Source organism: Crocodylus siamensis, chromosome 12, assembly GCF_052110815.1.
Source record: "Crocodylus siamensis isolate JL-2025a chromosome 12, ASM5211081v1, whole genome shotgun sequence".
NCBI classification, from domain to species: Eukaryota; Metazoa; Chordata; order Crocodylia; family Crocodylidae; genus Crocodylus; species Crocodylus siamensis.
The window spans coordinates 27,385,474-27,451,098 of NC_143406.1; the positions used below are offsets into that span (position 1 = coordinate 27,385,474).

Sequence of the window (65,625 nt, forward strand, 5' to 3'; positions counted from 1 at the left end):
GAGATGTCTTCCATTGACTTCAGGGAAAGCTAGATGAGGCCATAACGGGATAGTGCCTTTATCACAAGGATTTTGTGAGAAATAATTATTGTTTCAAACATGCTTTGAGAGCCTTGAAGGAGTAATACTACAAGGGTTAAAATCCTTATCAGTTGCAGAAAACATTCAGACTACTGAGCTCTGCCCCTTGGCAGGCAAAAAAATCATTTCATATCCCTTCTACTGTTGCTTGGACAGGGGATGTGTTAAAATGTAGTGTGCAGAGACATTTCTTATTCATTAACAACCTTATTGCATGATGAAAGGAAAGACAAACTCTGTAACCATTCTGCTGATGTTAAGAATTTCATACACATGATAAATTATACGTGAATGTTGTTGCCATGCATCCATTTCAGAATTCAGCCCCTCAGGGACTCAATCATCCCATTCTCCTGTAGCTAGGAATATCAATGCACCAAAACAATGAAGTAAATCTACCTGTATTTTATCAGTGGATATTATAAAGATAACATAAAAGGAAAGTGAAGGAATGTGGACAGAGCGCTTTTCCTGATCAGGAAAAAGGTTATTGACCCGGTCATCTAATGTAATAAAACATCATCTAGTTAGAAGATATCGCAAAGCCCTGAGCAATATGAAACTCGGGAATGAGATACAGCACAGTATGTGCAACCCTCATAAAGATTTCTGTGTGGGTAGTTTTTGTTTTTGATAAGAAGAAAGGAGGAGGCTGCATGCCCAGCTGCGAAATCTATGGGCCCAGGGCTCAGAGCCTTTTCTCAAAGCTCCCTCTTGCGTTGGCAGGTGGAATACTCTGTGCCCCGGGAAAGGAAGTGCGCTGTGAGGATGCCATCTCATTCAGCCACACTGTAACTTGCTGGAAGAACTAATTTAAATTAAATAAGACAGCTAGTACATATTAATTAAATATCAATTGATTCTTAAAAGAGTACTTATTGAAGGTTCTCAAAATTGGGAAAGTATAAATCTGGCTGTCAGGTAATTAATTCAGAATGAAACAGGCAACAAATGCATATTACCTTTTTTTTTAGTATATTAACTGGTAGGAAATGTTTATATAGCCAATTAACATTTAATAAGATAATTTTATAGTGTATTAATTACCTATCTACTAATTAAAACTGTACCTAAATTAATACAGACATTGTGTAATGTTGTGGTACTACTGCCAAGCTGGGGAGGAGAAATCAACACTGAGCAAATTTCAGCAACGCTTTGAGGGACAAGCCCTGTATGCAAAGTTTGAGGGAACACCGGATTAATTATGCCTCAGCTGGTAAGTCTGCCTGAGATCCAGCAGTCAGCTGTAGTGACATATGAGTGACAAGACTTTTTTTATCCTTTTATATGTAACTAATGAATGACCACAACCATGTCCAGCCTGTTTATCTCTTCCAGTATTGCTGCTGTCAGTACATTAGAAGCCTTTGAAATTAGTTTGGATTATTTCTTTTGTGTTTGCAGCTAAGGGAAGTGGACTGATGGAAATTGGGGGGGGTTGAGAGCCATTGTTATTAAATTTAACACAATGATCTTTTAAATACAGGTATGTCACAAACATCTGACCCACCCATGAATACAAGAGAACTTCAGTACTGGCTCTGTTAATGACTGTGCTCAGTGTGCAGTGATAGGAAAATGGGTGCCTGTCCTTGTTTTCCAAAGGAGAGAAACTGTTCTTGCCCGTTAAGATGAGACATTAAAGAATACTTGTGTTTCTCTCCATTTCATTGGTTTTAGGATTTAAGCACCTGCCTTAGCAATTAGGGAGAGTTATATACCACTGCAGGGAATGTAAGAGGAGCAAGGCTGATGTTTAAGGCTATATACCTTGCCTTTTATCTATTCCCTTTTCCAGTAATTGCAACTAATTTGAAATTCCAGCACTTCATAGGCACTAAAATGGGCAACAAAACTATTTTAAAAGATTGTAAATTGTTCAGGCCTTGCCCCCTTCTTAGACCAGACATGTCTTGAAGGAAAAGGAAAACTGGAAGAAGTCTTTCACAGGCCAGCCTTCTCTCTACTTGCACAAAATGGAGCACGTTTGTCGTTTATGTGCCTCCACTTTAGAAGATGTGTGCATTCAGGCAACATGTTATAACACCCACTGATTTAATAGTTTCCTCTGTTGTGTCTGCTGCTTTTATATATAGACACACACATGAATCTTCTTAATTTAATTACTCTCCCAACTCAAAACACTGGAACTGTTTAAAGTACTTTAAGACACAGTTGATCTCTTTAATATTATTGTCAACCATTCACACTAAAACATTACGATACTCATTTTTCATCATCTGCAATCATAATATGTATGTAACTTAATCCATTTTATAGGATTTTTAAGATTCATGCAATAAAAAAATAAAACAAAAATAAATCCAGCAAGCCAAATAGAAAACACAGCCACATTAAAAAAGAAATCTGGCATAAGGAAAAACAACAAGCAGTCAAGTAAAGCATGCAGAACAGAACAAGAGAGGTGAGGAAAGGGACAAAAAAGATGTGGGGAACAGGCTAGAAAGTAGAAGTCATGTGTAAAATATATGGGGAAGAGCTAGCAGAGTACAAAAGGTGGTTCTGCTATGTCCAAAAGGAATGAGAGACAGGGAAAAAATGCCCTGAAAAAATAAATATCATATTACCAATGTGGGAGTGACTTGGCTAACACCTACGTTAAATCTCTGAGCCTGTCCACTGAAATGTGATGCTTTTAGCAAAGGCAAAATTAGCAGGGTTTGCACCCAGGGCAAACCCTGCTAATTAATGGAGGGGAGGGTGCCCTGAGACCAGGGAAGAGGGCTGCAGGAGACATACCTATTCCAGGGACTCAAAAATGGTCTATAGCTGCTGCCACTGCAGCGTGGTCTGCACAACCTGGCTGTTGCAATATCCAAGCATCCAGCTGCTTCTGCAGGGGGTAGGATGCCATTCTAGTGTCCCTACTTGGTTGGCAGCCGGGGCCAGTGCCCAGCTCACTGTCTCTCCCCTCCCCCATAAGTTACACTACTGGTTTTCAGAAGCCCGAGTAGTATTAGACTGAACTGAGTGAGTGCCTGCCATCTGCAGTACGGGCTAACAGTTGAAATAGGCTCCAGTTGGGTCCACTCAGGGTCTGGGCAGACCAGTGCAGCCATGGTTATTTTTTCTTAACGCCATCAGCAGAAAATTCCAGTCTCTTTCCCTGGCGCCCATGGCCCTGGCTGCACAGCTCTGAACCTGCAGGGGAATCAGCTTCTCACAGGGCTTCGCTGGCTCTCCCTCATCCTGATGTCCTCTGGGCAAATTTTGACAGTCTCCCCTGGTTTAGGTTGAGTCTCCCTCCCATCTCCTGGCCTGGGGTCCTTTCCTTCTCCCCCATGCTGAGCTTTCCCTCCCTAGCTTTTATGACCCAGTAGCAACTAATCAGAGCCCCCGGTTTGCAATGTGGGCTCTAGTCACAATTTAAATTATGCCAATAAGAAGCATGCATTGTGCACTGCACACCCTCCTGTCTGACAGGGCTTGCAAACTCTCTGTAAAGTTTTTCCACCCCACAACAGCATCTCTACAGCCTTATGGTATGTAGTGTCACAATACTCAAATACCTTAATCAGCTGTTCTAATTCTGACTAGCCAATTGCCCATCAAGAATGACCTGGGAGGGTGGAGAGCAGTCAGGGACAGAGGCTTGCGTCTGGCCCTGCCCCTGCACTTTCAGAGCCAGGCCTACTCTGCCTCCTCCATGGCGTGGGGGGGCGCTCCCCTTTTCCCCCACTCCGCCATGTACCTCATGGGGTGTACAGATATTGGTATCTCATGAGGTAATATCAATAGATGAGGCTACCAAAGACAAAGTTGTAGTGCTGGTGGTTAACACGGCTACTAAAGACGTGTGTGTGAAACCAGGGCAGCAAATTTCTGAGATGATTGGAGCCAATGTGGTATTGCCCCCTTTAAATTCCAATGATACTTATACCTTAGATCTCGTTTGGTGACTTTCCCATACCACCACAGTGGGTAAAACAGCTGTAAATGAAGTTGAGCCAGTGGCCTAAGGTATTCTCAACCCATGAGTGGGATGTGTGGCTTGCCACTAGAGTAGATACAGCTAAAGGACGATAGACCATTTAGGGAGCAGTCTAGGTGTGTAGCCCTCACAGAAGTGGAGGATGTTAGGAAGCACCCTTAGGACTTGGTACAAGGAATTATTAAGGAATCCCAAAATCCCTGTGTGTCAGCCATTTTAGCCATGAGAAAGAAAAATCGGAAAACACAGATGTGTATTGATTACCGGACCTTGAACAATAGGACCATTGCAGATCAATACATAGTACCCTGGTGTGAGAGGGGCAAACTTTTATGCCTGGTGCAAGAACCGGCCTGCCTCCTGTCTACGGGCCAGCCACCCACCTCACCCACCTGCCACGCCTTGATGTAATAGTATTGAGATGTTAATTAGGTGGGAGGCTTCCCATTTTGAACCCTGATACTTAAAGGTATATCCACAGCTCCGTTCCACCCCTACACTGTGGCCCAAGCCTCGCAAATGGCATCCCAGGCAGCTAGACTCAGCCATACCCTTCACCCATTAGCTGTGGTCCCCTCTCTGGGACCTTTGGCTCTCCCTTAGGCCCTGGCCCCATCTCAGCTTTGCTCTGCTCAGACTCTGTGCTCTGGGATCCCTCACGGTGGGCCATCTTGGCCCCTCGACCCCCCTTTGGGTCCTGGCCCCAGCATGGGCCAGTTGAGGGTCCCTCAGACCAAGTCTAAGCCGCTTGCCTGCTCACAGGGTTTGGGGTCCCCCATTTCCAGCTCAGGTGCTTCTCAAAGTGTGCCTGGCCCCATGGGGTCACTCACGCCAGCAGGCCCAGGTGCTTCAAGAAGCTTACCTGGACTTCCCTGCATTGTATAACTCCCCCAAAGGTGGGGAGTGAGGTTAAATTACCCCGACCCAACTTCCATTGGGGAGGTGATCACTCCTAGCATTTACATAGGGACTCGTGCCACCAGCAGCCCCACCAGGCCTTCCTTCCCCAGCAGGATGCAGTTTTAGGTCATATCCAGGACCAATGAGACCTCCAAGCCATCCCCATAGCCTCACCCTTACCTCCAAGATATTCCTAGCAGAGCTCAGCAGAGAGGTATTTCTCCTCTGCTGGCTGATCACAAACTGCCCTCAGCTCAAGGAGCTGGGCCTTAAAATAGCTACCCTCATCAGGCACCTGCCCCTCCCTGGCCCAGTCCTTAAAGTGGCAGGCACTATCACTGCCCTGCCACACCTGGGTTCAGGATGCTCTCGACAGCCTGGTAGGCAGCAGATGGTTTTTGGTGTTAGACCTTCATTGTGGTTATTATCAGATACTGTTGAAGTAGGAGCACAAGGAGAAGACAGCCTTCATATGTCCCCTTGTATTGTTTCTCTTTGAGAGAATGCCACAAGGGATCTCTGGAGCTCCCACCACTTTTCAGCTTTTAATGGAAAGCATGATTGGTGACAGGGATATGACACAAGTTTTAGTTTATCTAGATGACATTATTGTATTTGGGGAAACACTGGAAGAACATGAGGAATGACTAATGGAAGTCCTGGATTGTCTGAAGGCTGCTGGACTCAAGTTGGTGCTCAACAAATGTCATTTTTGCCAGACAACAGTGAAGTACATGGGGCATATTGTGTCAGCCAACAGTGTCAGCACAGACCCTGACAAAATTAAGGCAGTTCTATTCTGTTATTACCTAATACAGTACCTGAAACAAGACCAGCACAGTAAGTTGAGTATTGTACATGACAGGAAGATTGTGTGATTAAAAGGGAAATGAAGGAACACCTCAAAACAAAGCGGAGAGGCACCATGGAAGGATCAAAGCAGAGAAATGCTGGATTTCCAGACCTACAACATGGCCATGACCTAACCACTACTGGGATCTAAAGTCATGCCTTGCTTTTACGTGGTACTATGGATGCTTTGTGCAGGACTGTTCAGTAATTGTGAAACCCTTAACTGAGTTGAGCCAAGGATATCAGCTGGGAAAACACAAATGAGGGAAAAGAATATAGAGCCCACAAATGCAAAGAGGCCCTTTCAAGAAGTGGTCTGAAACCTGGTAGAACATTTTGGACACCTATGGACAGGACTGTGAGAAGGTTTTAAAAATATAAACTGATATATAACACCTAGATGTTCTCAATCCAAAAGGGACAGGGAAAGTTCCCTGTGGGCTCTGTCCGGTATTCTAACAGGCTAGAACAGGGGTTGGCAATTTGCAGCTTGTGGAATCATTTGATCTGGACCACAGATCGGGAGCTTCAGCTAAAGGCTACTCTTCCTATGCTGCCACAGAGACAAGCAGCAGTGGTGGCTGGGGGCTAGCACCCACCTCTGACTCAGGGTGGATCATTCCAGCCCACAGCAGGAAAAGGTTGCCTATCCCAGCTTGGAAGCCATCACTGAACCTCTATACTAAAGTGAGTAGTACAGTGAAAACAGTCAGGTTCCTGCATTTGCCCAAACCATTGAATAGAGCATTAAAAAGAACTCAGTCTGTGCTACTGGCAATATGGCATGAACTATGTGGGCCACAAGTGTTCACTGTTTGTGATTTTATGCTTTTCTGATAACAACAAGGAAAAATATCGCAATGGCTCCCTATCAGTGAACCACTAAATCCTAGTAATTACTGCAGCCTTGTAAGTGCTCCATCCATTACATTAGAGCCAATCAACTTGATGATACAGCAAGTGCACATCAGTTGCAGTCCCAGTTCAGTGACGGTTGAAACTGCCATTTTGTCAAGCTAAAAATAGCAGCTGTCACTCCTATGACTGAGTGACCTTTGTTCTCCACTAGGACTTCACACGATTTTTAGTTTTCCATATCTGGCTTCACAGTTCCAGTCTGTAACAAGAGACTAACATCCTGGGAGAGAAGCAGTGGAGGAAATAGTTTAGCTGCATTCCTTGTGCTTCACACAAAATCCCTGCAACATCCTCTATGTTAATATTGATCTATGCCAACCCATTTACAAAACTGCATCTTTTGTCTGTAACCATAGGCGATGCGTAGAGGTGTGGGGGGGGGGGCACGTGCCCCCCCCCACCCCGAGATTAGCCCTCACCAGCTGGGGAATGTGGGTGCCAAGTGAAGTGCTGGCCAGTGCCCCCCCTGAGATTGGCTCCGGCCGGCACTGAGAAGCACCACCGGCACTGAGAGAAGTGCTGGTGGCACTTCTATTTTTGCTGCTGGCACTGCAATCAGCCACTGGGGAACCCCCCTCCCCCCCGCCAGTTGGCGATTGGCCACTGGTTCCCCCCGCAGACTCTGGAGGCACCAGTCACCCATGTTAGCAGTACACGACATTTTGAGCAGTTGAATTATGACCTAAGCTGATCAATGCCAGAATCTTCAGCAGGTACCAGTTTCATGCATATAGTTTTTTAAGGGGCTGATTGTAAGTCAACTGAAATCAATTAAATTTATCCCATCTATCAGTCTGTATAATGTCTAAATTCTATCAGTCTGATGGTGTCTTCAACAGCTGTTTGGGATGTATCAGTGGATTCCTGGGTATCAGGGCTCCTGAGTTCTATTCCTAGCTCAGAGACATACACTGGCTAGAGCAGTGGCTAGCAACAAGACAGTTAAAGGATTACATTTTGAATATTCATTCAATTTCCTATGTGCTTATCATTGTAATAACACATAGGCTAATGATGGTTGAACTACAGAAGCAGAGAGTTAAGGGCTGGTCCAGACATTTATGTTAATGTTTTTCAAGCTATAATTTAACCTCTTGGGTCCATAAAATCTGGATAGAAATATTAAGGTTTCTTGTGACAGTAATTGTGTTTCCTGCTTCTCTATGACCCAGAATTAGCATGTTCATTCCCAGTTCTAGTAGGAAATGCAAATATACAGGAAATTGAGAGACAGTGGGAAGCACAAAGATCATAACCAAATATTTTAGGACCTCTCAGAAAATTTGATTTGAGTCTGGTTTCACATTCAAAGGTCCTGTAGAGATAGTGGAAGGCAAGCCATGTTTTTTCTCTAAACCAGCTCTTCCATGTTTCCTAAAGACTTTCTTTGGATGATCTTTCTCGTCATTACCTAATCAATTCCAATTGCTCATTCCCTATTGGATAAAAATGCAACCTACCAAGAATGTAGGCCACTGCTAGAGAAGTGGCTGCATGCTTCTGTGCCACTTGGTTGTTACGTTAGGACCACCAAAACCCCATGTAGTCCTGTTTCTCCAAAACCCAACCCTTTTTTTTACCTCCCAGACCAAGCTGTAGAAGGCCCTCTTCTGTGGCTCTCGGGTTGTGAAGAAGTTCCACTGTATAAGAGTTCTGGCTACCTCTTTGGGATGGTGCTGTTGCCTGCTGTGGACCCCCAGCAACATGGGTCAGTGTCCAAGCCATTGTCCTGCTCTTCCCTGCCCCCTCTGGGGATGCTACCATCCAGAGACAGCACAGAGGGGGCTTACCCAAGCATGGAAGCTGCATTTCTCTCTGACCCTTCTGCAGTGTTGAGAAAGGAGCCTTGTATTTCCTCCACAACCACAGGCCTCATATGCTTTTGGTGATGAATTATTTTTGAGCCCATTTAAATCATTCAGAGCAGATGCTTGACATATAGTGGACTGGGTTTTTACTGGTAAAGCAGTGTACATTGGTAGGCTGATGCACAGGAAGGCTTTGGTGCCATTGACTTGCTTTGCCATGCACAAATTTTTCAGTCTCTTCTCTGTTTTTAGTTTCCCCATCTGCCCAATGGGGATAGCAACAATTACCTTAAAGGTGAACCACACGGGTGAAATAGTTCGTATTTGTAATATGGTTTCAGGACACTAGGGCTTTGTACTTTTTAGCTTGGCATGTGGTTTCTAATGTGATGAGTATATTTGCTATTACAGTGGGGGGTGGTGTTTGCCTAGAAAACATAATAAATGTATGGTCTCTTACACCTCTACGAGCAGGACTACTCCTATTTGGAGGCATGATAGCTGTAGTCCCACAGGAGACAATAGTTATTTGCTATTTATTGTTACAGACGGCTGCATTACCAGAGGGATTTAAGGACATTTAGCACAACACATGCACTCTATCACTGAGTGAACATGCCCTTTTGCAAATACATCTTTCCCTCTCAGTGCCGCCTGCAGCAGTGGAACTCTCAGGCATTCCCTTTATCTGAAATTGCTGACACCTGTTATATGGGAACAAATAATTCTAGAGTTCCTGTCATTTTCTTCTCAGGCTGCCAACTCACCTCCTGGTTTCCTAAGGGCCCTGTCACCCTTAATCACAGTTTTCTTTGTGATGGAAACCAGAGGTGGAGAACCAGACAGGTTCCAGATTTACCACAGCCGAATTCTCTTAACCTTATTCCCTAAGGAAGAGGAGGGAGGATGGAGGAGCAAGGTGAGGGTGGAAAACACAGATGTACTAAAATAGGCAACTACACCTAAAGCAAACAGGCATGAGTAAATCTGCTGTCGTGACTTCTCTTTTGTGAACTCTTCTTTGCCGTGGAGGTCAGGCATTCTGCTACTCCAGGCAGGGAGTGGGGTGCTTGAATGTCTCAGCTGAAATGCCACTGGTAGAGCATTTGTGTTTCTAGGATTGAGATGGAGCTTTCTATTGAAATATTTGCAAACTTGAGAGATGGGGGTGATGTCCTAGTTTCATTCTCACTCATTTCACACAATCCAGGATCTATCTAAGGTTTTAAGAAAACCCAAAGCCAGATTTTCAAGTGTTCAGCGGGGACAAAACCTAGAGGCAGATTTTTAAAAACATTCCCTCTCCCATTTAGGGTGAGTCTGTTCCAATCAGCTAAAGCACCAGGCAGTGTCAGAGGGAAATGCTGCACTCAGTCCACACATGACCCCCTAAACTGGTAGCAATAAAGCTGCTTTATTGTGGTGCTGAGCTTACGCCAGTAAGGTCTCCCTCTTGACAGCACTAAATTGGCTACACAGCTTCCAGTTCAGGAGACTGCATGGCATGTTTTAGTATGGCACTGCCTGATGCTGAAACCAAGCAATATAAACATGCCAATAGGCACTTAATTAGGGACAGATTTTCAGGGAAATACAAAAAAAACCCATTATCCATTGTGACAGTATAACTCAGATTTTCTAAAGATCTCAAGTTTGAGCTCTTTAAAAATTGTAGGTTGGAGTGTGGGTCATGAGCCTCTTGAGTAATCTGGTCTCTAACAATAACAGTTGCATATATTATACACTTACTCTGTAAAGGTTTTGTGTCATTTTACAACAGTCCCAACACCCTTAAAAGAAGCAGCTAAGACCTAGGGAAATTAAAGCCAGTGTTTTTCTTGATTCTGTCACAAACTTTCTGGAAATAGAAGAGAATTCTTCCAATCTCCCCTTCTTTTGAATACTAATGTACAAGATTCATATAGGCAATTTTAGGTTTACTTTAGTGGTATAAGAATCCACCAGTTTTGCTTTAATGAATCTAACACTCAAAGCAAGACTTAGCTAAAAAGTACCAGCGTTTGCCTGATTACTACCCAAACTGTATTTGCTTAAACTTTAGGCTTCCATCATCCTTGCCCAAGCTTTGGGTTTGTAATAGAAATCTGGCACCTTTCTGATAACAAGATCCCCTGTTGCAAAACTGTGCTACTAGGGTGAAACAGTATGGCTGTGCAAAACTTCAGGTGCTGATTTAATTCAGAGGAGGTTCAGCCTGATTCGGCGGCTGAATCTCTGAATCCGAATGGAATCGGGAGACCAACAAAAAGGTCTGAATCAATTCAAAGCTCTCCGAATCGATTCAGAAAAGATTTCGAGAGCTTCGGGGACATTTGGAGATTCGGACAGTTCTCACTTACCACCACAGGGAACTGGACCTGGACTCTATGCAGATAAGTAGCGGGTGGGGGTGGGCTGGAGAAGGAGGGAGAGGACCATGGGGGGACCTCCACCAGTCCCCATCCCCTGTCCGCTCCCCCAGCCCCCCTGGGCACCCCCCAACCCCCACCCGCTCTCTCAGCTCCTCTACGGCTGCTCTGCCCAGCCCCAGCATCCCAGCTCTTTTAAAAAAAAAGCCTCACACTCACTGGCTGCTGTACCAGCCATCAGGGCTTCTGGGGGCTCATGGCAGAGCCCTCCCATGCAGTGTGGGGCAGTGGGAAGCAACAAGGATCACCCCTTAGCCTGGCAGCAGCTAGTGAATGTGGGGTGGGTTTTTTTCAAGTGCCAGGACGCTGGGGCCGGGCAGGGCAGGGAAGTCATTGACAGGGCTGGGAGAGCGGGTCAGGAATGGGACTGTCTGATTCAGAGATTCAGACAATTCGGCAGTGGCTGAATCTCCAAATCAGATTTGGCTGAATTGAGTCAGGACAGAGATTCAAATCACCGAATTGAATCACTGTCTCCCAAATCAGCTGAATCCGAAGAGAATACTAGCTGCTTCACACAGGCCTATGAAACAGCAATGTTTCTATTTTTATGTATTCATAACATCTTTAGCTTTCCATTGTTACTGTTAGTTAGCTGTAGTTGTAACTAAAGGTGTGTCTTCCAATGGTGTATTCCTAGTTTCACAAAAGCTACAGGAAACTGCACAGGTCACCCTATTGCAGGATCTCAGTGTAACTGAAACTACATCATGCTGGTTTAAAGCTTCGTCCAAAGCTCACTTAAGTCAATGGAAAGACTCACAGTACCCATCGTGGATTTTGGAACTGACTCTAAGATTAGGTGGCATAAGGAAAAAAGGATTTGGAGAAAAGTTTGGCCTCCCCATACCAATACTGTCTCTTCATACCAATTTTTATAACAGTTAACATGAGTGGTTTACAATATTAAAAGTTCCCAAATATGCTGCATTTTGCCTTCCATCTCCTAGTGCATAGGTAGGTATTTTTGGCATTATCTTTTTTTATTATTATTATTGACATATAACATTTTGAACATAGAATGTGTATTGACGAAGCCATCAAGACAGCAAACACATTAAACCTAAACCAACAAGCCAGAGGCCTAAATAATACAAAGCTAGATCTGCAGTCTCCGTGTGCTGAGGAGTTTTCAATAGCCTAGTCTGCAAATAGACCTTCCAGCTTCCCTTTGGCCTCATTTATCAAACAAACAGGAAGCAAATTTGCAATCAAATTAAGAGCAGACAAGCAGAAGATAAAGGTTCTCTTCTTTGGTTCAAGCCCCTCTGCACGAGGCTTGACTCTGGCCACATCTGCTTTACTAAATAAAGAGGAACTTTCAACTACTATAATACTGTCAGGACTGGATCCTTTAGCAACTCTCTCACCTGACTGCAGCACAAGGGCTTGCTGGGAGTGAGGGAGAATACTTCCCAAGTCTGCCAATTCCCTGCTGATCAGCATAATTTTGAGCAACCACTGAGCCGCTCTATCTTTGAGGTTAGTGAGGCTATGGCTTGAGACTCAGACAGCCGTAATTCCCTCATTCCCCACAAACTGCCCAAGACAGTGCTAGCTCAGAGCATATTTGGCACATTATTCTTGTCTGATTCCTTCAAGTACCCTTCCATTATTTATAGGGGAGGGGAACAGCTGCAGATTAAGGGTAGATGAACAGTGGAAAAGCAGTGCAATAACTTGACCAATACCTGCTATTGCATGGCGGGGACCCAAACACCTGAAATTAAATCTCCCTTGACAAAGCAGGAACAATATGCAAATACCAGAGCCTGAGTTGGAGCAAGAGGTAATGTTGATCTCACAAAGACTGAGGCCTGACATTCTTACTCCCCTGTCTTCAAATCTAGACTTTGATTCACCTTCAGATTGCTTTCCCTTCGCTCAGTTTAGCAATCTTCAGGCAACTGCTTTGACTGCAAAGCTGTGTGTGTTTTCGCTTTATAAATAAACTTCATCTCAGTGGGATACAGCATTACAGCCCAGTCATTTGCTTCAGGAAAGGTTTTCCTTCCCTCTGGCAGTGAGATCTCTTTTTCTCTCTCATTTTTGGAACTTGGCTTATATAACAAACATCAGTTTAGTGCGTTCGGAAACAAAATCTCCTTGTTCCTCAGCTGCACGGAGAATTCTGGCCTGATGCAAGGAATCCCAAAGGGCTGAGATCACTGTTAAAGGCTGCAGCAGCATTCCTGTTTGGCATTCTCTAACATTTTACAACATTAAACCAGCTCTCCCGCAGCACTGATGTACAGGTCTAACCTCCCCTCCAATCCAAAGAGACACAGGATTTTCTGTGCCTATGCCAGCATGCTTAACATGCTTAATACTGGCATCAGGCTTTCAAAGGAGTCTGAGGGGCTCAGGTACCCAATATTCCCATTGCCTTTAGGGCTTGTATTTCTAAGGCTCAGTCTACACTGCAGTGGAGAGATGTGACTGCAGCACAGGCAGACTTATCTGTGCTAGTATTAATTATGCTAACTCAGGTAAAAATACTTCCATGGGCTTCAGCATAGACTCGATGACTTGTAGACTTAGCCCTGCCATTCCATCTATTAAAGCTAAAGCTAGTTCAGGTATGTCTGTATGTGCTGTGGTCTCGATTCCTTTGCACTGCAAATCAGCCCAAAGGTACTGGATACTGCTTTAGAAACTCAGTCCCTTGAGGTGCTGACTGCCTTCCAAAAGCCCCCAAGTAAAGCAGGTCTTCCAAGACAGACCACATCTGTTGCTGTTGGCAGATCATGCCATGTCCTCATGTCTTTGTTTTTCTTGTTACTTTTTATACTTCTGTGTCTTCCCTCCTACTAGTTGGACAAGTCACCTTTGCTGACAGCTTCCTCTTCCAAATACTTTAACAAAATCTCAAGCATTGAGCTTTTCTACGGCACTTCAAACAAGGTTGTGAGTTGCTAGAAGTCCTGGGATACAATCTGATGTGATTTGAAGGATGTGGAGTTTTTTATTTATTACTAGGTCATGTATTTAAAGTGATTATCGCCTGGAAGAGAGGTCTGAAAGGAGAGTCTTAGCAGTAGTGCCCAAGTCACCCTAGAAAACACTGAAAAGACACAATCTCTTGTCTTATGGCAGGTCCTAATCATGTGACCACATTAGCATGCACTGTTGGGTATCCCTACCTTGCCATAGGCTGTAGTTGAAACACCAGATTCAGTCTAGGAAACCAGAGAAAGAAACTTTCCTAGCAACATCCAGTCCTTCAGACTGCTTCTTGATTCCATTTTAGGCTTCAGAAAGCATGCCAAATTCATAAGCACTAAACTGGTGCTTCTAAACTGGGGTAAAGTGCTTCTGCTGCATATGGCTCATGAAGAAACAGATCTGGAAGTGAATGGAGCAGAAGCCAGTGGTTCTGCCTGCATTAAGTTTAGCCAGTAAACTAAGCTAGTGCAGGCAAGAGCAATGGCTCCTGCCACAGACCTTCCTGGTCCAGCCCCACATGCTCCTGCTGGAAGCAGAGGTGCGCAGGGCAGTTCCACCTGCTGACGTCTCGCCAGGCAGCTGTGCCTCAACCTCCAGGTGGAACTGCCCAGCGGGCTTCAAGGCGCAGACAGAAGTGCAGCTCCCCACTGGACCTGAGAGTGCGTTGCAAGAAGTGTGCTGAGTTACAAGGATCCCCTGGACCAACCGAAGTTCAGTGTTCATTCCTGGGGTGGGGGTGAGAGAATCTAGCTACAGGCTGCCAGCCTGCAACTGGTTTCCCCTAGCTACAGCCCCTCCTCTATCCAGGCCTCTCATTGTTCTCAGAATGGGAGGGAGGACGGTCTGTGCCCACTTTTTCCCCAGGCAGGCAAGAGCACTGGCTCCTGTTCTAGCTGCTCTGTTCTGGCTTCACCCAAGACACATAGGGCACTTTCACCTGGCTACAGCAGTGGTGGCAACACCCTACTTGAGGACCATGGAGGTAAACTAAGGCTGCACAACAGTGGTGCTCAAACAGGGCTCAACTAAATTGAAAAAACTGATGGAGGGTGCCCTGAATCTTAAAAGGTTGATAACCACTGCCCTGAACTAACAACTTGCCCCAAGGTTTTCTTTCTACTTAAGCAGCTTCACTAAAGATTGAAAAGGGAAGAGCTGAGCTAAGCCAATCCAAGATCACACAGAAAGTCTCTGGCAGAGCAGGGAATGGCGCTGGGGTCTGCTGTATCTCAGGCAAGTGCCCAAACCCCTGAACATTTTTCCTTCCACGCCATTCAGGGAAAGAAACAGGGAAGAAAGGACTTATGGCTTAAAAGAGATGGACCACTAGATATGTGTTTTCTTTCAGATACAAGGATACAGCTCCAGATTTGAAGTATGTACCTTGAGTTGCTAGCAGTGTCAATGCACATTTCCTTCAAACATGCTAAAGAACAAAGGAAATCTTCCTGCCTGTTCACATAAATGACCATTCTTTTGACTGCACTCTGTGAAACAACAGTGACATGCAGTGGCTTGTTGGGTGAATCACAGGTGTATGTGTATTGTGCTTGGGGAAGGATCAGAAGGTGTCACAAGAATCATGTTATCCAGCAATCCCACTGAATAGCCAAACAAGGAATATCAGGGAGAGCGTACCCCACTGAAGAGTGGGAGACCACTCAGAAAAGTCTGGTGAGAAGGCTGCCTAGCAAAAGATAATGTAAAGAAAAGACAGAGCAGATTGGGTTATTGTGGCTGGGCTGGGCTGGGCTGGATCAGTACCCTTTATTGTGTGTGCTGCACTCATGCTGCCACTACTGTCAGTAAGGCCTCAGAAATGACCCCAAGAGAAAGGATAAAAGACACCTGTGCAAGAGAGGGTTTTGGATGGAAGACTGGATTTTGCATTTTTATTTGTATAATTTATTAGCTCTGGACATAACTTAGTCAGATGGCTAAGTCACCTCAGCAATCCAATCAGAATTCCCATTGGGAGGAGGCCAGCAAGCACCTTGAGGAGAAAAGGAGGTACAGGTCCTATTAAGTCTCTGCTAGAGCGTTGCAGTCCTTTTTTTGTAAAATGTACAAAAATGGTACAGAATACACCAGTGAAAGAGATCAGGCTGGGCCATCCATTGAATCCAGTCCACAAACTGAGGCCATTAATATCTGGCAGGCTGCCTGGTCAGCCTGGTCAAGCTTACCAGGATCCTTGCAATGGCTGCTCCTTCCACATCTCTGTAAATGGGGTTAGATCAGCTCCCCAGTAAATTCAGTGAAAGTCTTTCCACTGAGTTTAATGGGAAGTAGGTCAAGCCTTAGATCAGGGGTCAGCAACCCCCGGCATGTCGGCCGAGCATGGCATGCGAGGCCATTTTGTTCAGCACGCCACTGCCAGCCTGGGATCTAGGCAGCTGCTGTCAGCCACGAAGCCCAGGCTACTCCCAGCAGGCGGCTGGGTGGCTGCAAGCCCTGCTGCAAACAGACCAGGCTCCGTGGTTGGCAGCAGCTGCCCAGAGCCTGGGCCAGTTGCAGCCAGGAGGCTGCAAACATCTACTCTGGGCTCCAGCATTAGCTCCATACCAGAGGGTGCACGTGTGCCTCAGAGTGGATGGTCGAGGTGGGAGCATGAGGCAGTGCAACCCCAGACTCTCCCCCACTGCTGGCACAGAGCTGATGACTGGGCTCTGGAGCCTGGCGCAGGTGTTACAGCCAGCCTGGGCTCTGGGCAGCTGCAGCAGGCAGCAAGCAAGCTACAAACACCTGTGCTGGGCTTCACAGCCCTGGCATAAGCTCCATGCTGGCAGTGACTGCATGTGGACCTCTGAGCAGATAGCAGGAGGGCTGTGCTGCTTTAGGCCCTATCCCCACTGTCCACTCTGAGGCACGCATGTCCCCACCGGTATGGAGCTGATGCCGGAGCTCAGAGCAGATGTTCACAGCCTTCTAGCTGCAACCAGCCCAGGCTCTGGGTAGCTGCTGCCAACCACAGAGCCTGGTCTGCCTGCAGCAGGGCTTGCATCCTCCCAGCTGCCTGCCAGTTGTGGCCTTGGCTCCACCATGACCCACTGGCTGAGAAATTGGCTCTGTGGTCGGACCCAGAGGGTTGTAATTGATGGCAATCACTCATCGTGGTGCCCTGTGACCAGTGGGGTCCCTCAAGGCTCTGTCCTTGGACCCATACTGTTCAACATCTTCATTAATGATGTGGACATTGGAGTCAGGAGTGGACTGGCCAAGTTCGCTGATGACACCAAACTTTGGGGCAAAGCATCCACGCCAGAAGATAGGCGGGTGATCCAGGCTGACCTGGACAAGCTCAGCAAATGCACAGATGAGAACCTGATGGTGTTTAACACCGAAAAACGCAAGGTTCTCCACCTTGGGAGGAAAAACCTGCAGCATCCTTATAGGCTCGGCAGTGCTACGCTGGATAGCACTACAGAAGAAAGAGACTTGGGGGTCATCAGTGACCACAAGATGAACATGAGCCTCCAATGCGATGCTGCGGCTAATAAAGCAACCAAAACGCTGGCTTGCATCCATAGATGCTTCTCAAGCAAATCCCGGGACGTCATTCTCCCCTTGTACTCGGCCTTGATGAGGCCGCAGCTGGAGTACTGCATCCAGTTTTGGGCTCCACAATTCAAAAAGGATGTGGAGAAGCTTGAGAGAGTCCAGAGGAGAGCCACGCGCATGATCAGAGGTCAGGAAAACAGATCTTACGATGATAGGCTGAGAGCCATGGGACTCTTTAGCCTGGAAAAGCATAGGCTCAGGGGTGATCTGATGGCCACCTATAAGTTTACCAGGAGTGACCACCAGGATCTGGGGGAATGTTTGACAAATTATGAAATTATTTATCTGTATTATTTCATAATTAAATGTCATATTTGTCTAATACTAGTCAAATAAAAGTTGCAAACAAAGTACTGCAATAAAAGTTGCAACGCCAAAGGTTTTTCACAGTGCTGAGACAGCCAATTCCAAAATGCTACAGAAATGAAGCCGCTCCACAGCATGGTATTGTTCAGTCTCTGTGCATGTTGGAAGTGATGCAGAGAATATTGCCTTGTAAATATTTGAGGAGGCCAGGTTGGATGCAAGAGCAAGTTACCTGCCCAGCAGCCAGATGTGTAATCCAAAAGCAGAAGCCATTAGCAAAAAATTGTTTGGCCAGAAGCAGTTAAATGCCTTCCATCATCTAGAGTTCATTATTTGGGAGAGTTCCAATGCTACATGACACGTGTTTGCTTCATCTTTGGGCAAAAGAGAAAATAATGCAATAAGGAAGGATTACATTTCTCCAGGGAACAGACACACTTTCCTAAAACCTCAACTGAAAGTTTTTTTCACCTTAAATCTAAAAGTCTCTTTATTCCACCTTTCCTTGGCACTTTAGCATCTGTATCTTGCTTTTGCAAGTAATGCAAGACTGAAAGGCTCATATCAGGTCCAGCAATTTATGTCTATTAAATGACTTCCTCAGGGGCTGGGTGTTGCCTCTCCATTCTAGCTAAACCCTGCTGTAGCTGCAGTGAGATGGCACATTGTCAGACCTCTTCACTGCACCCTCCCAACTGGCTCCCAGTGCTGCTATGGACTACTGACCAGCTGCTATTTTCTACTGCAGAGGGGCCAGTATTTCAGGGATGATGAGGAGATTCCTGAAATGTTATTTGTGCAGTATATTAATTTAAGGGAAGCCCTTGGGATAGCTTGCAAACTGAAAATTAAGCGTCTGTGTAAATCTCTGCAACCTATTTTTACACAGTGCTTTTGGTAGACAACAGAACAAACAGCAGCCTGGTATTTCATCAGAAATGGATACTGTTGGCATAGGAGCATACAGGCATGTTGCACCTCCCCTCTGACTTGTGCCTGAGGAAGGCTACTTCTTTCTTATGCTTTGTCAGTACTTGTTTAACTAAAGTCCCATTGGCCTGCAGTACCCTTGCAGTCTTACCGACAGCAGAACTTCCTAAATTAGTCAGAGGACATTTTTGACCATTGAAGGGCATATTAAAGCACGGAGACCAGTAAAATATACCGTCTCCTGAAAAAGTCCTGCTTCAATTGGTTGGACAAATCCTAACATCTGTCCTGCACAATCACTTGATTCTTCCTAAGTAAAACTCAAGAATTGGTTCTGTGACTTAAAATTAGATTGGTTTTGCTTAAACACTTGAATCTTAGAGATATTCCAATTTGGTAATCCCTGTAATTGCTGATACCAGAAATATAATGTTGATGTGAGAATTCAAGCATTTACATACAATACATACAGCCAGAGCTATCAAATCTTGTCTGTCCATGTAATTCTGAAGGCACCCATCTCCAGAGCAATGAACATTAAAAGGTTTTAGAGGTCCTAACTGATGAGATCTCCCTTGTTTGAGTTCTTAAATTCAAGATGCAATGCCTTTCTAGCTGATTCAGCAAATTACTGTTCTGGATGGAGCACTCACCGAGGAAAATACAGTGGCCTGCATTTTCACTAATTAGGACTAGATGATTACATTGGTCAAACACTGAAAAATTACGGCCTTTGTGTCAGTGAAATGCAGCAAGCTTCTTTTCAGTTGTAGTCAGTTATTTAATGTTGCCACCAGATGTCAGCAGAGACCATTCTTTAGTCTGTAGGAAAACAGCTGATAGCTACCTACTCAGGTACAAAACAACTCTAAAAAGTGGAAGAAAACCAGTCCAATTTTTTTTAAAATGAGTTAGAAGAGCATGTTTTGTTACTTAAATAAAATGCAGCTTTATTATAATCAGAGAACACTAATCCAGAACAAATCCATTCACACAGTAGACAGGGCAGGGTGGCATCTTGGAAACTAACTGGTTCGGAGAATCATGAGCTTTCACAGACAACAGCTTACTTCATTAGATGCTATAGGAAGCAGGTTGTTGCCTATGAAGGCTCATGCTCCTCTGAACTGGTTAGTGTCCAAGGTGCTATGCTGCCTTACCTTCTGCCCGACTGCAGACTAACACAGCTAACCACTGCTGAAGCCATTCATGGTATGGTTACGGTCATATTCTCCTTCTAGCCTTTCATCTTCAGTAACGTTAAGAGTAAATTCTCATGAAGCTGAAACATTCTGTGCCCGGGCTCAGACTGACTGTTAGCTACATTTTTTTAATGAAAGAGATTGGAGAAAAATGGATTCTACCTAATGGGTAGATCTCTGGCAAAGACTTGGGAGACCTGAGCTTAATTCTGTTGGAGGCTTCCTGTGAAATCTGGGGCAAGTCACATAACCTAACCTACGCATCAGGCTTGTTTAACTGTGAGATATAATTCCTAACCCCGTAGGCTGTTGTGAGGCTGAATCTATGAATAATTGTGCAGTGTTTAGGTACTATTTTGTGAAATGCCTCACAGCTTCCTAGCTGGAACGCACTTCCCTGTTTGGAGCTGGTATGTTCAGCTCATTTAACAGCACTCTGTATATTCCCAGTTGCACTGTTTGGCTTCACATGATTAATCACTCAGGACAGAATTGTGACTAATTATATGCCTGTGCAAAGCAGTAGAGGCAGATTAAGGGCCTTGTTACACAGTAATTTTGGGCAGCTTCTGCAGCTCTTAACCCCTGGATTGTCCTCACATTAACAGTTTAAAGTTGTTTTAAGCACTCATTATGCAACTCAGTTATACCACTCCAGAGCAGGATTATCTGATCTGCACTGCCCCGCTCCTGTTCCATTATGGTGTGGCCACGCCCCACATATATGCTGCCCAAGTTGAAGTCCTCCAGTATCCCAGGATCTCTCACACTCCCACCCAAACAGCAGGGACTGAAGCCTGTCCTGGCTCACTAGCCCCCTAGTGGCAACTCACAGCTACAGCGCCTAGTCCTGCCTCCGCTCACAGGGCCTCTAGTACCAAGTCCCATCTAAACAGGTGGGCAGTTGGAGAAGGTTTCTAGTCTAAGTGTGTGACTGCTCCAAACTTCAAGCTAGTGCTAACATCAGCAACATTTGTGTGGCTCACAGTGTAAGGTGTCACAAGGCCCTCAACTGTTTACACTTTGTCTGAGGCGAATGGCAACAGTCAGTCTCCCAATCTCTAGAGGTGCACCAATACATCAGTCATCAGATCGGTACTGATATAAAGAAAACTAGCTGTATTGGATATCGGCCCAATGGGGCTCATATTTAGCCGATAAATGCCCATGCTGCATGCAGCCACATAGCAGCACTCAGGCAGCAAGAAGCACAGCCGGCACCATGGAGAGCTGCCTTCAGCTGGTAAGTCCAGTATGGTGGAAGGGGAGGGGAGAGGGAAGGGGCATGGGGGGGCAAGATCAATGCCCCCCAGAGTGAGGGAGGGGGCAGGGGCAGGCGCTGCCCAGGCGAGGCGAGGCAAGGGGAAGCCAGAGCGGTGGCTCATGGTGGGGGCAGCTTCCACAACTGCTTGCACCTTGGGAGGGAATGGTGGGGCATGTGCTCCCCGGACCTGCATGGGGTGGGGCAGGCTCCAGCAGCAGCTGGGCTCGGAGCAGGCGCCGGTGGCGCTTAGGAGGATGTTGCATCCACCCCAAATTTTGCCACTGCTCCACTGCCAGCGCTGCTCGTGCCAGCCACCTGGCACCACCCCAGCTGAATGCCCCACCTCCACCCACACGCCAGAAAGAGCTAGGGCTGTGCCACATGGTGGGCAATGGTGGCACTGGGATCAGAGTGGCAGCAAAATTTGGGGTGGATGCAGCACCCTTCCAGCACCGCCAGTGCCTGCTCTGAGCCCAGCCCCCACCAAGAAGAGCTCCGTGCATCCCTGACTGCAGCTCACCCCACCCCATGCAGAATCAGAGGCCACATTTCCTTCCCCCACCCTGTGCCATCCTAGGGTGCAAGCAGTGGCAGGAGCCGCCTCCCACCCCCACAAGTCATGCCTCTTCCTGCCCCCCCATCCTGCCTGGGCAGCGTCTGTCCCTGCCCCCTCCCTCCCTGCAGGGGTAATTGATCTACCCCCCCGCCATGCTCCTTCCCTCCCCACTCCCTTTCCACACCAGAATGGAGGCAGCTGTATCAGAAATAGGACTGGTATCAGCCAATATGCCTCCTAAAATATCAGCTATTGGTATCAGCCCCGAAAATCTCTATTGGTGTACCCCTACCAATCTCTATAATGCATTGTGGGGAAGCACAGCAAACTACTGGCTACTAAACTGCCATTCATTCTGGTGGCAGAAAAATGTTACTGAGGTCTGCTTTCAATGAATTCCTTCTGGAATTATTATCTCTCTCTGGGACAATGCTCCCTTTAAAGAAGCATGGGTATTTTGTATAAGTAAAATGCTTTTGCAGCTACAATGTATACTATATTTTACACAGGAACTTTGAAAACAAGTTAACTATATATCTCCATGGGACACTGCAAGTTTCCCTGTAAAAAACATGCCTCTTAGTTCTTACACCCTTTTGTGAACAGTGCAAAAACCTGGGTGAGAGGGGGAGGGGAGAGGAGTGGGCAGTAAAAGAAAACAAGAACGACCAAAAAAGATGAAGGACGGAGACGCTAGAACACAAGTAGAAGAACAGATTTTACAGAAAAATCCACCCACTATCTGAACAGACAGTTTTTCTGCTCAAAGGTATTCTACCTAACACTTTTACAAGATGGACTTCGGAAATTCCTTAGCCAATAGGCTAATGACAGGAAGTATTGTGGACTTGACAAAGAGAAATACAAAACTCTAAAACTCTTGGTTCAGATTAGATCAACTGAAAAACATCAAAAAAAAAAGTCTTGACAATGACTTCATGGTCCACTGTAATCAAATCTACCTGATACTCACTAACCTCTGCACTTCACAGGTGATAACAACCTTCCTGAACAATCTTGTTCCTCCTTATCTGGTTTTTACTGCATCTCTCCTGCTTATTGATAATTTCTTGTATATTCTGTTTTTATTTACATATGCAGTTTTATACAAGCTTTTGTTTCATCTGCTATTTAGCGCTGCTAAGTCTGCTTCTCTCACAGAAGTCGGAGAAGGGTACCCAAAAGCTTATTGAGATCTAGCCCAACCATAAGATTGGTACAATAAAGGATGTCACCCACAAGAATTCTTACCCCTCACACATTTCCTGGAGCATCACAGCAACTCCATCACCTCAAAACTACCGATTATGAAATGTCATTTTAGTTACCTTCCTTACTTGAATCTAAGATGACCCTGAACTTATGATGATTCCACGATAATAAGATCCAATGCATGGAAATGTATAAATTTTATAATTTTCCATGTATAGAATCTAATTATTGGAGGGATATCTTTAATTCATCCCTCCCACCACTGCAGTGGGAGGCAGTGAGGTGGCAGGTGGTTTGGGTAAGTCAAACTGCTAGTGCCTGCTCCCCTGCCACCTCCATGCCCTCTGTCTCCTGCCTGCCCACCCACCGCAACCTCAGCACCCCCCTTCCCCTTCTACTATCCCTTCTCACCTCCAGCCTCTGCTCCCCTAGTCCCTCCCAGCCTCTCCTCCAAGCTGGCAGGCTTTGTCCATTCTAGCCTGGGGCACTAAGCATGGCCCCAGTCCAGCTGCCACGTGCACCACTGCTTCAGGGCTAGGCTGAGGGTGTGCTCAGTGTCCCAGGCTGCAGTGTGCACAGAGCCTGGTGGCACAGAGCAAAGGTAAGATGTAGGTGGGGGGATCTGAGGCTGTGTTGGGGGGAGTGGAGATGGGAGAAGAAGCTGCAGGATAGAGACAGTGGGGTGCAGAGGCAGTCAGGGAAATGAGGGGGAGGCAGGAAGTAGCTCTGGCTGTGGCCCCAACCCTGGGTAGGGGCTGGGGCCTAAGCCAGAGCAGCCACCTGTTCCCACCCACCATGCAATTCTGAGATGAGGGCTTTCCCCCCATTTTAAATGGAGGGAGGAACCTTATCTTAGAGTCAAGTAAATATGGTAATTTCATCACAACTCAGGTCTACTCTAATGGTAATAAAGGTTCAGATATTGGTCATGTGGTAAGATGCATTTACTGTTCACAGTATATTTAAATATAATAGAAATTAAAAGTACATAATACAAATTTGGCACAGCATTAAACAGTTACACATGTACAGATATGTGGATATTGTTATGTTTTACACAACATTTAAAGTACTTCACTCAAGCATCTGTAATTTTTGCAACATTGAACTTCTCCCCACTGCCACTGTAAAGCTGCCACTGTTTGTTTCATTTGTAAAGTGATTGCATACTGCTAGCTTATTTGTTATAATGTATCCTGTAGGCCTGTGCAAATAGGGAAGTATTCAATTTGGATTCAGCCAATTCGGAGGACGGTGATTTGATTCGGAAATTCGGCCAAATTGGCTTTGGAAGATTTGGCGCTGATTCAGAGAGATTCGGGGATTCAGCCATAGACTATAATGGAGAATCACTGAAATACTTATAACTTTGTCATTTTTTGTCAGATTTGGATGACAGCACCGGGGATGGTAGCCCCTGCTTAGGGCATGAAGCCTGCCAAGGTTCAAGGAGATAGATGCAGAGGTTTCTGGGAAACTGCACCTCAAGCTTCTGAAAGCAAAATTCACGACATGTGTGATTTTGTGTGTGATTTAAGGTGCAGCGGGGTAAAAACAGCATGGATGGTAGCCTGTAACAGGGGGCCTTCCCGGTACTCAGCAGAGACAGCTCACAGAAGGGACAGAAAGGCTGCAGACCAAGGCTTATGTGCTGTTTTTATGTCCCTCCCCCAAAGCACTGTGATTGGAAGGGGAGTCAAGGAAAGATCACAGTCACAGGCCAGCTACACATGTCAGTCTTTCCCCGCTCCCTGCTCCCTCTCCCTTTTCTCAGTTTCTGGTTCCTTACAAGACTGCCTTCCGAACTGCCAAATCTCTGAATCTTTTTCCAAATCTTTTCTGAATCAATCCAAATCTTCTCTGAATCGAATCAGCAACCAAAGCTTCGCACACCCCTAGCATCCTGCCCTGTTCAGCTCATCGGTGACATCTTGCAGATGCATGAAAACAGTAGCACTGAAAGGACAGAATTTAGAGTAGGACCAAAGGGCACCATACACATGCAGGACATCTGCTCTAATGCATGCTAATTAGCATTAATCTAGTATGCCGCAATATGTTAATTAATGCGCTCCAGCAGCCTCCACATCACATCTATTCAGTGTCCCCACACTTCAAAATGGCAGCAGAGGTGCTTTAACTAAAGCTCATTGACCAAGCTTTTGTTCAAACACCCCCGCTACTATTTTGAAGTGCTGGACACTGAATACATTTGACACTGCAGATGTTTTAATTAGCGCAGCTCTCTTCACTAATAAATAACAGTTCCGAGAGGTAGGGGGGCTTGCCAGAGATAATAGTGTGTCTGACTGGCATAGCAAAGAATAGAAGACAGGGTCTCAACTCTTGGTCCTGAGGTGAATCACACTGCTGTTTTATTTCCAAATGGTTTTTCCATGGATCTTTTGCATCAAGATAACAATACTGAAGCCATAGACAAATAGCCCTGATAGCCCTGGTGGAGCTGTTTACTGTGTAGAACTAAAGTCAACTGGCATCAATGGCAGCTTTTCCACTGACTTCAGTGGCATTGAGGTAGACCCTCTCAGGCATTATTAGCCAAAATAAAGAAAAAAAGAGCACTTCAAGATAAATTTGAGCTGAGCTGTGCACCTAGTATTGCCCTGCTGTTTTTCGGCACAAGTTAAGCATAATAAATAACTGTATTCCTTTAACGATAAAGAAAATAAATTGAAATTGAAAATGTAGTAGGTGAGGTGCCCTGGAGAATACAGTGAATGACAGTATAATACCATATGCCTTCAGGATGCAGGAAGCCTCTTGAGGGTAAATATTGGCTCCCAAGTAGCCTGAGTAGCCCAGCGTAAGTAGTTAAACCATCTGAACTACTGCTTATTCCTGAAGAACATCTCTCCATAACCCCTTAGTTCAGGGTTGCCAACCTGTAGCATGACTGTCACAAGTGGCATGGGTAGTCCTTCCGTGTTACATGCAGCAGGCTGGGAAGTAGACAGGCAGCACAGTGGCAGATAAGCCAGGGAAGAGAAAGCAGAAAGGCAGAGCAGGCAAAAAACACAGTGCAGGAAGCAGAAGGGAGGGAGCACAGGGCAGGGAGCAGCAAGCAGAGCTGCTGACTGGGCAGGGGAAGGAGATCAGAGTAGCATTCAGAATGTGTACGGCTAATTTGTGGCATGCCTGCCCAAAAGGTTGGCCCCCACTGTTTTAGCTAAAGCACATCAATAATGCTTTATCACCTAAACCAACACAATGGATTCTGCTTTTATTATCTGTAGTATAAGGAGACCTCTATTCCTTCATGATGGCTATAATCCTTTACTACAGCAAACAAATATTTATTTTTAAATCATCACATTACTTGCTTTGTTTTGTTCCGGACAATAATGACAGCTTCTGCCTCTTGCCTTTCTTACATTTTGAGAAAGCTCCTTCACCATTACAGATCCCTGACCAGACTTACATGGCATTTATACACGTGCTCCAGCAGTGGGGAGAAAGGGGCGGGGGGGAGGGGCTAGGGAGGGGGACTGCTTTAATTTGAGCGACTCTGAGAGCTGCTCTACTTAAAGCGTCTGGAGCATCACATGTATTACCATCCCCACACTGAAAAATGGTGGCAAGGGCCCTGTAATTAAAGCTCATTGAACAAGCTTTAGTTAAAGTGCTCCTGACACCATTTTTCAGTGAGGGGACACTGATACATGTGACACTGGAATCTGACAGAGTGCAAATTACGGTACATTGGAGCAGCCTCGCTGCATGTGTATAAGTGCCCATAGGTTATTTGGACCTTTTCATTTCAAATACTGGGATTTTTTTAGTGTATTTGTCATTAGACAATGAAACAAATGATTATAATCTAAAAGATGAAGGCTTCCTGCTTTTAATGTGAAACCTAAGAGAAAAGAAAAAGCATGCAGTTAGTGACGGTGGATGATACCAAGTTGCTTTGTATTAACATCACTAACACTTAATGATTCACACTTCAGACCAAGTCCTTCCATACCTCAAAGCATCACAGTCGTACCCAGGAAGACTGAGTACTTAAGACTGTCACACAGGTGCTTTGGATTTGACTTCAAATATTCTGAACTCTGCTATTTTTGATCCCTAAATGGAACCTTGTTTTATATGCTGAAATTGTTTTAAAATATACACTGCTTAGGAACTATTTTATTTTTCACACTCTTCCTTCCTCTACACTGGGTGATATGAATCCCATATAAGATGAAAGCAAGAGTGGACCTGAAGGCCATGCTGCCTGATGGCCATTTGCTGGACTGTGCCAGATAAATTTCCAGTTCTTAATGGACCGAGGCCTCCAGCACAACTGACACAAACTGGCCTTCAGAATGGGCATCTTGACCAAAAAGCCAAAGATTAAATGAGCCATAGATACTGGACCTCAGGGTGTCAGGAGGCATTTTAGCAGTGGCACCATGGAAGGAAAGAAAGGAGGGGAAGGCTACCTCCTACTCCTAATTAGAAACAATATATTTTCATTTAAAGACCAAAAGGCCACCTTATTGATGCTTTTCAAAAATGCAGTGTTGCCACTATGCAATCTTTCCATTTCTTAGCTGTCAATGAGGAGAAGAGTTAGCTCAGATGTGTGATACACTCAATAGTAGTCTTGTCATTATTGTAATCCATACTGAACCTCTGATTCACCTTGCTGAACCCCCGTGATGACGACGCAGCTGCGTTGACACTTGGAACTTCATATCACCTGCTCCCGCCTCCGTTTCAGGCCCACTGCTCTTGCAGCAAGGAAGAAGGCTGCCCCGGTGACTACCTCTGCAATGAAGGAGATCCACACAAGCACCAAAGACCAACCAAACCTGATGTCAAGTTCCAGTAAGAGATTCTTCTTCCCCAGAAGGCAGATGGCTTCCTTGAAGGCAGCAGCTGAGTATGCAATGTAGATGCTGATCCCAGTAAGTGTCACAAGGGCTAGAGAGAACATAAGTATTTATGCAGGTTGAGTCCACTATATCTTAATCAAAACTGCTTGGTAATGGGTCTCCTGGATCAACTTTGCCACCTCTCCCTACTAACGTACACAGGATTCTCACTCTGCCCTATGGTTCAAGTCTCTAGTTTTGTTTTTTTCCTAGTATTACTTAGTATATTGTGATCTACTTCCTAAGGAGTGAATCAAAATAAGTAATGGCAAGCTTTCTGCAATGAATACCTGATAATCCACTTTCTGGATAACAGAGGCACGTATATTACATTTTCCAATCTCGTATTATATAACATCGTGATTTTCAAGCTGAGGTGCTTACACCCCCAGGAGTATGCTGTACTTTGCCAAGGATATGTTTCCAAATTTAATAATGGTAGTGGGGCTTCTGATAAATCAATTCATGGTTAGTAATGGCACTGCCGCATGTTAATGTCTATGTTGACAGACTTCCTAAAGAATGAATGTCAGGTATAGGGGATATGAATATCCAGCTCTGTTTTGCAGCTAAAGATGTACATTTGACATTACACCTAAGAAAGCACTTGTAGCAACTTCCCTGGAAATAATGTTAAGAGAGAGGAGGGGTTTAGGAGATGTAATAAGATCTGGTCTCAGGATCATAATGGAGGTTATTAAATGAACTGAGAGATTTATTTGGTAAATTTTGCTAGATGTGTTTGATAGTCAGACCCAACAATGAGCAGTGCCATAAAGACAGAGCTGGAGATAGATATGCATAGATCACCATATTAGAACTCATATAAAGTGTGTCAGACAATCCTGCATTGTTCATCTAACTTTCTCCCACTCAGGGTCTTAAATTGATCGGTTCATCTTAAGTACTGGTTTTCTGGCCTTTCCACAGTAATGCAGGTGTTATGCTTATTTGTCCTGATGTAAGGTAAGAGGACCCTGAGCAGAGGCAGAAATACTCCTGCTAACTCATTGTGCTAGCCAGATTGTAGTGACCTATTTGCTTAATCCTTTTAGCACAAATGTGGGCCCCTCCCTGTTTTACACTCTCCTTTCTACATGTGTGAGCATGGGAGCTGGATTAAAGGGCAGGAACTCTATATATGGCCGTGAGAATTTTTCTATTTATCACTATGTCAGTCATGAAAGCACAAGTTCCTTTTGGCAGAATTCACCTGTGCTGTTGGGCAAAACTGAGATTCATTGTGAGTGAGTCCAGAATATGCCCCTTTTTGTGGTGGTCTCAGCTTCTGATAAGAAAGGCTTTAACCATTTAAGACATGATGTGGTGGCAATGAACTTAATGAAATTTCATTCAAGCACTTACAGAAAATCAGGCACTTGCAGTGCAAGTAGCTTCTTAAGACCCTTTAATTCTGGACATATTGATATCATGGTGGCTAAGCAAAGGCAGTTTGTCTATCATTGGTGCCAGGGATACAGCTATATGTTTGTGAGCGCTATGTTGCAGTGTGGGGAGCTCATAAACCTAAGGTATTTGTTATTCACACTGGTCCAGGCTGTGACACCTTCAGTCAGATAGGGGAGGAGTCAATGAGAATAAATTAGTTACACCTGGACCACTAATTTTGGGATCCACCCTCTCTCACTGTTTATAATAAGAGAGGCTACACTTGTAAATACAATGCCAGGAATCACCATGTTTGCACTTCTGGATAAGAACTGTCTGTCTTGATTGCTAAGTAGGAACTTTTCAAGCCTTGAGCCTGTTGTTGTGAATGGGAGTCACTTTGTTGGGTGTTAAGCAGGGAGTGGAAAATACCTGGCACTTCACAATTTAGGGTGGCAATGTCACACTTCAAAACACAGAAAAGGTTTAAAAAAAAGAAAAGCAAGAAAGACCATCTATCAGCCTTTCTTAGGAATGTGATACAAAGTCGATGGGAGTCTTCACACTGCTTCTGCTGGATTTAGTATCTAACTGTACTTCAGTATAATACAAACCATATATAACTCTACGCTTCCCACATTGCAAGGCTTCTCCTCTGTTTCTATTAAACTTAAAGAGCATCTGTAGAGGGGAAGCATTGGACAACTTTTGATTAAAGGGTATTTAACCTTTCAATTGATGAAGATAGTGTGTTCAAGAGCTCTTTAAATCCACAAGGAGACATAATTGCGTGTAATTGTCTGCTTTTCCTTGTAAATGTCAGCTGTCTACCCCAGAGTCCCAGTTTACTAGCTCTTCAGTCTGCAAAGAGCCAAATGGGCATGAAGTGAATAAATACTGATATTTTGTCTGAAAGCAGACACTTGCCAGGGTCTTTGTTCTCATTGTCCCTTCCTCTGTGTGTATGTATGTAGATGTCTGTCTGTGTCTCTGGGTAAAGTATGCTGCTTTCTCTAACTTGAAACTCTTAAATCTTTTTTTTAGCAAACAGTAGGATTTTGGTACCATACCTCCAAACAGAAAAAGCAACCCCGTCATTAGAAGTAGCAGGTAGGCCCTGGCAAGTAGACTGATAAATCCAGTCATTCCTCCAAAAATCATCAGTATCAGGCTGAGAGGCAACAGGATTACAAACGTCCCATGCATGTCTGGAGAGAGATGAAGATTGCCAGTGTTTTATTATAATGTCATAGTTTTCATTACAGTAGTCCAGAAATCACTGCCAGGATCAGGGCTCCACTGTAGTGGGTGCTGTCTACAATCTAATAGACAGGACAGTCCAAGAGAGAATGGAAAGTGATGTAACATACCAGATTCTTAATTCAGGTTGAGTAGTACTTGACCCAGTGAACATACAGTACAGGAGTAGGCAAAATATGGCTGGCTGATTTTTATCCAGCCTTTGGGCAGGCAGCAGCATTGTGCAGCAGGCCCTGGGCAAGCTGCACTTGGGCCCTGGCCTCTGCTGGCAGGCAGTAAGGATGGCACCTCCTGCTCTGGCCTCTGCTGGTGCCACATGGGACACAGATGGAAGCAGCCCTACCCAACCACCACTGTGACAGCCTGAGAGATGCAGTGTGGCCCAGCCAGGGCCTGTGGGGCCAGACTTCATCTCCCAGGCACTGCAGGGGACACTAGGCAGAAGCAGCCCCACCTGTCCACCCAGCACTATGTGGCAACCCTGGTCAAGCAGCACTCAGGCCCAATGGCTCCAGCTCTGGCTCCAGCTGCTGTGCAGTGCTGAGCAGGCAGGCAGGGCTGCTTCCATCCAGCATCCCCCGCAATGCCAATAGAAGCCAGCCTCTGCCAGTGGGGATGGAGATTGGCCACAGGCCTCTACGTTATCTTGTCCCACCCCGCCATCAGGTCTTCTGGGACCCATGGGTGAGTGAGTGAGTAGGTGCAACAGTTTACCAAAACTCATTAAGTGGCTCTCTAGCCCAAGTAATTGCCCACCCCTGATATAGTACAGGACTCAGTGACTGTTCTCATAGCAGAGCTGTCATAATCTGGCCCATAAAGATCCAATGATGATGGGTTGCAAACATTCTGTTGTTTGCTCTGTTACCTGCTGTGGGGAATTATACGGGCTGCTGACAATTGTGCGAGGGTCCACGATCACAAGAGGTTATGCAAGCTAAGGGACAGCCCTGAGTAAGGCAGAAGACATCTCAAGCATGCATGTGCTGGTAGGACAAATGTTGGAGTTCTCTCTAACAGTTTTATTTTACATGAAAAGTCTACACCAGAAGAAAACATCAATTCCTGTCATTCAAATGAATTTGAGTTTAGATTGGAGCTTAACTGACTAGTATGAAATCTTGGTTTTACCTACCCACCTGCCCTGAATTAAAGGCCTTCTGCTAGAGGCAAACAGAGTAGAAGTGGACAGATTCCTTTCCCCCAAACCAGAGGCAGAGTACAGGGCATTTACGGATACCAGACCCACAGACTCTAGTATCAGCCCCCACCTGTACTGCCCTACATGTCACGTCTGCCCCTCATGGGTGCGTCCACACATGCAAGCACACGCGCTTGCAGCAGCTCAAATAGAAGCGGTGCAAAGTTGAGCCGGGGCTTTTTGCCTCAGTGCACATGTTCAGACAGGCACTTTGTTGTGGAGCAAATTGTGCCACTTGGGGCAAAATAACCCTGCCTGGCTCCTCCCAGATCTGCAGCCAAGGGGAGCTAGAGCCTGGGGCCAGCACCTGTGCTGTCCCCAGCAGTATATAAAGCTGCCCTGTCCTGGCCCCAGCAGTACAAAAATCTGCCCTGGCAAGCAGCTCAGGTCTACTAGCTCTCCGGAGCTTCTGGGGCTCAGCAAGTACCTGGGGACACTACCCTCTGTGCCAGCTGGACTGCTGTAGCAGCATCCCAAATCCATTTTTAAAAATACCCCAAAATCCATGTTTTTCCACAATTAACACAAAAAAACACTCTATACACACACACATATATATATGTAGAGAGACAGAGAGAGAGAGACAGCAATCAGTTGGGAAATGCTTTATTGGTATATTTACAATGTTAAACCAATGTGGTAGCCTACCAGTGTCTCCTTCATCATGATAAAATAATTTCTAAATACCTATATGCATTTAGGTATGTCTGTCCTTTTGTTTTTCTTTGCACATGATGAGTGTGTGATGGAGGGATGTGGTGTTTGCAGGAAGGGGGTGGAAAGGGGTGTGGGGGAAGGCAGGTGGGTGTGTGTGGAGGGATGTGGGTTGGCATGTGAGTAGATTTCATAGACATTAGGGCTGGAAGGGACCTCAGAAGATCATCGAGTCCAGTTCCCCACCCGAAGGGCAGGAAGTCAGCTGGGGTAGGTGTGGGGCAATTGCTGGGGAGACTGTGGGTGTGGGGGACTTTGTGGGGAGGGGCTGCTCAGGAAGGGTGGGTCCCCTGGCCCCCACAGATGCATCCCCCCCACACAGCACATGGAATGCCCTTCCCACAGCTCCCCCCTGGAATCCCTATCCCCCCACAGGCCCACAGCCCCCCCCCCAGGGTCCCAGCTCTCCCTGGAGGGCCACAGCCCACCTGCCCAGGGTTCCAGGCACCCTGGAGGACCACAGCCGCCCCCCCCCCCCCAGGTCCCATAACCTATCTTTAGCAGCAGCAGCAGGAGTGGGGTGCTTTGAGCCATGGCAGCAAGACCCAGTGCGGCACATGGGGACCATGTGCTGGGCCCAGCTGTGTCCTGCTGGCCCTGGGGTCTCTCTGCTGCCCGGCTGGGCCAGGACCCGGCACTGCACACAGGGACTGCATTCCAAGTCCAGATGGGTCCAGACAGCCTTGGGACTGCTCCTGCTGCCTGGCTAGGCAGCAGGAGCAGCCCCAGGGTTGGCAGAACCCAGCAGGCATGGCACACAGTCCGTGCACGCCATGCCAGGTCCTGTGCCCTGGCCAGGTGGCATAGGGGCCCTGAGGGTGGCAGGGCCCAGCTGGGCAGGGATCAGGGGGCTGGGGGGGCTGGCAGGGGAAGGGCTGGGCAGGGCAGGGAAGTGCTGGGGGAGTGGGTGGGGCTAGGAGGGGATCCCCCCTGTGGTCCCCTCCCCCCTCCTCCAGTCCCCCCCGATCCCTTACTCACCATCACTGGAGCCCTGTTGCTGAATACATGGCCTGACCGGCTGCATGTTTCAGCACCAGGGTAAGGGGCCAACCATGGAGATGCTCTGGCAGCCAGAGCGTCTCTCTGGAGGACCCAGCCTCCAGTTGCCTCAGGGCATGGTCTGTGCCCTGCCCTGCTTTTTTTTTGTTTCATTTTGTTCTAATTTTCTCCCTGCGCTGCGAACTAGGAACACAGGGAACATTTTTTCGTTCCTGCACCTGCCTCTTGCCCCACCTCAAAGGGGTTTGAGGCAGGGCAGAAGGCATGTGCGTGCTCGTCTGGACATGACCCTTGTGGCCAGACCAAAACCACTATGTTCTCATTGAGCAAAGGGTGGCAAAGATATAAGCAAATGGAAACAGGATGTTATAAGTGGAAGTACCTTGACTATGAGAGCAACTGAGACTAGCTCCATTTGTTTTCTTAGAAGGAATACAGCTAGTGCCTTAAATATTTATGCCATTTTCTTTTTAGTATCATAGTACTTAGGGTCCAACCCCCTGCCCCAAGCAGGAATGAGTGCCAGGATCATATTACCCCAGCCAAATATTTGTCCAGCCTCCTCTGAAGACCCTCAAGGTAGGAGAGAGTACCACCTCCCTTGGGAGCCCATTCCAGAGCCTGGCAGCCCTAACTGTACAGTAATGTCTCCTGACGTCCAGCCTGGACCTTCTCTCTAACAATTTGTGGCTGTTATTCCTAGTAACCCTGGGTAGTGCCTGTGGGAACAGAGCCTACCCCAATTCCCACTGGTCTACCCTGGTGAGCTTGTAAATGGCCACCAGATCCCCTCTCAGCCTTCTCTTGTGGAGGCTGAATAGGTTGGTAGGGTCAGAAGGGACCTGAGCAGATCATCAAGTCCAACCCCCTGCCATGGCATGAAAGAGTACTTGGGTCAAATGACCCCAGCAAGGTGTTCATCCAGACTCCTCTTAAAGACCCCCAGGGTAGGAGCAAGCACCACTTTGCTTGGAAGTTGATTCCAGATCCTAGACAGCGAAGTAGCGTCTCCTGATGTCTAGTCTGAATCTACCCTCTGCCAGCTTGTGACCATTATTTCTAGTCACTCCTGGTAATGCTTGGGGGAACAGGGGCCCTCCTCTGGACCCTTTTAATGGTAGCCACATCCCTCTTGAAGTGCGGCACCCAGAACTGGACACAGTACTCCAACTGCAACCTGATCAACGCCACATAGAGGGGAAGGACCTCCCTGGACCTGCCTGTGATGCATCTGTAGATGCACGACAAGGTGCAGTTAGCCTTCCTGACTGCTTCCTCACCTTGGCGGTTCATGTTCATCCTGGAGTCAACAATGACTCCAAGATCCCTTTCTGCCACCATGTTGACAAGAAGGGTGTTCCCCAGCCTATAGGTGTTTTGCTGGTTCCTTCTCCCTAGATGTATACCTTGCACTTGTCTGCATTGACAGCCCTCCCCACCCCTCACCAGGAAGAGGCTTGCACCACTGCTGCCTGCCAGCACTGCTGGGGCTGGTCTCCATGGAAACCCCGGCCCCACCCTGTTACAGTGAGGCTGCTGCTGGGGTCTCCATAGAAACCGGCTCCGGCCATGCAGGCAGGGGCTGCTGGGAAATAGAGTCCACTGCTGGCTGGATCCCTGCCATGGGCCGGATTTTGCCCGCATCACCTATAGTTTGACTTTTTCCTTAAGAAAGTCACTTGCTAGTGGGCCTACATCTTCTCTGCTCCTGACAACTAATATAAAGACACTGAAATAAGTTGAATTATGCTTGTGTAAATGAAGGGAGAATCCAGTTCAGTGGCTTTTTCTTTAGAAAAAAATTAAAAAGCACTATATCCCAATATAGTTCCACAAGAACATTGTAATTGGAGTAATCTAGGAGACTGTGCTGCTCTTGCATCTCAAGGGATTAGTTATTCATCTCTTCAATGGGTCCCCAGAATATTTAATGAATAATTTGAAACCAAATAACTTGTAACAATCCCCTGAGAGGACATGCAATGTTCTAATGCAACCTCTTCAGGCAAGTTATTTAGTGACAGTAATTTCATGTATTGATGCTGCTTATTAAATAACCTTTATACACAACAAAGTACCACTGTATCTTTGTTAATTATTTGCTACAACTTGGAGAATACAACATAAAAAAGAAAGAAACAGGCTCAGGGGGAAAAGAAAGAGAGAAAGAAAACAGGAAACAGCTCTGAAGATGTTCCATGATCTATTCAAGAAAAAAAAAGACAGTAAAGTGAGGTTAGAAAGGGCATGCTGTAAGGTAGTAGGGGCCAACATCTTGGTGGGAGTGCTGCAAATTACCTTCCCTAATTGCCACTCTTATTCCTTTCCCCTTCCTGATCTGCTGCTCTGCTTTCTGGTGCTTTGCTTTATGCTCCCTGCCTACTGTGCTGCTATGCATCCTGTCCTGTCTCCCACAGTGCTGACTGTCCCCTCACCAATCTGCCATGGGCCACACAGACAGGCTGCTCATGCCACTTGTGGCACCAGTGCCGCAGGCTGACCTCATTGTAAGGAATCCTAACGGACTGACAGTATTTCCTTGAGATGTGCTACCAGGTGCTAATCCTGCTGGGCAATGATGGCTTGGTTCTGCTCATTTGTTGTTGCAAGCAGTTTTATAGAGATGCTTGCGGAGGGCTGGCAGTAGAATCTAGAAGCAATCAAAGCTAGGAAGAAGCCTAAACCTGAATGTTGTTGGTCCATCTGTTAGAAAAAGCATGACCTCTAAGGAAGGGGGTTAGTTCTCTCTATGCAGTAACTGGACTTTGTTTTAGGGCAGTTTAATGGCATGCCCTAGGGCCTATAGCATGCCCTGAAGTCAGCTAATCGGAGTAGGGTATGTTTTTTAAGACCTAGGACTCAGTAGTTTGTTGTACTCAGGAATGTCTGTTTTCTGGAGCCAAAACAAAAAAACAATGAAAAAACCAAGTTGCTCTGGGACATGACAAGAAAAAATATAATAAAGGATGGAGATGAGCTGGCAGCAGCCTCTGCATTTTTGCTTTGTCTTGCACTGAAAAGTTATGCCTATTTTAAACAAGCCTCAGATCCAACCTGGATTGCTGCTGGTGAAGAAGGCTTGGGGCATCTGAAGGTTAAACGAGTTGAGGCCTGTCTAACTTATTACCAGCCCAAGGATCAGAAGCATTGATGCAGTCCTCAGCTGTAGGCAGATGTTCTCCCCTTAGGATCACTGATCATTAGGATGCTGTGTGAAGCTGCCCTCAACTGGAAATTAATGAAGGCTTTTGATTAGCCCTTTGTTCTGTTGTCAGAGAAACCCCACAAATCACTTTGTAGCCAAGGCTTCCTGGCATTGTCAAATGTTAAGGGTCAAAGTGATCATGAAATCATGTGGTTTAAAGGCCACGATTCAGAACATCTCCTGATGCTGAGAGAACCCTCTGTTTGGTATTCAGTATGCATCATAGACCTGAATGTGTCAGTGGCAGTGGGAGACAGTACATTATAAATGCAGAGCAGGCTCCAAGTAGGGGAAATGAGCAACGCTGACAGAGAGATGGTAGGGGAAATGAGCATTCTCAGGGAACATGCTTCTTCAGGCACGGGGCCTTATTCTGATTTCTCACTGGTATGATCTCGCTCCAATGACTGTAATACTTACACCTGTATGTCACTGAACCTTTGGAGGGACAAAGCCTAATGCCTCAATGCAAGCATATTAAAGGAATAAAAAAATAATCTTTTCTGCTCTCAGAGCTGACTTTATTTGGAATGGCACCACAGAAACAAAAGCGTCCTTGGTCCTAAACTGCTGCAGAATGAGGCCACTGGTAGAAAAGCTAACATCCTTCCTGCATGAGGTTAACTGTCTCTCAGCTTCAAGGAATGCCGCCACTTGCCATTTACCTAAAATTCTCTCAAATAAACTGAAAATAACAGGGCAGGTAGAACTCATTTACCAAAAAAATTAAAGATCTTGTTTGAAGTTGGCTTAAAACAAATTTGTTTTGGCGATTCAAAAAAAGAAAAACATTTCAGGTCAATCTCATTTCAATCTCAAGCATTCTTGAGGAAGCACAGGAACTGGAAGGGCTAAGGTCTATCTGCTTAGTTGCCATTCAGGTACTTCCTCTCCTTCTGGCCTAGGCCTACTGACTCTAAACCAAGCTGTAAGAAACATGGCCCACTCCAAATCAGAGTTAGAGTAGGGATTTGGAGTCATACTCAGTTTCTTCAATTAGAGCAGTTCCACTGTTTGTAAGTAATGAAATACTCCTCAGGTGACTGCCTAGCTTGGCACTTAGAGCGCTCACCGGGGGGAGCATGTAGGTTCCATTTTTTGCTCCATCTCCTCCTATATTTTGTCCCCCTGTAAACCTACCCCCAAAGTTCAAAATGCTTCATTGTAGAAATGCTGGAATAAACCATTTGACATTCCCCCAAATTTTCTTTTTTTAATTGGTTGAAACCGTTTGCTGACTTGGACCCAAATTTAGAAAAGGCTTCAGGTGTCCTATGACTGCATTTTTGTGACAAAGTAATGATTGGCTGTTGTGGTGGTAGAATCCTTGTCTGCCACGTGAAGACCCAAGTTTGATTCCTAGATGCACATATAACTACAGCCACTGAGGTACCGAGTGTCCAGACTTAGTCTGGCCTTTGGAGCCTGTCTAAAGGGGGATGGAAAGTCCTCCATACTCCTGCCTAGGTGTACACATCAAAGGCCTTGGTGACCTATCATACATACACCATGATCCAGAAGGATCAACAGTTGCTTACCAAAGATTTCCTGAAAAACAGTTGTGTACATCTCAGTGTCTTGTTAGGGGGGTTTATTTAAACGGATAGCTGAAGTTCTGATCCTTTATCCCTTACTCAGTTCTCTGCTTAATCGTGTGATTGTGAAATGCTAGGGTTGAACTTGGAAATCTTACTTCAGCTCTATCTGCACAAATTATGAGAGTGAATACTCATTCTAAATGTAGATGTAATGCATCCCCATAAAAGAATTAATGAAGGTCCTGATTATTGCCCTGAGCTGGATCCAAATCACTGCTATAAAACTGACAATCCAGGCAAAATAGAGGCAGCACATGGAGACTGGAGGCTGCTCTGAAGATGCTTCAAGGGTACTGGCTGAGAGAAGCAGTGGAGGGAGTGATGTGGATAGAGGCTGGTGATCCGATGAGGTAGTAAGCAGCCCAGGGGAGCAGTGTGGGACAGGACACATATCCTCTGTAGCTTTCCAAAGCGTTCCTGAGTTAGGAGCCAAGGGCCAAGGTAGGCCCTTTCTTCCTCTCCCATGTGGAATGGGAAATAATGGCCCTGGAGGCAAAGGGCCAAGGACCAGTTACCCCAGACTGAGACGCCATACTTGTCCTCCAGACTCTGGAGTGTCTGAACTTGGCTAACCTGAGTTGGCTCTTCCACAGGGGGTTGGGGTCCAGGCATACATTGTAACTGCTTTCTGATCAGAAAGGAGGTATTTTTGAGGATTTCTAGTTCCTGGGGTGATAGCTCTGAGTTCAAGGCATTCTGGGAAAGGAGGCAGGAATATTAATAAGCTCATTTACTTCATAAAGAGAACAGGACCATTCTTGGGACTCTTCAATGAAGTGGGGAGGAACTGCAGCTCTAGAAGATATGCAGTTACAGGGCTGTGGCAAGTCTCCTGTGACTGATGGTGCTGCTCTGCCTGGAGAGTGACCACAGCCCAGTCCTAGAGAAAGGAGTTCAGGAATTGCTCTGGAGAAAGAGACAAGAGCTAAAGAAACTGTTTAAGATGGCCTAGTGGGAGAGGGGGAGGATTAGACTGTCTGTACACTTTAAGTGCACTTCAGTAGGAGTGATAAAGATTTTAGCTGAAGAAGAAAGTGGAGGCAGTTGCTACTGTATTAAATAGGCAGTAACCTGCTGCTGCAGAGATTCATTAACACCTGAAGGAGACATAACCTCCTTTGCAGCCTTATAGTTCTATGCAGGTTGGTATTAAAAAATACCTAGAGAAAATGTAAAGCTTATGACAAAATAATTTCAGAAGCTCATGCACAGCCAACTACTTGCACCATCCTGGGGATCATGAAGAAAGCCTTGTCTCCTAGCTTTGTGTAGGAGGAAAGTGTGGCCATTAACCCTTCATCACAAGGAGGGTCAGGCATATATAAGAGAAGGCTAAGAAATGAGCTATAACAGGGAATCAGCCCTGAGCCATGAGAAGAAAGTTGTTTATATGAACATGGAGTCAACAAGGATTTAATCATGGTATCTAATGTATCTGTTAGATGTGGGGACAGATCAGAATTTCAGCCATTAAACATAATGGCATTTTCTAAACTACTTTCTTTTCCTCCTGTCTTTTCACAACACTCACTCCAGTCCTGCAGTCAGTGCACGTGGGTGGGCACTTGCCAGATATGGTTGCAGAATCCAGCTTAAAAAATATCTGGTATGTTTTTGTATGTTGGGCTATTAGCGCTTTTCCCTACGGGTCTGTTCCATTGCCTGTTGAATACGACCCCTCCACTGACATTGAGGGTATCATATGATCTTAAAGTCTTTCCTACTTTGTTCAAAAAGCAAACAATAAGGAAGGTTCTTTTGATCTGCCCCATAGATAGGGCTACTAGAAAAAGATCCTGCTTCTGGAGGTCCCTTCCAGCCCGACTTCTCCCAGATTCTAAGATTGTGATGAATCAGCATGCACCTGTGCTTTAGAAAGAGAACTCTAACCAGGATGTTCAGAGGTCTGCAAGCCACATTACATTCATCTCAGAATAATATAGGAAGGAGAGAATCATTGTTTCTCATTATTAATATGTATATAATAACATGCATGAAGCCTAGACAGGATCAGAGATCCAAGGGGTACAGTGATATACATACAGAGGAGCACCTTTTCTCTATCCCAAGCAGATGCTAGCTGATGGACTTGATCTGTGGTTTCTCTGTAAATCACGCTCCCCTGACCTTCAGGAACAGCTCTTATACAGCACAAGATGTATGTGCAGCTGACTGCTTACTGCAGCTGGGTTAACCAGCTAATGCATAACATGGCAGGAAGGCTGAGCACTGGACAGCCTCATAACTATATAAGAGGATTTGCCCAGGGACAAGTTTTTTGCTCCCAGAAAATTGAAACTCACAAGTTTGGCAACCTTTCTGTCAGATAACACTAGCATATACAGCATCAGGGTGTTTGCTGACATGTTTCCTCTGCAGGTCTGATTTGTTATGACCTTGCAAATGCAGTTGAAGAATCAGAACCCTTGCTGACTACAGCTGGATTTAGAAAGACAGTCACATCTTTGTAGTTAAAGAAATCTTTACTGATGTTACATATCAAAAGTCTTGGATTTTGGTAAATAAATGTATTTTAAAGGTCACAGAAAAACTTCTAAAAGTGGATGACCTCACTTTTAGATTAAACCATTTTTGGAGGGCAAAACTGCTTATTAGTAAGACTGAACCAGCTTTAATTCTGAGTGTACATACTTCTCTCCCTCTGCACCGAAGTCTTGTCATAGAAGTACCTGACACTTCTCTTAGTGACTGTTAACCAGGCTCAGGCCGGGATGACTATGATACCCCCCTGGTGGCCACGCAACCCTTACCCATCTCCAGCTCTAGGGAGCAGTCCCCATCTTACTCTCCTGCCATGCCCTGATGTAACTGTTTGATTGGAAGGGAGGCTGCCTAATGGGTCCTAGAGTGAGCCTCAGTTCCTTTATATGCCAGCTAGTTCTACCAGGGCACCTAGCCCTAAGGGCTTATCACAGCCTCTGGCCTTCCTACAGCTGTGCCCATGCCTTGCAAGTGTTACCAATTAATTATTTCGGTGAGCGCTTGGCCCCTACCTGATGGCAGGCCACTTCAGGCCTCTACACCTTTGCCAGGGTCTCATCCTTCCCAGCCTGACAGCTTCTGGGTTAGGCCTGACACAGCTTCTGGGTTCCAGCCCTTAACTGCCTAATCCAGCTTGGTCCTTGCCCTGCCCTGGGCAATACACTTGCTGAGCCTAGCTAAGCTCCTGGGTTCCCCCCTGGCCCTTATCTCTGTTCTCTTCATGCACAGAACCCCTTGGCCCAGGCTCTATCCTTCCTGGGCACTGGGCCTCCTGGCCCTTGTCCAGCTCTTGCCTAAGCTAGGCTTCAGTCTTTGTCTCTTCCTCTCTCTGGGTTTTCAACTCCCCCTTGGGCCTAAGCCTATGGCATGCCCTGAATCAAGGCCCATGGCTGGGATCTAAATACTGGCACATCCCTGGCACCTCACTGTGGGTTAAACCGTCTTGCATCCTTCAGGCACCCCACGGTGGCCTCCACTCATTCCCCTTTCAGCCACTCCCAAACCATTACTTGACACCCCTTTCAGCCACTCCCAAACCATTACTTGACACTATAACCAGAGAGTAAGACTTCTGGCAAACATGATCTGAGCCTTCAACTAAACCCCCTCTGAGTCCAGACATAAACAATGGCAGCCTGCCTGCAGAAAAAGCTTCCCCTTACCCCAGGTACTATTCCCCCATGGGGCATCAACAATCAGTTCACCTTCCTTCAAGACAGCCCTAGTGCTAGCTAGGAGAGTTCCTGCATTCCCCTTGCTCCAGAGCTCTTGCCTGCAGCTCGCAGGCCCAGGCAGACCATCCTTGCTCAGGGCCTGTGTTTATATACCTCCCTGCCCCTGCTGGTCATGTGCTTTCCTGGCAGGTGTGTCCTGATTCAGTTTGCTGGCTCAGCCTCAGGGTGACTTACTGCTGCTAGTCTCTTCTGTGCTTTTATCTTGTCTCCCATGCAAGGCTCCAGACCACAGTGGTACTGCAGCATAGCTAGTTCTGCAGTAAGTGCTTACATCAGGTAACACCCCCCAATACCTGTTCCCCGGCAGCTCATAATAAGCAGCTTTCCCTGCCTGAGGGTCTCTCTGCTGCTTCTTTACCCTTAAAGTAACAGGAGCCTTCAGCTCTCTGTTACAGTGACAAATGGCAGAGCTACTCGTAAGTCTTGATCCAACTCCACTTGAAGTCAAGGAAGTGGATTTTTTTATTAGCCCTCTCCATTACATCTACGTTGGGTCCACAAGAAAAGCAATTCCTCTCTCTGCTAACTTCCCAAACCTTGCATAGAAAAGTATATGGCAGGATATGCTGCTGAGGCTTTGGGTGGTTTCTACTGAAAATCGATACATTTAAACGTGACTCTAGGTTAAACAGAATTTGCCACCAAAGACAATCAAAGGACTCTAACTGGATTATGATAAACATGTCTTGCTTTCCAGATCTTATCCTTTTGGAAGAATGGAGCAGTGTCCTGGTGCTTGGGATTAGAGTGGTTGTTCACTAATGGGTCCGTTCCTTCAGTGCTTCAGCATAGCATTCCAGCAATGAACTGCCTTTCTGATCAGATTTAAAACTAGGTTGTTGAGTGTTAAGGGAACTAGAAATGCCATGGCAGACTTTGGTAATAAGACAAGAAATCTATCCAGTTTGCACTTACATAATTATATCAGGGCCATTGCACCTGAATTTCCTCCTGCAATTCCACTTGATTTCAATACTTTTTTTCCCTTAATTTTGGCCAAATTGCTCACCAGGAAACAATTGTATTAGGCAATTCAAGCAATGCCTATATAGGCTGCCCTCTTTGAAAAGGTAAAATCCAATACAAATGCAAGTTGTTATACTAAATTCAAGTATATTTCAGACCCTGCTGACAGATGCAAATACTCCTGCCTCTGATAGCCTAGTCAGGTGGCAGAACATGCACTCATGGGTATACCTCCATCCCCTGAACACAACTGGCCATCCATATGAAGGTAACAGGCTTTTGTTGCACACAAAGGTAACAGAACAACTGTAGGAAAGGAAGTAGTGGCTATTTTATGGCAGTAAAGTGGGAAAGTATTTATGTGGAGGAAAATAAAAATGAGATTTTCTTGCCAATCACCAAAGGACTTCATGAAGGCTAATTTCCAAAAGAGAAGGATTTTGGAAACATATAGATTGCTAGAGAGAAACAATTTATGGGATCACCTGGCAGTACCCTGCTTCAGCACGATGCCTATGCTTTAGAAGGGTGTATACAATAATTATATGTAGAACAGTATGCTGTGCTTTTTGGGGATGGACAGAAAATTATTTCATCTTCTGCTTAGGTAAGGAGAAAGAAAGGAGAAGAAATAGAAGCCTTAAGTCAAGGAAGATGTGTGCACTAGTCTCATCCATTAGAGAAATTGTTCAAGAGCAGTTTATTCCTGTGAAAATGCATCACGCTATCAAGGTTAGTGAGATCTAAGATGATCTCTAGAATAATGATGTTGGTAGCATAGAGGGTAACCTGTTTTTTTCAGGATATCTGTCTAAAGCAGGTAATCAGCAGAGGCACTTCCTAAAGGAAACTGATGGGAGTGGATACATGAAACAACCAAATTCAGGGGGAAAGAAAAATAAGGTTTCTGATAGATATCACACTTAAGATGTGATTAACAGGTCAATTATGTCTTAAATAGTGTCCTGGCCACTCATTCAATCACTTAATGGTGAGCTGATAAAATGACAAAAAAAGCCACAAAGTTATTACACATATATTTTCCAGTACAAGGGAAGCTTGGGATTATGATTAATCATAATTACATATTTTGTGTACAGGCAGTCCTTAGACTTACAACACAATCAGTTCCTGGAAACCGCATCTTAAGTCGAAATATCATAACTCAGAACTGATTTTCGCATAGGAACAATGTTATAAATGAGGGATTGACTCCTGAACCAAGGCCTGATAGCCTACTTTCACCAAAAAAACCCAGAATTTTGTACTTAATCAATTACAGATGAGTAATATAGCTACATTAATGTATGTATATTGTAAATATCAATCATATTGATATGAAACGACTTCTTTGAGGTGACTTTGCTAGACTTTTTGAAGGGCTCTTGGCTGGAGTCTTCTCAGGAGAATTAGCTGCAGGTCTCTCTCAAGTCTTGTCTCCTTTCTTAAAGAAAGTGTCCAGGAAGTTTGGACAGATGTTCTCCAGGGAGATGGGCAATGCAGCAAACTTGTTCACTGGCATGGCATTGTGTTGCATCAGATCAAGCATCATAAAGTCGAAACTGACATCAGGACGTCGAAACAGGGTGTCAATTTAGAAACATTGAAGTGCCAGAGGTGATGCATAGGGGGTGCACCCCCTGCAAAAAGGCACCACCGACACAGTCACCCACCTGCAGGCAGTCGCCACTTGCCACCCAACTGTTTGCGGGCAGTCCATGATCACCCCTGGCCACTGCCCATGGCACCTGCAGGTGGTCACCAACCTGTGGTCAGTGCTCGCCACCCCCCCACACTGACAGTGCCAGCAGCATCTGCGGGAGCTCCCCGCTGCCGGGCTCCCACCATCATAGGGGGTAAAAAGAGGGTCCCGGGTAATGTGGGGCCGCTGCAGGACACGATGGGCAACTTAGTCATCACGCCAGATGACAAAGCTAACATATTTAACGATTTCTTTGCCTCTGTCTTCCTAAGTAGGGACCAGTTCAGCCACCTCCCTGCTGAGCCCCCCTCGGGCCCCGAGAGAGACACGCCTGGGCCAGGGGTTAGCGAGGAGTTAGTTAGGGTACTTCTGGAGAGGCTGGACGTGTTCAAGTCTGCTGGTCCGGATGATCTTCACCCTAGGGTTCTACAGGAACTGGCCGAGGTCATTGCGGGACCCCTGGAGCGGCTCTATGAGCACTCGTGGTGCTCTGGCGAGGTGCCGGAGGACTGGAAGAGGGCCAATGTGGTCCCTATCTTCAAAAAGGGAAAAAGAGAGGACCCGGGAAATTACAGGCCAGTTAGTCTTACCTCAATCCCGGGTAAGCTCTTTGAAAAAATTATCCTGGCACACATCCAGGAGGGCCTTGCGGGGGAATGCATGCTTAGGGGCAACCAACATGGGTTCATCAGTGGCAGGTCTTGTCAGACCAACCTGGTGGCCTTTTACGATCAGGTCACCAAATCATTAGACGCAGGGGTTGCTGTGGATGTAGTCTTTTTGGACTTCCGGAAGGCTTTCGACACTGTCTCTCACCCTGTCCTCATCAAAAAGCTGGGAGACTGTGGTGTCGATGCCCACACGGTCAAATGGGTCGCCAACTGGTTGGAGGGCCGCACCCAGAGGGTGGTAGTGGATGGGTTCTTCTCGACCTGGAAGGATGTGGGCAGTGGGGTCCCGCAGGGCTCGGTCCTCGGGCCTGCACTGTTCAACATCTTCATCAGTGACTTGGATGATGGGGTAGAAAGCACCCTGTTCAAGTTTGCTGATGACACTAAGATGTGGGGGAATGTGGGTGCACTAGAAGGGTGCAATAGGCTACAAGCTGACCTTGACAGGTTGCAACGGTGGGCGGATGAGAATAGGATGGGGTTTAACACTGATAAGTGCAAGGTGTTGCACATGGGGAGGAAGAACCGGCACCACACTTACAGGTTGGGGAACTCCCCTCTTGCCAGCACGGAGACGGAAAAGGATCTTGGAGTCGTCATTGACTCCACGATGAACATGGGCCGGCAGTGTGGGGAGGCAGTCAAGAAGGCCAACCGTACCCTGTCATGCATCCACAGATGCATCTCGAGCAGGTCCAGGGAGGTGATCCTCCCCCTCTATGCGGCACTGGTCAGGCCGCAGCTGGAGTACTGCGTCCAGTTCTGGGCGCCACACTTCAAGAGGGACGTGGACAATATGGAAAGAGTTCAGAGGAGGGCCACTCGTATGATCAGGGGTCAGCAGGGCAGGCCTTATGAGGAGAGGCTACGGGACCTGAACCTGTTTAGCCTCCACAAGAGAAGGTTAAGGGGGGACCTTGTGGCCTGCTACAAACTGGTCAGGGGGGGATCAGCAGGTATTGGGGGAGTCCCTGTTCCCCCGTGCGCTGCCAGGAGTGACCAGGAATAACGGTCACAAACTGGCGGAGGGTAAGTTTAGATTAGATATTAGGAGGCGCTACTTCACAGTCAGGGCGGCTAGGGCCTAGAACCAGCTTCCAGGGGAAGTGGTGCAGGCTCCTAGCCTGGGGATTTTTAAAAGGAAGTTAGATGAGCACCTTGCCGGGGTCATCTGACCCCGGTGCTCTTTCCTGCTAAGGCAGGGGGTCGGACTAGATGATCTACCTAGGTCCCTTCCGACTCTAGCTACTATGAAACTATGAAACTATATCACACTTCTGCCACTGCCAGCACAGCCATGCCCCCCTCCCCCAGCCACCAGGGGCACGTGCTGTTCATGGTAAGTGCTGTTCATTGTAAATCAAAACATCTTAAATCAAGGACTGCCTGTAATAACTTTGTGGCTGGTTCCTGTTATACATTAGTTAAACATGTTACCAATGTTCCCAATCCCAAAAGGACACCAGAGCCCTTCTAGACTCCCATGTGTTCCAGAGCACTGGTCAGCAGACTGGGGCCTCCTGGCTAGGGGAGTCGCTCCTATGCACTCCCACAGCTGGGAGCCTTGCCAGCTGACAGGCCTTCACCTGTCACCTGATTTTGGCTCCATGCAGTCCCCCAGCTAGGGGTTCCAATCAGCTGACCATGTGCATGGTGCACTCCCCAGGGGGGGACCCAGTAAGCTGACTGGGACTCCCAGCTTGGGGAAGGTAGGGAGGCAAGCTTGCCATTTGCCTACGCAGAGAGAGCCCAGGATCACAACTGCTCATGCCTGATCATGATCCTGGTCTCCCCCTACACCGACAGCACGACACGATGGGATCTCATGCTTTGACCCCACAGTCGTGCCTCTTGCCATACACATATAGCATGATAGGAAGTGTGATTGTTGAGATCACCCTCAGATCCCATTGCATCTTTAATTTAATATCTGTCAGCAGCCTAGGACTCTTCACTTGCTAACAAAAATGTTGCTTGCATGAACATCGGCACTTCTGCTCCCATTTATGCCTTTTGGGCCCTTCAGGCTCCAGAAGGGCAAGAAAAGTATCCGATTCTCAAGAACATCAGTGTGCTGAGCTAACACCTATTTTCAGTGGATAGCAGCTCACGCTGTAAGAAGTGTGCATGCTGGCTGGCTAGAGCTCCTGTGTAGTAAAGGATTTGAGAAGGTAGATTCCACAGAGTGAGACGTGCTCTGCTTTTCTTCTCATGAACAGTTTATGTTCACATTCTTTTCTCCAAGCAGAAAACATAAAACTCTCAAGAGTGACAGAACTCAGCTGCCACGGTGAGATTCAGGACACAGTGCCCCTAAAGATCACACACAAGTGTTTGCATCTGGTCCACCTTTGTTTTAAGGTACTTCCATTAGAGCACGGGTCATGGTTCAAGGGTATTTTTAATCCTGATTTTTATCAGCCTTTGCTGCAGTGGTGTAACTGGAAGCAGGGTGGATAATAGGGCAACTGCCCTGGATGCTGACTAAAAGGGAGAAACAGGGTCACAAAATAAAGCAACTACTGCTGGCAGCCACATGTTGATGTTCATGGGCCAAAAGTTACTGCTTCTGCTTTTCCCCAGGCTCCTGGCCATGTCCCTATACTTCTGTTTTGCTGTCTCTGGGCCTGGCTCAGTATTTGGAGCTGCCTTCTGACACCTCTCACCTTGTGGTGAGATTGGTATGGGAAAGGAGCTCTGAGGGGCAGGAATTGAACAGTTCCTGTTCAGTCTCCTTGTGGTAACCATGAATCATGATGACAGTAATTTAAATGTCAGTGCTGATAAATATTTCAACACACAACAGAAGATGATGATGTTGGCCCAACTCCAAAACCCACAGAAATAAAATGGAATGCCAAGGTCAATTGCATTATTAAGAAAATCTTCAACTATGACAAGATAGTCAACTGTGCTTGGCCTCTAGTTTTTAAGGAAGTTTCTCAGTGGAGCTTTGGAGAGTAATGTTACCTCATTTGTATTTGCCAACCCCCTAGCATAGACATAAGTTTTCCTTGCCTCCCCTTTAAATAGTCTTAGTGCCAAAAGCACTGAAAACGAGTGTATTAAATTAATATGCTCTCTTTCTGAACTGCTCCAGGAGCTATCACTTGTCAGCTGACATTTGTGGTGAGCAGAGCAATGCTTATCATGCTACTTTCTCAGAAAAAGGAAACCTATCCAGTGAGGGATCCTTAAACACCAAGTCCCAGCCCCTGAGGAAGAATTATTGTTTGTATCTGTTACTGGATTAATGTGCACCCTCACCTTGTTTTTATTTGCGGTCCAGGCATATGTGCTCGCTAAACTCTAGCTGTGTGCACAGAAGTACCTGTTTTGATGTGCAGATGTAGAGTTTTGCTCAAAAGAGAGATTACCCTGGTATTCTAGCTTTTAAGCATATGTATGAGATTGGAAGATGTCAACATTAGTGACCTGTGAGATTATATATCTGTATTCACTAAAAACACAAGAAGCAGGAGCCAGCTACTCAGGTTATATGCATTGCTAGAGTTCTGGTTTATATCAACCGAGAGTCTAGAGTTTATGGCTCTCATTTCTTTCACTGGGACAACAACTCTAGTTGAGAAATGGCACATTTTGCACATACAGCCAAAATTGGGGCATCACTGTAATGAAAAAAATAATGCACTACTTAGCTACCAGAATAGGAGGATAGACTGTTTTGAACAAAGTACAGAGATTGAAAGGAATGAACTTAAATCAAGGGTGGGCAATTAATTTGGCTGCAAAGCCATTTAACAAGTTTTAGGGAGGTACTGAGGGCCATGCACACCAAATCTTTCAGAAGATAGAATTTTAACAAATTATAGTTAAAAAACAAATCATATACTAAAAATCAAACATCTATTATAACATTTTAATTTCATTTCAAAAAATAAATTTTGGCCCAATTTATGGGTTTTTTTGAGTAGTTCAATTCTGTAACAGCTCAAAATAAAGTCTTCTTCTTGTATATTGTGTGGGTGGGGGGGTAAGGGGAGTGGGTGTGTGTGAGGGAGCAGCGTGGTGACAGAGTAAGGGGATGGGTGTATGCGTGTGTGGGGGGTGGGGAAGCTGCCTGTGCACCAGGTCTTAGGAGCCAGCTGGGTGTAGGAAACAGAGGGGAAGGCAAGGGGCACATGCAGCAGACCCTGCCCAGGTAGTACTGGTGCAATTCACCACTCCCAACCAGCCTGCAGCTGCCCCCACACCACTCCACATGGGGCTGAGCCCTGCCCACTCCCACCCAGGGCAGCCTGCACTGCACTCCTGCCCACACCTAGCCCTAGCCCTGGCCCGCATGCACAGCTTCCCCGTGGGGCTGCTCCTACTGCAGCTGCAGCTGCCCAGGTACGGCTTGGCTCCCCACACCTCTAGCAGCTCATCCTCCTCTTGCTCCTGCTGCACTATTCTGGGCAACAGGTAGTGGAGGCAAGGACAGCAGTGGTGAGAAGCGGCCACCTACAGGTAGCCAAGTGGGTGGGAGGCAGCCAAGACCTGGAGCCCCATATGCTTCCCTGTACCTGGCTGGGCACATGGTGCTTGGCACATACCCATGGCCACTGCCCTTCCCTTCATCTGATATCTTAAATATTTAAACTTTTAATATTAATTTATTTATTTCAGATTAAATATTTAAGCTTCAGAGTATTTAAACTAACACTAAATAATTCAAGCAAAATTAAAATTCAATAGATACATTGTCTGTCTAGAACAGCACCACCTAAAGCATGAAAAACATCATGATATAAAAGTGCCATCCAGTGGCACTATGAGGTACACAATACACGTGAATAACGCACACTGGCTCTGTAGGGGAAGCATCTCAATCTGGTGTATCTAAATCAGAAGCAGTTGAATCCACATTTAGATAAATCACTTGTATGTGCATCAAGACCTTAAGTGGCTAATCAGCATCTTTTCAGATGGCAGGTCTAAGGTTCCTGACGCTAGACTTGAACGGTTGATGGGGGCTGGTGACTATATGTTTCATAATTGTTAGGGGCTGGAAGAGACCTTACAGATCATCAGGTCCAGCCCCACTGCACTTGGGCAGGAAAGATCACTGGGATCAGATGAACCCAGCAAGATCGGCATCAAGACAACTCTTGAAGATCGCCAGTGTGGGCAACTGTACCATCTCTGCGAGGAGCCTGTTCCAAACCCTTGGCACTTGACTCGTAAAGAAGCTTTTCCTTATGTTGAGCCCAAAGCGATCTTCAATCAGCTTGTGCCCATTATTTCTTGTCCTCCCCAGGGGAGTCTTGGTGAATGGATGCTCCCCCAAGCCCTGATGTACACCCCAGATATAGCTGTAGGCTGCCAGCAGGTCCCACCCCCTCCCCACCAAGTCTTTCAGCCTCTCCTCATATGACATGGTCTCTAGGCCTCTAATCATGTGTGTGACCCTCCTCTGGACTCTCTCGAGCTTCTCCATATCCTTCTCGAAGTATGGTGGCCAGAACTGGACACAATACTCCAGTTGCAGTCTCACCAAGGCCAAGTAGAGCAGAAGGATGACATCCTTTGCCCTGTTTGGGATGCCTTGGTAGATGCGTGCCAGTGTTTAATTAGCTCTGTGTACTCAAAGGCCACAGGAAGGTACTCTGAATCAAGGAAGCATTTGTTCCAGAACCCTCTTTATTTGGAGGCTCTATATTTACAGACCTTACAATGATTTAAAGGCAGGGAACAGGCCCTTTCTGTACATGTCACAGGCGCCAGGCCACTGAGAAAAGACAATCAGACAGACAACCGATTGCTATTTCACAGTTGTTTGCTGGCTGTAGCACCTCTGTCTTCAGCATACTAATTTCCTCTTTAACACCTCTTTAGGAGAGATTGTTCATTGTGCTTTTGCCCCTGTGTGCCTTGTACACTACCCCTTCCCCTTACTGTAAAAGCTGCTACAGTTTGTAAAGACACAAATAAGCAAAGGGAGGCAGGAATTGCAGTTAAACATCTTTCTAGAGCCTAAGTCAGAAGCAACTCAGAAGACAGCAGATGGGACACTGCACGGTGGATAAGAGATATGGTAGATCTCTCAAGTCTACAAGTATATAGTGAGATAGATTTGTACTGGACTATTGCCTTCTCTCTCACTGTATGATCAGGCACTATATGATCAGACCCATTTTACAGGGCCTGGTGTGTGGAAATCACTAAAATCTCATTTTGACTATTTCTGTCACATTATAGTAATCATCTTCCTGGACTGAATTCATTAAGCTATTTTCTGTAGTTGCATCTTGGAGGAAGGAAGAAAAAATTATTTTAAAATGATATCAAAAGACACTGAAAATGCTTCTGATGACTACAAAATAGAAAGAACTGCTCATGTCTTCACCCCGCACGTAAAAGATAGCCGTGGCAGCTTCAAAAGTAGAATCTCCTAAGAAGAGGCCGCCCCAGCACTTGTAAAATAATGCTGTGGCATAATTCCAGATATCCAAACTTCTGTCTTAAGGGGAGTTGGTGTCTGGGTATACCAGCATATATATTCTATATCTGGTCCCCAGCAGTGGCTTGTGGAGAAATGAAATGCTAACGTCAAAGTGTACTCTCATGTACATACGCAAAACCCTCATGCAACACGTAATTTTTGCTCCAGAAAAACTTCCATTGATGCTGAAGGAACTGGATCTCCTCTGCCTTGTGCTGTATGTAGTCAGCTAAGTCTGCAAAATGACCAATCTGAGTGGTAGCCTTTTATCAGTGCTCTGGCCAGCTAAAGCTCACAAACAGATTGTTGTTTTTCTGTTTTTTTAAATCTTAACAAGCTTTCTCTCTTTAAAAATAAACCTATTTGAAATGGAATCTTAAATCAAATAGTGACTCTCAGAAGACCTAAACATGATGATAAATCTCTTAAATTATGTAAGCGAACAAATAAATATAATGAATCCATAAGCCTCTACCCAAAACTGAGTTATAGACTTGCTTTTCTGTGCAAAGACAGACCCAGGAAAGACATCTAACTTGTACATGTTGCTTTGTTTCTGTAATTAAATTCCTGCTATTATCCTAATGCAACTGCTCTGTCACGAGCAAAAAGTTAAGTATCTACCATGTAAGCAATGCAGCAGCCACCATTTCCTGTGATGCTCTAAGGGTAAAATTAAGTAAACCTGGAAATATTGAGCAACGTAAGTCCCTTAGTAAAAATGCATATTTATAGGGTACCACCTACCTAACAAAAAGACACACCAAATCTAGAATTAGAACTTTATGTAGTTGAAAATCTACATCGTTTACAGTTATATCAACTTATAAGAATGCAGCTTAAGAAAAATAACTGAAACAAAAATGGAACAGTTGATTAAAAGCAATTACTTAACTTGAGGCTTTCCAGTAGGAGAGTAAATCAGAGTGCTTTCATCACTATACCACATGTAAACCGAAGCCAGATTAGAAACCACACACCTGATCTGAAAGAGGCTTTGGGGTAAACTGCAAGGCCCAAATATGGATAATTATAACTTTATCTAGTGACACTTCTGGCCCTACAGGCTAAATGAGTGGTGTGTGGCCAGTCAACAGGACAAAGTGGTGAGAATTGAAGGTACTCAGCATCTTCAGTGATTAGGCCCAGAGACCGAATAAACAGGTTTCCTGGGCATCTGACCCTACAAACTACCTGAGATTCGCTGCAAAAGCCCATTGGTGTTTTTCTGTGGGACAGTAAAAGGGTGCTGTGGCATTTGTGGGCAAGCACATTGGTGCTATACGATTGGTTACCTCTGTCATGGCACCACACTTGTGCTGCAGCTGTGCTGCCAGGGGTCGCGTTCTCAACATGTCTTTCAGAACTGCAGTGTGAAATCATGACGGGGACAAGCCCGGAGCCAAGTCTCAAAATCGGCCCGCCCACTTGTCTATGAGGCAGTCTGCCCAGTCTCACCTCCCACAACTTTGCTCTTCCCTTAACTGGTGGTATAATGTGGGAGGCTGCCCATAACTTGCCCCGATGCCAGGGGGCACTATCCACAGCTCCAAACCTTCCCTACACTGAGGCCCATGTCTCGTAGATGGCATCCAGGATCTTATGACGCTTATGATCCTAAAGCCGGACCAAACTTAGTCTTCTTATCAGGTTTCTTACACATGTATAACTATACTGCCCCCGCTCACTGGGGCCACTCGCACTCCACCCCCTCTCACAGGGTCTCTTGCTCACCATGCCACATTGTGCCCCCTCCGCTCTGCCCTGCTCCCTCTTGGAGCTACCCTGTATACCTTGGGGCTTATCTGATTCACTCCTTGGGTGGGAGACATACAGTCTTATAGGCCTCTCCAGCAACCCTCACTTGAGCAGTGTCCAGCCAGTAACCTGACCTGGGCTAAGTTTGCTCTGGCCCTTCCTGGGGCAACTCTATACACTTCCTACTTGATCTTATGGGGGTTGGCCTGCGTGTTGTCCTTCAGGCCTACGCGGTTTCAACCTTAAACACCCGCCTGGGGCTGCCCTTCCAACCGTCCCACAACGCTGCTCAACCCCAAGTTATGCCCAATCCTTCAGGCAGTAAAAACTTACACTATTCTGGGCAGGCCCCACTACTGCCCCCCCTGTGAAGCCACCCCACTGCCCTCTCCCTCTAGGACCACATAACTGCCCCCTCTCTGGGGCCACTCAACTATCCTCTCCCTGAGCCCTCCAGGGTCTTATTCCCCTGTTGGGGCTTAAGTGGCCACAGCTGTGCCCGGCCCTTATACCTACAGTGTTGTGGGAGTTATCAAGGCACCCTGACCCACCTTTCACCAGGAAGGTGAATAGTCCTCGTATCTGAGTAGGGCTGCCATGCCACTAGAAGTCCCACCAGGCCTACCTTCCCTGGCAGGGTACAGTTTTAGGTCATGCCCAGGACCAGGAGCCTCCAAGACATCCCTCTAGCTCCTGCCCTTACCTCCAGGATGTTGTGAGCCTTGGCTCAGCTGGGTGATGTTGCTCCCTCAACTGCAAGCAACACACTACTGGCTCTGCCTGGCTGACCTTAGTTTTAAAATGGCCACCCTAATCGTGCACCTGGTGGTTGCCTGCTCCAGCCCTTAAAGTTGCAAGCATGCAAAGGTGCACTGCCACAGAAATATAGCGGTGCACCTTTGGTACCTGTCACTTTAAGGGCTGGGAGCAGGCAGTTACCAGGTGCAGGCCAGCCATGATGAGGTGACCATTTTAGGTTCAAGCCCTCTAAGGCTAGTGCAGCAGTTTGCTGCTAGCAGCTGAGGAAGTAACATCTGGCTGAGTTGTTGCTTGAGACACCTTGGAGGTAAGGGCAGGAGCTAGAGGGATGGCTTGGAGGCTCCTGGTCCTGGGTAAGACTGAAAACTTCACCCTGCTGGGGAAAGGTGGCCTGGTGGGGCTGTTCATGGTAGAATAGTCCCCCAGAAATGCCAGTTACCTCCCCAGTGAAAGGCAGGTAGGGGTACCTTATAACCCTAGCCCCCACTCCTCAGTGGGTAACTTATGAGTATCAGGGCCAGGCCCACCTATACGGGCACCTGAACCTCATGAAGGGGAATGTATGGCCCCAGAGAAGGGGCCATGAATCTGGTACCTTGCACACAGTAGGGTGCACAGCCTGAAGACAGGTGCAGTATGGGTGCTGAGTAGGGCTGAAGTGACTGTGCCAACCCCCATAACAGAGTGTGGGGGTGGGGGTGTAGGTGTAGGTGTGGTTGCCATGCAGATAAGGGTTGTGGGTGTGGTTGCCATGCAGATAAGGGTTGTGGAGGGCCCAAGAGGCTGCTCGCTGGCTAGCCAAGGAGTGAAGAGACAAACCTGAGGGCCTATGGGAGCCACTCAAGGGAGCAGCGCAGGGTGGATGTGGTCCAGTGAGGGCCAGTGTGCAAGAGGCCTGGTGAGAGGGCAAAGTAATAGAGGCCCCAGTGAGAGCTGGGCAGTACAAGTGTGACCCCGAATAGGTTAGTATGTGGGAGACCCAACAGTGGGCTGAGTTTGGCCTGACCTCAAGCTAGAACTGTAATAATAAACCGGATGCTTTCTGCAAGTCATGGGCCATGGCGTAGGGGAGGTACTGAGCTGTGGATAGCGCCCTCTGGCATCAGGACAGTGTAATGGGCAGCCTGCTGGTTATTATATCAAACAGTATATCAAGTCATGGCAGGAAATCGGGGGCTGAGTGCCCTAGACAGGTGGGTGGGTCAATGTGAGACCTGGCCCTTGGCTGCCTCCTGTCCAGCATTTGCTCTAAGCTGTGCAGTGTGTGCAGCTGCACAGGTGTGCCTGGCAGTGTGGCATGAGTGTGCCTGTGCATGCCACACAGCTTAGAGGGAATGCTGCCCCTGTCATGTGAAGGAACAGCAACTGGAGAGGCATGCTGACCTGATCAGCCTTATTTTGCATGTCAGTTAGGGTTGGAGGGACAAGCAGTCTCGGGAACAATACCATCTATGCAGCCCCTCTGCCTACAACTCTGTAGCGAACTGACTCTCAGTGTACCTGCAGAGTCTCAGATGGAATATCAGCAGATGGGGAAGTATGACGGGGAGCTACAACTCCTCCTCTCTCTCAGCCTCCCTGAGCTCCTTTTAGTGTGAGGATTTGCTCTCGGCTGATTGTGTGAGTTGTTTATACATACATAGTGATGCATGTAACTAACAAGGCATTCTGGCTCACAGTCCGTCAGGACAACATCTGCACTTTGCAACATGACATTTCTGAAGGAAATGTGAAAAATAATCTATGGGAAACTCAGCATTCCCTGGTCAAACCCAAGCCGCATCTCTGGCTCTTCTTAAAGAATAAGCAAATGTTTAAAAAGCTAGAGAGATGACTTTCAGATCATAATGTTAATTATTTCATGAGTTTCTCAAGGGCTCGTACAGATCTACAGGCTAAGCAGATATTAAAAGAAAAATAATTAGATGCACTTGATCATTTTTGGTTAAAAATAAAACCTCTCCACCCCACTTACATCTCTCCAAGGCCACTCACTCAAGAGCAACAAAAGTCTCTTGAAATCTATTTTGTAGCTGCTAAATTCCCTCTGCCATCACAACTGAGACAGTTTTACCTTGCTCTCCCCTCTCAGGCCAGCTGATGTCTGATTCTGTCAGTATTTACACTTGGTCACATGTTTGCAGTCACAGGGTGAATGAACTGCCAAGCTGCTAAGAGCCTTGCAGGTCCCATTAAGCCAAATGAAAGTTGAGTCTCTTTTTATGAGTTGTTTTTTCCCAAAGCCCTTTAGAGATTGGGCCTTTCTGCCTTTAAGTGACTGTGATGAAGCACTTTGCTTGCTTGCTTTCTCCCAAGCTAATCACAAATCCTTGGGATTATCTTGATGTGCTGTACAAATAAACATAAAATGTGACTGTGGCATGTTGTGTTCTTGACCACTCTCTTACATATTAATACTGCCTTGAAGAAGATGAATACTTTCTGGGTGCATCTACACAAGAAACTATGTCACCATAGTGATGAGCTACAGCAACACAGCTCATTGCTACAGTGACGTTGCATCAGAGGGCACAAACAGTGACGCCGGCACTACAGTGCAGTAGCTCAACAGCAGATACTGCAGTCATTTAATACACCTAAAGCAAGTATTGCATAGTAACAACTGCAGTTGGGCAAACATGTAGACATGCCCTCTGTTGCCTAATAGAATGCTTTTAAAACCAGATTTCCTCCAGTGACTGATATGACTGACAAATTTAGTCTGAGTTCATTGGCCAGATGTCTCCTCAGAGTCTGCACTATGGGGAGCACCAGCCATCAGCTTCTACTATTGACTCCTTAATGTGTCTAACTGTTGTAGTTACCAAAATAACATGGGGGGAGGAGTGTTACCTAAAGGGGAAACCAAGGCATAATATTGTGATTTACCTTAGGTGAAGGTTTAAAAAAAATCTGAATGTTAATCCAAGGGACACTACTACTTGAGATCTTTTCTGGTCCTGCACAATAACTTAGCAAATACTACAGTGTAGTCGCACCAAGTGAAGAGTCTCAAACTGAAAAGGCTATGCATTTACTGAGAACAGACAAAATTCACAGGACAGGAACAACATGCACTATGCTTTTTGCACCCCAGTCAAGGAAGTTACAGTATTTCCTATACGGCTTTCTGACTCTCAAGAGCAGTCCAAAACTTGAGAGGACATAATCCATTCCAGACTGATTTAAATCCTTGAAAGTGACAGGCGCTACTCAGTTTCACCTACTGTGCCTTTAAAGGGAGCATAGTTACTGGTATGTTACAAAGTAGACAGCAGGCCAAGAGGTCCTAGGCACTTACCCAGTGCATTTACTCTGCATAACTGATACACGCATAACAGACATGCATCAAAACAAGCAATAAGTAACAGATTGGGACTGTGGTGTTTTTTTAATGAAGTTAAGTGTAATATGCACACATCCTGCATGTCTCTTAAGTGGAGGACATTGTCCTATAAGCATCACTAATAAATAAAGTTTAGAGCTGCTTAAGTCATTTATCTATTGCCCAGGCCCCATTATTATAGCATTAACTAGCAACCTGTTCTCCCTAAAGAAAGATTGTGAGATGACCAAAAATCTACAGTCTTTTCCAACATAGCTCATCGCTACTGTGACCTAGCATCAGGGGCACAAACTGTGACACCAGCACTACTGTGCAATAGCTCATTGCTACTGCGCAGTAGCGTAAAAAATGACCCGTGTGCCACTGGGACTGCACAGTAATGGTGGTTTCCCAGTACGCTGGGCCTACATTTATGATATTACAAACTCTTTTGTGGGGGATAAGGCACATTTCAGAATCCTTATTCTGTGTTGGAGAAAAGCAATTAAAGTCCGAGAGAAAAGGCAGCACAGAGGACAGATAAACCTGTTTCCAGGACACTGATCAGTACAGTTAGAGGGTTGGGAGATTTCAGATCTGCCTTTCTCTGGAATAACATAAATTTATGTGAAAGCATTATTTCCCTTGTGGATATTCTTCAGGCACAGACCTGCATGTTTGTAAATTAAGCTTAGATAACAGAAGTAAACAGCAGTCTGCGTGGTCTAGTATATATATCTTTAATTCTGCTGGTGGCTATAATAATTCTCATAATTTTCTCACCTGTTTCTCTAATGATGAAGTTTGTGTTCCTGATTACGCTGGAGCAACCTTAGGGGCTGATGCAGAAAAGTATTCCTGCTGAGGAATCACGTGTCTATGTAGCTTTAAAAATGGATGTAAGCATGCCAGCATTTGCTTCCTAGGACTGAGGCCTTCAGTTCCATTCTATGAGATCTACCCTCTGAATCTGATGCTCCGGCCAGTTTTCTATCCAACTTACAGTTCATTCATCCAGTCCACACTTCCTTAGCTTGCCTGGGAGAATGTTGTGGGAGACTGTATCAAAAGCCTTGCTAAAAACAAGGTATAGCACATCCTCTGGTCTTCCTGTATCCACAGAGCCAGTCATCATAGAAGACAATCAGGTTGGTCAGGCATGACTTGCCCTTGGTGAACCTGTGATGACTACTCCTAATCACCTCCTTCTCCTCCAAGTTAAATTAAAAATGGATTCACTGAGGAACTGCTCTATGATTTTTCCAGGGACTGAGGGGAGGCTGACTGGTCTGTAACTCCTCGATCCTCCTTTTGCTCTTTCTTAAATATGGGCACTATGTTTGCCCTTTTCCAATCATCCAGGACCTCTCCTGATAACCATGAGTTTTCAAGATGACAGCCAGTGGCTCTGCAGTCACATTGGCCAACTCCCTCAGCACCCTCAAGTACATCCCCTTCACCCCCATGAACTTGCATAGGTCCAGCTTTTCTAAATCATCCCTAACCTGTTCTTTCTGCTGGCTGCTCACCTTGTCCCCAAACTGTGCTGCCCAGTGCACTAGTCTGGGAGCTGACCTTGCCTATGAAGACGGAGGTGAAAAAGGCATTCAGCACTTCAGCATTTTCTGCCTCTTCTGTCACAAGGTTGCCTCTCCCATTCAGGAAGGGACCCACACTTTCCCTGATCCTCCTCTTGCTATCGACATGCTGTACTTGTAGAAAACTTCCTCGTTACCCACCACATCCCTTGCTACCTGCAACTCCAATTGCACTTTAGCCTTCCTGACTTCATCCCTGCATGCCCAAGCAGTCCTAAGGGTACAGAACCACGGGTCTACACAGTCTGTCCTGGGAAAGGGACCTGCATTTGTTCCCCAATGACATGACTGGGTGAGTGGTGGAAAAGGGGTGAAGGTACAGAATGACATAAAGTTACTCACGGAGAAGCTGTTTGTGTGAAGCGGTGAGGTTTGCGTTCTCATACCAGAAGGGATTTGTCAAAGGGAGACATTTGCTCCTAACTGAGAGAGGAGAAAGGGTTTTTTAAATAAGTTAATTCACTAATGAACACAACTACTTCCAAATGCCTTCTCCCCTCAGCCTTCACATACCGCTCCTCCTGCCTTCTCCCCTTGCTCTGAGGAGTTGTGAGCGGAGAAGCATTTGTCCCTGCTGGCTCGATGCTGCTGGTCAGTGGGGGCAGGATTAGACTGGACGGCAGAGTTTGGGGCAAATTTGAGAATCCCACGCGCAGGCTACTTCACAAAAGAGGCGTTGTCTGTCCTGTCGGGACTGGGACCAGCCACTGATTCTGACTGGGAAATCTTAGCTGGAACTAATGCCGGGCCCTTCCCAGGCGTGAGGGGGACAGCACAGGCACCGCGCCTAGTGCAGCCTCTTCCCAGGGGCTGGGACTCTGCCTTGGGCCGGTTGGAGGCTGAGCTCAACGTTTTCCTCCCGATCCGGGTAACGTGAAGCCGGTTGTGTCGCGCCCGGTGCCTGCCCCGCGCTTACAGCCGCTTACTCCAGGGGCGTAACGTGTGCGGCGCCCGAGCCGGGACCCGCCACGTCCCCGGAGGCTGGAGGGGGAGGGGCAGGGGCGAGGCTGCCCGCCACGCCGCGCTGCCGCGAGCGCCGGGACGGGGGCAGCCCGAGCCGGGCCGTACTCACAGGTGCAGGTGCGCCACAGCCCCGAGTGCGAGCTCAGCGCCTCCGAGGCGTTGCGGGCCCGCTCCAGCCGGGAGGCGTCGATCACGTACCAGAAGTCGGTGCTGATGGCCACCACCAGCAGCACGAAGCCGAGCACGCCCGCCAGGGCCGCCAGCAGCGCCAGCGCGCTCAGGCTCACCCGCATGCTGCCGCGGGCCGCCCGCCGCCGCCTCCCGCGCCGGCGCCACGTGCTGCGGCGCCCCCCGCGCCCTCGGCGCCGCCGCGCAGCTCCGGGGCGGGGCCGGCGGGCGGGCGGGTGTGGCCGGCCCGGGCCCGCGGGGGTCTCGCCGCTGACTCCGCCTCCGCCCAGTCGCCGGGGGCAGCGGCGCGGGCTGCCAGCCCTGCGGGAGTGCCCTGGAGTCTCCAGGAATTGGAGCTAAACCTCCAGGAGACGGCTCACAGTCGCCGGGGAGTTAAACGACAGGGCATCTATTCAAATAAATATTAAATGTAAAATCCGATTTATACAGTAGTGCAATTGGGTTGTTAAAATATAAATGTGCATTTGCTTTCCTGACGTAAAGTCTGCTGAGTACAGTAGGTCAGTCACTAATGTCATTAGGGCAGGTGATGAAACCTCCTGGAATAAGAGAGTTGGCAGCCCCTCGGCAGCACCAGACCTAGACTCCTGGTGGCCCCGGGCAAACTTAGTATCGGGGCCCCCTTCACCAGAGATGATAATAATAATTTTTAAATTACTATTTTCAGGCCCCCTTTGCGTTTGGGCAGGGCAGTCTCCCGGTTTGCCCATGCCTGTGTCTGGCCCTGCCCCTCAGCCCTCAGGAGCTGAGCTCCGTGCTGTGCAGAGCTGTTCCCAGGGCGCCTCCGCCCAGCCAGATAGCTTCATAGGAGCCTGTGCTGCGGGAGCAGGTGCGTTGGGGTATAAGCCAAAGCCCAGGAGCCGCCCTTGTCAGGTTCTGCCCTGGGTTTCTCTGCTGTGCATCAAATCAGCCTTCTCCGTGCCTCCATTTCCAGCAGGAAACTTTCACAGCAGACTGTACCCTGCAACAGCTGAGTTTGCAGAGAGAATGGATGCTGTGTGTGTGGCCACAGCGTGCTGGTTTCTGACACAGGAGCGTTGCCCGCTTCCCCGAGGGCATCTAGTAGTATCCATTATTTGTAAGGGTCCAGGATATAGGCCATCTATCCTAATGGTTAGGCCACCTAGGGGAAGCAGGGTCTGGAGCTGGGTCAAAGGGCAGGGCCCATGTATCAAAGCCAGAGGGAGATCCAGAAGCCAAGTCTGCAACACAATCCAGGGTCAGGAACTGGAAGTCAGATGCCAAGTGCCAGTCCAAGGGTCAATCCGCAGGGAGAAGTCCAAAAGCAGAGCCAGACTGGGGTCAGGAGCCAGGAAACAGAACCACAGGAAAAGCCAAAGTTCAGAAATAAGCCCAAAACCAGAGTCAGGACCGAGGAGGCTTGCCACAGCAGATCTGCTGACTGGCCTGCAGACCTAGGACCCCAGCTCCTTCTGAATGGAAAAGTGGTGCTCCCAGCAGACAACCAGGATGCTCACTGCTCCTAAACTGGGGCAGAGTTCATTAGCTGGGGCTTGCTGTAGGTGTAGCTGCTGCCCTGTGTGCTTAGGCTGACCTGATCGGTGTCCCTGACAGCACTGGGCTCTGGGCTAGCCTGCCTGATTAGCATCCCTGAGATTATTACAGTCTAGATCATGTTCAGTAATGAAAAGTGTAAAAAAAATAAATAAAAATCAATTGTAGATGTAACCTCAAGAATGAAGCACAAGGTAGAGGCATGCTTATGCACAGCCATGTATATCGATTAAATACTGAACACATTTGGGTAGCAATTCTGTCGAAATGATCCTGGCCAGGAGATCAAAAGGTGCAGGGGCAAGCCCAGTAAGACTCAGTGAGCATTGCCAGCCTCATCTGCAAGCTGGTTCGATGAATCATTGTTGCATTGTATCCTGCTTACTCCTTTATACCTAATAAAGTGAGGTGGGGGGTGGTGGAAAGATCTGTTTGCAGAAGCGTGAGAGACAGGGATGCATTGCTGTGTATCCTCTGGACTTCTGAACAGGGGCGACGCATAGGGGTGCACACGGCTGCACATGCACCACTGAGCGTGGTGGTGCACCCCTTCAAAAAGCCACTGCCGACAGTGTGGGCGATCGCTGCTCACCACCCCACTGCCGACACTGCTGGCAGCGCTTGCGGGTGGTCGCCGACCCCTGGTCAGCGCTTGCCACCCCTCCCTCCTCGCCACCGACAATGCCAGTGGTATCTGTGGGAGCTCCCCAGTTAGAGCCGCCAGGCTCCCACCGCCACTGTGCCCCACCCAGCCGCTGGGGCACGCACCGTTCATGCTTCTGAAGACCAAACACATCAATCCATGCAACACAGATGCATGCTTTTTGTGACCACACATAAGCCATGCTTCTGCTGCCTCCTCTCCCCCCCCAGCTTATGGGTGAGATTCAAAACCCAGTGAAGAGAGCTAGACAGCACTAGATATCAAGGTGAAGTGAATCCAGGCAAGTTCATTCTTAAACCAGTGTAGAGCATCGCCACTGGAGGTTTGCTATGGGGTAACTTAACTGTTGAAAAATATGCAGTATGTTTTCTTGCTGCATGGAATTAACTGCAAATGTTCAAAGTAGGTAGAGGGAAGTTGCAGGTAGTGCATTGGTCATTCAATCAGAATGCTTATTTACATAATGTGTCAAACCTGCATTCGGCATGCTCCTGTTGTGCAGGCACAGGGCAGAATTCGTGACATTGTTATTTATTCCATGGCAACAGACTATCATAAATCTGAGATAAGGAGTGTGAAGCAGGATAAATAAGGAGAACTCTGCTTTTCGGAAGGGAGAGTTCTTACTTATATATATTGACCTTCAGCATCCACAAATACTGTCACCCTGTAGCACACCAAGATATTTATGGATACTTTCTATTGGGTTCTCAGCATTCCTTCCTCAATTACCATGTAAAAAGCAGAAATGTTATCAGCCCTCTCATTTGGGCCTGCATACTAGAGACGCACAAACCTCTTTATACTCTCAAATGTGTCTCTGTTCATAAACACCTGCATTCTTTTCCCAGTGAAAAAATGGGAGGTAAAGGAGGCCAAAGTAAAAAAAAAATGGCTGGAGTATCTCATTCAAGCTTTAGCTGCTCTAATTTTTACTGGTTTTTGCTTAGCTGTTTTCGCTTTTCTGTCTGGCTTTCTCCTTTTCATCAGAGAAAGGGTTAAAAATAGGAAAAGCATGCATTTTTGTTTTGTGAAAAAAAATCCATTAATTATTTAGTTTCCTTCCAATGTTTCATAAAAAGTCATTGTTCCAGTAAGTTTCTCCAACTTGTGAAATAGGTAGCTGCAGTTCTTCCCTGTTATCACAGTGAGGTAAGGAGGACTCAGGTCCAGTCTTGGAATAGTGTGCCTTGACAGGGATGGCTAGGTAAGTGGTTTTCAAAGTACACCTTCAAGCTGATTTAGAGTTTGTTTTTTCAGACTAACTCCAGATTGGGGGCTGTAACTCCAGTAACTCCACTTTGTGCTATTCGGGCCCATGCAGCACAAAGTATTTAACTATGCAGTCAAAGACCCCAGGCCTACAAAGATCTGTACATACACTTCACATTAGGTCAGTGGAATTACTTGTGTGCCTGACCAATAGCACGTGTGTAAGTCTTTGCCAGCTTTGTAAATACCACAGTAATGAAGAGCTTGACACACAGACCTTTGGTTTATGTAAGACTGGTCCATAAATGGCATAAGTGAACACGTACAAGGAAAAGCATGAGCTGATCACCTTCACCATCTGCCGTAAAGCTGGCAAGTCAGTCAGTAATACAGAAGTCCTCGACTTCAGGAAAGCTGAATTTGGCAAGCTGGGGAGGCTTGTCATAGAGGCCCTAAAAGGCCACAAGCCAATGGAGAGGGGAGTTCAGGATGAGTGGTTGCTTCTCAAGGGAGCAATCCTGGATGCACAAGCAAAGTCCATCCCATCTCGGAGGAAAGGCAGCAAAAGGGCACATCAGCCCCCTTGGCTCTCCAGGAAACTGGCGGACCTCCTGCATCTTAAAAGAAAGACGTATAAAGGATGGAGGACTGGAACCGCCACCAAGGAGGAATACTCTGCTCTACATCCAGTTTTGGGCTCCACAATTCAAAAAGGATGTGGAGAAGCTTGAGCAGGTGCAGAGGAGAGCCACACACGTGATCGGAAGTCAGGAAAACAGACCTTATGATTACAGGCTGAGAGCCATGGGGCTTTTCAGCCTGGAAAAGCGCAGGCTCGGGGGTGATCTGGTGGCCACCTATAAGTTTATCAGGGGTGCTCACCAGGATCTGTTCACCAGAGCGCCCCAAAGGGATGACAAGATTAAACCGTCACAAACTCCTCCGTGACTGATTCAGGCTGGACATAAGAAAGAACTTCTTTACTGTCTGAGCCCCCAAGGTTTGGAACAGACTGCCACCAGCGGTGGTTCAAGCACCCACTTTGAACACCTTCAAGACACATTTGGATGCTTATCTTGCTGGGATCCTGTGATCCCTGCTGACTTCCTGCCCCTGGGGCAGGAGGCTGGACTCGATGATCCTCCAGGGTCCCTTCCAGCCCAAATGTCTATGAAATCTATGAAAGCAGATTTAAATTCAGCATTACCACCATGTAATTAGATGTAAAAATTTTAGCTGAAAAAAGCTAAGGTCTGCAAGAAAATAAAATCAAAAATACATAGTTGTCCAAGCAGAGAATTTTGCATCAAAACATCATTACAGAATCATTACAAAAGGTTAGTGGAGAAAATGGAAGAATCGCTATCACAAATTGTAAGACTTGAGATTTGTCTCCTCCAGAGATCCATTTCTAATTGATTAACTTCTACTAAAAGTAGAACAATGTACTCTAGTGACGACTTTGAGAATCTTTGATTAGGGAAATGTCTGATCTCTCATCAATATTTGCTGTTGTGGACAGGGAAAGCAGCAGTCTCTTCTTAGACAAACCCACTCTTCCCCAGTGCATCAGCCTGAAGTATAAAATCTCAGGAACTTTTCAGAGAAGGCTGCTCAAGCTGGCACCTTCAGGTCCCTGGTTTATAACAATGCCAAGGCAGCAGACTAAAGCAATTTAGCTTTTCCTCCCAGTTTCAGAGAGACTCTTGCTGGCAAAATTAAATTCTACTCCACACCACCTTCTACTGAGAAGTGAGCAAGCATGAGCACTAAAGTGTGTCATCAGATTGTATGCTACTTTGGAAATCACCATCTAAGTAGGCTCGTCTACACGTGATGCTACATTGCTGTAGTCCATGGGCAAAAAACCATGATGCTGCCGCTACATTGCCATAGCAACATGCTCCCTTGTTATAGCACATTGCTACAGCAACATAGCAGCCAGAATAACC

The 65,625-nt window shown here is 46.6% G+C and overlaps 1 protein-coding gene across 2 annotated transcripts; it reads right to left on the reverse strand.

The window, feature by feature from the left end:
- Window positions 1-23,704: 23,704 nt before the first annotated feature.
- TMEM114 (transmembrane protein 114) lies at window positions 23,705-60,474 on the reverse strand. Of its 2 annotated transcripts, XM_090024551.1 has the most exons (5): window positions 60,203-60,474; window positions 59,473-59,553; window positions 30,263-30,400; window positions 27,571-27,852; window positions 23,707-26,794 (listed from the first exon to the last, which is right to left on the reverse strand). In XM_090024551.1, the coding sequence occupies exons 1-4, from the start codon at window positions 60,384-60,386 to the stop codon at window positions 27,620-27,622; spliced, it is 636 nt and encodes a 211-aa protein (XP_089880677.1). In that variant the 5' UTR covers window positions 60,387-60,474; the 3' UTR covers window positions 23,707-26,794; window positions 27,571-27,619. The 2 variants fall into 2 exon arrangements, with proteins under 2 accessions (XP_089880676.1, XP_089880677.1); XM_090024550.1 differs by having other exon boundaries at window positions 23,705-27,852.
- Between the last annotated feature and the right edge of the window lie 5,151 nt (window positions 60,475-65,625).

Coding starts and splice junctions, on each gene's coding strand:
- TMEM114 (XM_090024550.1), bottom strand. CDS start 60,386: ATGCGGGTGAGCCTGAGCGCGCTGGCGCTGCTGGCGGCCCTGGCGGGC. Junction 59,554..60,202: donor GCTGTGGCGCACCTGCACCT/GTGAGTACGGCC, acceptor CTCCTCTCTCAG/TTAGGAGCAAATGTCTCCCT. Junction 27,853..30,262: donor GTTGCTTTTTCTGTTTGGAG/GTATGGTACCAA, acceptor TGTTCTCTCTAG/CCCTTGTGACACTTACTGGG.